The following is a 72,089-nucleotide window of genomic DNA, read 5'->3' as shown; positions in this document are numbered from 1 at the left end:
TTTCTCCAGCTCTACCTTTTTGGGAATACTAATTTCCTTCAATTCATCCTTCTCTGTGGTTCCCTCACATTTCTGGGAGGTATATTTGTGTTTCGCTCCATGAGGACTATTGCACTGCCATTTCCTTGTTCTTTATTATAATTCATCTGTTCCAGACTGTGAAACTTTGTCTTTATTAATCTTTTATATATTCTAAAAGCTTTCACTGTTGACGTTTGCGTACTTGCTACCTTACCTCTTATCTATTTTCCACTCTTAATCAATCTCTCTAGTCTTCCTTTGCCAAACACCAAACTGGCTTCCAATCCAGCCTTGCTATTATTCTAGCAACTCTATAAGTCTCCGTTTTGGACCTCACACTATCCTTCATTTCATTTGTTTGCCATGGCTGGGCCGCTTTTCTTATTGTGTTTCTGGTGCCAGAAAGGAAAGTATAACTGTTGCAATGTATACATTCAATCCTTATAACATTAGCCATTGCCTATCTACCGTCAGGCCCTTGAATGAAGCTCCCCAATCTATCTTAGCCAACTCATGCCCTCAAAGTTCCTTTTAAATTTCAGGACCTAGTTTCAGATACGACTTCTTCACTTTCTATCGGAATGAAGAACTCCTACATGTATGGTCACTGTTTCCTAAAGGGCCCTGCAGAACAGATTATTAATTACACCTTCTCATTTGCCCATTAACCAAATCTAGGATAACATGTTCCCTAGTTGGTTCTTCAACCTACTGTTCTAAAATACCAACCTCGTACATACGCCAGGAATCATCTTCCATAGTATTGTTGCTAATTTGGTTTCCCCAATCTATTTGTAGATTAAAGTCACCCATGATTACTGTAAGCACCCTTATCTGCTTGCATCTCAAATTTCCTGTTAAAGGCCTTTCCCATCTTGCCATTGCTGTTTGGACGCCTATAGACATCTCCCACGAATATTTTCCACCCCTTCTTGCTTCTTAGCTCCACCAAGACTGATTCTACATCTAGATTTTCTGAGCTAATATCCTTTCTCACTAGTGCACTGAATTCATCTTCAACTAACAACACCAGCCCACCTCCTTTCCCTTTACGCCTGTCCTTCCTTGAATATTCAGTTCCCAGCTTTAGTAACTTGAGGAAGCCAACGGGAAGAGGACAGAGGTTTATTTAACGATATACAACGTTCTGCTGAAAACAGCAACTCGTTCTCAGTCCAGTCTGTGCTGGGAGAACTAACCACTCCAGGCCCTGCTTTGGGCCGGTTTTTATGTTTGTATGTAACGGGTTCCAGGTGGGTGGCCTCCGCCCCCAATCTGGGTAGCTCATACTCCACGTGACCTATGGGGAGATCAACAATGATTTCCCCGTGGTCCACGTGAGGGTTATAACACCAGCCTTGACCATCCTGCAGCCCTTACTAAGGGATCCCCTATCTCTATAACCCCCCCCCCCCCCCCCCCCCCCCCCCCCCCCCCCCCCCCACCATATTGGACCCATTCACATTTATTTGTGCGGTTACCTCATCTACCTTACTGTGAATGCTCAGTTGCATTCTGAATACAGAGGGCGGAACTTTCCACCCGTTCACAACCGACGCGTTCCTCTGGTCCTGCCGACGGTGCATCTCCGCGGGTTTCCCGGTGACGATGCCACTCACAGCACCAGCCAATACCCGTGAGGATATCGGTCCCAGTCCTGTAGTGGTGAATCCCGTTCCAGCTTGTACAGGTCCCATCTTCCCAGAATCAGTCCAATGCCTCAGGATTCCAAATACCTCCCTCCCGAACCATCTCTTCAGCCACTCTGCTGTGACGTCCTTGACCCTGGCACCATGGAGGCAACATATCACCCTGGAGTCCCGTGTGTGGCCGCACAAACATTAATCTGTTCCCCTTACTATGGGATCCCCTATCTCTATAACCCCCCCCCCCCCCCAACCACCCGCTCTCCCCCCCCCCCCCCTCCTGCTGCAGTGCCCTGAGAAAACACCTCCCCAACAGTATCCAAAACAGAATCCTGTTAGAGAGGGAGATGGACCCAGCGGACTCCTGCACGGTCTGCCCAGTGCTTTTGCTCAGTCTGGCAGTCACCCATTCCCTTTTTTTCCTGTGCACCCTTTACCTGCAGTGGGACCACCTCATTCTACGTGCTATCCATGAAGATCTCATCCTTGTGGACGCTCCACAGCGACTCCAGTCACTGTCCCAGCCCTGAAATGTGGATTTTAATTGCTGCAGCTGGTCACACTTCCTGCACAGGTGGCCACTCGGGAAACTGGAAGTGTCCCTGACTTCCCACATCACACAAGAGGAGCATTCCAGATGGTCCAGCTGTCCTGTCATGACATACCCTTAAATTGTTCCCTTTAATTTAACGTCCTCTAGGTCAGGGCATACCCTGTATTAAGGACAGTAGAAACACTCCCCAGGTCCGACACATCAAAACCTCTGCTCGTCTTTCTGAAAACAGGTAGAAAATGAAAGGAGACCCTCCTTCCCTTTTTACCAAACTCCCTCAGTCACCAAACTCCTGCTTAAACACTGTAATGCAGCCCAAAGCAACACTGCAGTGCAGACTCAGTGATGTGACTCCATTTACAGAGGTCTCCATGGCGATTCTTACCTCAGCCAATCCAGAACCTGGATATACAGGTTTCCATGGTGATCAGTCTGCCCTCGGCATGGTCTCTGAGGTACTTTTCGACATTTCAAGCCCAGGGTCAGGTTACATTTATATAGAAAATTATATTTTATTATAGATTTTTGCTACATGTTCTTGGTTATTAACCTCTTTTATTTAGTGTTGGAACTATGGCTTCTCATTCTAAAACTCTCAACCGCCAGAAACAATAGCCTCCAATCCCTCCCTTTGATATCTGTAAACAATTCTATCAAAGTGCTCCAAACCCTCTTTAATTCCCAGGAAGACATCAGCAATGTTTCAAACCTTTCTCACTTTTTGTGTTTCCTCACACCAGACACGATTGCTCCGATATTGTGGAACCTAATACTGCACCCAGAGCTTTGAGACCTCGGCTAGGTGTCACTCCACCATAGACTGATCCTCACTGATTCAGTACAAAATTGGCATCTTAGCCTGCATTCAGTAATAATAATCACTTATTGTCACAAGCAGGCTTCAAATGAAGACAATGAAGTTACTGTGAAAAGCCCCTAGTCGCCACATCCCGGCGCCTGTTCGGGGAGGCCGGTACGGGAATTGAACCCGCGCTGCTGGCATTGTTCGGCATTACAAGCCAGCTGTTTAGCCCACTGTGCTAAACCAGCCCCGACCATTCAGCCTCTGACACTGAAACTCAGTCACAATCAAAGCAGTTTATCGAGAGAAGGATTCGCTGTTTTGCAAAAACCATGCGGCAGAGATGGACACTGGCTATATTTTCAATCCCCGAGCAATGTAAAAACAAATCACTCCGAGTGATCAAGTCTAATCCCACATTGGGGATGCGGCAGGTTAAACATTGTAGTTGGGTCAGGGTGATCTCTTGCTCTTATTTGTGCAATAATAAAGTAAGATCGGGAGTAGGTCTCACAGCCTATTGAGTCTGCTCTAATACCATTAGCTATGTCCCCACATCCCCTCATTCCTCAGTGTCCAGTAATCGTATCGGTCTCAGTCTTGATATTCCTGAACCAACTGAATAGCCACAACTCACTGAACTGCAGGATCTGACCAAGGGTCCTCAGGCTGCACCTTCTTAACCCACGACTGCTAGCATCTAGAAGGCCAAGCAGCAGCAGACACATGGGGAACCCCACCTAACCAAGCCACTCGCCTTCCTGAAATATATCGGCTGTTCCTTCACTGTTGCTGGGTCAAAATCCTGAAACTCCCTCCCTAACAGCGCATTGGGTGTACCTACACCACACGGACAGCACTGGTTCAAGAAGCAGCTCACCGCCTCCTTCTGAAAGGGCAATTAGGGATGGGCAATAAATGCTGGCCTTGCCAGCGACTGCCACATCCTGTGAATGAATTTATTTTTAAGTCACTGGGACGGAGAATTCTATAAATCCTCAATCCTCTGAGTGAAGACATTTCTCCTCCACTTCAGCGTGGAACAGCCAATCCCCGTAACGTTTATTTATTTATTTTTATTTGTTCAAGTGTTGTGGGCATCACTGGCGAGGCCAGCATTGATTGCCCAGCCCTAATTGCCCTTGAGAAGTTGAAGGTAACCCTGAGACCACCGTGTCCACATTTCCAACTCTCACTGAGGATCTAATGGGCAGCACGGTAGCACAAGTGGTTAGCACTGTGGCTTCACAGCGCCAGGGTCCCAGGTTCGAATCCTCGCTGGGTCACTGTCTGTGCGGAGTCTGCACGTTCTCCCCGTGTGTGCGTGGGTTTCCTCCGGGTGCTCCGGTTCCTCCCACAGTCCAAAGACGTGCAGGTTAGGTGGATTGGCCGTGATAAATTGTCCTTAGTGACCAAAAATGTTAGGAGGGGTTATTAGGTTACGGGGATAGGGTGGTAGTGAGGGCTTAAGTAGGTCAGTACAGACTCGCTGGGCTGAATGGCCTCCTTCTGCACTGTATGTTCTATCTACACGTTTGATTTCACCTGATCCATGAAAGGGAATCAGATCCAGAGTGAGTGTCGCGGGAAGTGATCACAGACATACTGGAAGCATTGGGTTTTGAGGGGCCATTCGGAGGGAGAAGGGATAGGGTTTGGGAATTGTTTCCGAGTGTTTCCGAGTGTAAGAGCTTCGCTGAAGGCTTTGTCAGTGACAATGGAGTTGGTCGCGATGTCCTGTGCCCAGGGCTATGCCAATGTTACCAGCAGCTGAACGGTGCACAGACAGCTGAGCGGTTTCTGATCATCACTCAGTCATAGCCAAGATTTAGAGCTCACTCTGTGAAGATAGTCCACTTGCTGCTGACATTTCCGAATTCCGTCTCTCCCTCTCATCTTCTCCCTTCTCTCCTACCTTGGAGACCAATCCTTTTGGCCTGGTCCTGACCTGTTGCTGTGGATCTGAAATGATGTTGATGTCGGCCCGTGTTCTGTCTTTCATTGACTGAGATTAATTCCCTTTGATGCTGCAGATTAACGCAGAGGACAAATGGAGGATTGTGAGAGACACGAAAGGGACTTCAAAGAGGCCACTTCTCCCCACTTCCTCAAGGCCATCTCTTCCATCCTGACCCTTCTTGAAGTTACGGCGGCCGCGGGACACGGGGAGCTCAGCGAGCCCGATTGCAAACAGTTCAAGAGCGAGATTGAATCTGCGCAGAGAGAAACGCTGGCAGCGGAGGAGGTGGCGAGCTGTGCTGTCGATCTGATTGATGGCAGTTGTGAGAAGCTGGTGGTTCAGCATGGCAAACTGAGCAAGGAACAGAGAGAGCTGCAGAAATGCATCAAATCCACACAGGAGCAGCTGGCAGAGGTGGGAACTCAGAGGAGACGGATTCAGGGGCAGATTCAAACAGCCATGACGTCACTGAGACACGCGGAGCAGATACTGAGGACAGCCAGGGCCAAAAAGGCAGAGAAACAAACTGGAAGAGACATCGGGATTGGCTTGAGTTTTGTTCTCCCGTGTATCGGTAAGCGGAAACATTTCAGAATATCGTCATAAGTGGATTGTGCAAAAACTGACCATGACATCACCCATCTTCTGCCCATCCCCAGTTCATTGGCTGTAGAAACCCCTAATCATGATGTTGTTACCTCCAGAGTTGACTAGACCACTGTATTCCCAATGGCCTCCATCTTCCCTCAAAGTTTAAACACTTCTGAACTGTTCCCACTCTTCCCACATGCTGACTCACACCGAGTTACTCTGCACATCATGCTTGTGCTCACTGACATACACCTCAGTCCAGCAACATCTTTATTTTAAAATTCTCAACCCTGCACCCAAATCCATCCAATGGCCTCGCTCCCTATAGCCTCTCCCTCCCTATCTCTGCAATCTCTTTCAGCGCCCACACCCTCCAAGGGATCGGCATGCCACTGACCTCTTAGACATCCTCGAGTTTAATGCCTACACCACTGCTAACCAAGCCGTCAGCTGGGCAGCACGGTAGCACAGTGGTTAGCACAGTTGCTTCACAGCCCCAAGATCCCAGGTTCGATTCTCGGCTTGGGTCACTGTCTGTGCGGAGTCTGCACGTTCTCCCCGTGTCTGTGTGGGTTTCCTCCGGGTGCTCCGGTTTCCTCCCACAGTCCAAAGGCGTGCAGATTAGGTGGATTGGCCATGATAAATTGCCCTTAGTGTCCAAAAGGGTTAAGAACAAAGAACAAAGCAAATTACAGCACAGGAACAGGCCCTTCGGCCCTCCAAGCCTGTGCTGACCATGCTGCCCGTCTAAACTAAAATCTTCTACACTTCCTGGGTCTGTATCCCTCTATTCCCATCCTATTCATGTATTTGTCCAGATGCCCCTTAAACATCACTATTGTCCCTGCTTCCACCACCTCCTCCGGCAGCGAGTTCCAGGCACCCACAACCCTCTGTGTAAAAAACCTGCCTCATACATCTCCTCTAAATCTTGCCCTCGCACCTTCAAGCTATGTCCCCTAGTAATTGACCCTGGGAAAAAGTCTCTGACTATCTATTCTGTCTGTGCTCCTCATAATTTTGTAGACCTCCATCAGGTCGCCCCTGAACCTCCGTCATTCCAGTGAGAACAAACCAGGTTTTTCAACCTCTCCTCATAGCTAATGCCCTCCATACCAGGCAACATCCTGGTAAATCTCTTCTGCACCCTCTCTAAAGCTTCCACATCCTTCTGGTAATGTGGCGACCAGAATTGAACACAATACTCCAAGTGTGGCCTAACTAAGGTTCTATACAGCTGCAACATAAGAACATAAGAACTAGGAGCAGGAGTAGGCCATCTGGCCCCTCGAGCCTGCTCCGCCATTCAATGAGGTCATGGCTGATCTTTTGTGGACTCAGCTCCACTTTCCGGCTTGAACACCATAACCCTTAATCCTTTTAGTCTTCAAAAAACTATCTATCTTTACCTTAAAAACATTTAATGAAGGAGCCTCAACTGCTTCACTGGGCAGGGAATTCCATAGATTCACAATCCTTTGGGTGAAGAGGTTCCTCCTAAACTCAGTCCTAAATCTACTTCCCCTTATTTTGAGGCTATGCCCCCTAGTTCTGCTTTCACCCGCCAGTGGAAACAACCTGCCACATCTATCCTATCTATTCCCTTCATAATTTTAAATGTTTCTATAAGATCCCCCCTCATCCTTCTAAATTCCAACGAGTACAGTCCCAGTCTACTCAACCTCTCCTCATACTCCAACCCCTTCAGCTCTGGGATTAACCTAGTGAATCTCCTCTGCACACCCTCCAGTGCCAGTATGTCCTTTCTCAAGTAAGGAGACCAAAACTGAACACAATACTCCAGGTGTGGCTTCACTAACACCTTATACAATTGCAACATAACCTCCCTAGTCTTAAACTCCATCCCTCTAGCAATGAAGGACAAAATTCCATTTGCCTTCTTAATCACCTGTTGCACCTGTAAACCAACTTTCTGTGACTCATGCACTAGCACACCCAAGTCTCTCTGCACAGCGGCATGCTTTAATATTTTATCGTTTAAATAATAATCTCATTTGCTGTTATTCCTACCAAAATGGTTAACCTCACATTTGTCAACATTGTATTCCACCTGCCAGACACTAGCCCATTCACTTAACCTATCTAAATCCCTCTGCAGACTTCCAGTATCCTCTGCACTTTTCGCTTTACCACTCATCTTAGTGTGTCCTTGCTTAAGTTACTTCCTACTTTCCTTATTTTCCACAGAGATTTTGTTTGTTCCCAGCCTTCTAACCCTGACAAATGCCTCATTTTTCTTTTTGACGAGACCTACAATATCTCTTGTTATCCAAGGTTCCAGAAATTTGCCGTATTCATCCTTCTTCCTCACAGGAACATGCCGGTCCTGAATTCCTTTCAACTGCCATTTGAAAGCCTCCCACATGTCAGATGTTGATTTACCCTCAAACATCCGCCCCCAATCTAGGTTCTTCAGTTCCCGCCTAATATTGTGATAATAGGCTTCCCCCAATTTAGCACATTCACCCTAGGACCACTCTTATCCTTGTCCACCAGCACTTTAAAACTTACTGAATTGTGGTCACTGTTCCCGAAATGCTCCCCTACTGAAACTTCTACCACCTGGCCGGGCTGATTCCGCAATACCAGGCCCAGTATAGCCCCTTCCCTAATTGGACTATCTACATATTGTTTTAAGAAGCCCTCCTGGATACTCCTTACAAACTCTGCCCCGTCTAAGCCCCCAGCACTAAGTGAGTCCCTGTCAATATTGGAGAAGTTGAAGTCTCCCATCACAACAACCCTGTTGCTTTTACTCCTTTCCAAAATCTGTCTACCTATCTGCTCCTCTATCACCCGCTGGCTGTTGGGAAGCCTGTCATAAACCCTCAACATTGCACCCTTCTTATTCCTGATCTCTACCCACATAGCCTCGCTGCCCTCTGAGGTGTCCTCCCGCAGTACAGCTGTGATATTCTCCCTAACCAGTAGCGCAACTCCGCCATCCCTTTTACATCCACCTCTATCCTGCCTGAAACATCTAAATCCTGGAATGTTTAGCTGCCAATCCTGTCCTTCCCTCAACCAGGTCTCTGTAATGGCAACAACATCATAGTTCCAAGTACTAATCCAAGCTCTAAGTTAATTTGCCTTACCTGTTATACTTCTTGTATTAAACCATATACACTTCAGGCACCAGTCCCGCTGTTTTCAGCAACATCTCCCTGTCTGATCTTCCTCAGAGCCATACTGGCCCTATTCCCTAGTTCTCCCTCAATTGTTTCACCTTCTGACCTATTGCTCCGGTACCCACCCCACTGCCATACTAGTTTAAACCCTTGGGTGGGGTTGCGGGGTTACAGGGTGGGGTGCAGACGTGGGCTTGAGTCGGATACTCTTTCCAAGAGCTGGTGCAGGCTCGATGGGCCAAATGGCCTCCTACTGCGCTGTAAGAGTCGGCCGTGTGATAAAGTCATGGCTGATCGAAGTGTGGCCTCAGCTCCATTTTGCTGCCTAATTGGTTTTTGACCAGACAGTGATTTCTGCCCTAATGTCTCCTTCTGTGTCCCAGTGTCAGGCCTTGTCTGAAACACGCCTGTGACACACCTGAATGGAGACATTTTCCAAATGGAAGACTGTATAAATAGAAGAAATCCCGTGGCTACTTTTCCGAAGAATATTTCAGGGCCGTTAACCCCCGGTGGCCTGTACAATATTTACCCCCTCATTCTCCATCACAAAATCAAATGATCTGGTCATTATCACATTGCTGTTTTTCGGAGCCTGCTGTGTACAGATTAGGAGCTGCGTTTCTACCTTGGCCACCTCCAATATCGTTCATTATTGGCTGCGACGAGCTTCGGGATGTCCTGGGATCATGAAAGGTGCTGTATGACTGCAAACTTTTTTCAACTTTGACAAAACAGAACATTCTAGGATGAGTGGGTGTGTCTGTGTGTGGGTCTCAGGGGTAGTGGGGGGCAGGGGGGGGGGGGGGGCTGGGAGGGTAGATGGATGTAGGGATGTGAAAAAGCTCAGGAAGAATCCAAAGTTTGGGAACTAACAGCCGGTGGCTCTTCTGCTGATTGAACTGTGGAGGGAAGGCTCTGGGAAGCAGGGGCCACATTGGGATCAGTGAAGGATTTAGAAATCAGGCAAGGGTTTGTTTTGGGAGATTCCTGGAGTCTCGTGGAGGTCTGTACAGACAGAGATGATATGCTATTGGTGGGATTGATTGGTGGGATAGGTTTGATCTCAGCCGGGTGTCTCTTGGTTTGGGATTCCCGAATTGTGATGCTGGTTTGGGTGCCCCTGGGAGTTGGAATTCTGTGGATTTTCAGTGGTGTTGGAAGTTTCTGATTAGGTTGGCTGAATTGGGAGTTGTGTAATTGAGGATCTGTCTGTCACTTCAGCCTGAGAAGCGTGTTCGATTTCTCTTTCAGGGATTCCAATGGCGGTAGCCTTTGAGAAGGAACGTATGTACAGGAAGTCTGAAGTGGACATAGCTTTGGAGGACCTCTCGCAGGTGAAGGCGAGCATCGTGATGGACGAAGAGGAACTGAACAAACTCAACAGGCAGGCACCTGAGCTGGAGAAGGAAATGGAGAGGGCAGCAGATACTCTGAGTGGCGTGAAGCCAGAGTTACTGAAGAACAAACAATCCCGAGCTGCATTGGCCAACGTCCAGTCTAAACTCAAAACCTGCTACCAACACCTGTCTGCTCTTCATGGGCGAGTGAGTGCGTTGAAAGCTCAGACACAGAACATGTACAGCCTGGCTCCCCTCATCCCCTTTATAATCCAGGCTGGTGCACATGTTCAGGAGGAAATCCCAGGCACTGAGCTACTGCTAACTGAGGCTCATGTCCACAAGGTCTTAGACAGGCTCAGAATTATTCTCCCCAAACTGAAGGAAAGTGACCTTTCAGACAATGCCAGTTATATGTAACTTTAATAAAATATATCTATCAATTGAAGAGAGCAGAATGTGGTTATGGAATAATTTGCTGCTGGTCAGTTGAAGGTGAGCATAGGAACTGGAGATGGTATTGGATTGGATTTGTTTATTGTCACGTGTACCGAGGTACAGTGAAAAGTATTGTTCTGCGTACAGTCCAGACCGATCATTCCATACATGAAAAGAAAATACATAGGGCTCACATAAAATACACAATGTAAATACATAGACTCAGGCATCAGGTGAAGCATACGGAGTGTCGTACTACTCAATAGAGAAGATGGGTGGAGAGATCAGGGGCAAAATTCCCCGACCCCTGCAGGGTCGGAGAATCGCTCCAGGCCGGCGAAACTCCCGCCCCCGCCGTGGCAGAAATTTTCCGCCACCCGGGAATTGGCGGGGGCGGGAATCACGCCCCGCCGATCGGCGCGGAGTGCACGCCGGTCGGCGATCCCCCCGCGACGATTCTCCGGCCCGCGATGGGCCGAAGTCCCGCCGCTGAGAGGCCAATCCCGCCGCCGTGGTTTCAACCACCTCTGGTGGCGGCGGGATTGGCGGCACGTGCGGGCCCCCGGGGTCCTGGGGGGGGGGGATGCCGGGGCAATCGGACCCCGGGGGGTGCCCTCACGATGGCCAGGCCGGCGATCGGGGCCCACCGATCAGCCGGCGGGCCAGTGCCGTGGGGGCGCTCTTTTTCTACCGCCACCGCCACGCCCTCCACCATGGCGGAGGCGGAAGAGAATCCCCCAGCGCGTATACGCAGGTGGTGACGGCAGCGGCAGCTGACGCACCGGCGCATGCGCGAACCGGCGAAGGCCTTTCAGCCAACCCGGCGCCGGGTGGCGGGCGTCAAAGGCTGCTGCCGCCGGTTTTGGCGCCAGTCGGCGTGGTGCCAACCACTCCAGCGCGGGCCTAGACCCTAAAGGTGCGGAATTCTCGGTGAGGCCCGACGCCGGAGTGGTTGGCACTACTCCACTATGCCAGGACCCCCCGCCCCGCCGGGTAGGGGTGAATCCCGGCCCAGATCAGTACATAAAAGGGTCATTTAGGAGTCTGGTAACAGCGGGGAAGAAGCTGTTTTTGAATCTGTTCGTGCGTGTTCTCAGACTTTTGTATCTCCTGCCCAATGGAAGAAGTTGGAAGAGTAAGTAAGCCGGGTGGAAGGGGTCTTTGATTATGCTGCCCGCTTTCCCTAGACAGTGCGAGGTAGAACATAGAACAGTACAGCACAGAACAGGCCCTTCGGCCCTCAATGTTGTGCCAAGCCATGATCACCCCACTCAAACCCACGTATCCACCCTATACCCGTAACCCAACAACCCCCCCCCTAACCTTACTTTTATTAGGACACTACGGGCAATTTAGCATGGCCAATCCACCTAACCCGCACATCTTTGGACTGTGGGAGGAAACCGGAGCACCCGGACGAAACCCACGCACACACGGGGAGGACGTGCAGACTCCACACAGACAGTGACCCAGCCGGGAATCGAACCTGGGACCCTGGAGCTGTGAAGCATTTATGCTAACCACCATGCTACCCTGCTGCCCCTTAGATAGGGCCCCTTAGAGGTGTAGATAGAGTCAATGGATGGGAGGCTTGTTGGACTGGGCTGTGTTCGCGACTCTCTGTAGTTTCTTGCCGTCCTGGGCCGAGCAGTTGCCATACCAGGCTGTGATGCAGCCCGATAGGATGCTTTCTATGGTGCATCTGTAAAAATTGGTAAGGGTTAATGTGGACATGCCGAATTTCCTTAGTTTCCTGAGGAAGTATAGGGGACGTTGTGCTTTCTTGGTGATAGCGTCGACGTGAGTGGACCAGGACAGATTGGTGGTGATGTGCACACCTTGGAGTTTGAAACTGTCAACCATCTCCACCTCGGCCCCGTTGATACAGAATGGGGTGTGGTCATTGAATCGTTAAGCTCCTGAGTCTTCCAGAGCAGTGTTCTTCAAACTTTTTTTCCGGGGACCCATTTTCACCAACCGGCCAACCTTCAGGACCCAACCGGCCGACCTTCGCGACTCACGCCGGCCGACCTTCGCGACCCACGCCGGCCGACCTTCGCGACCCACGCCGGCCGACCTTCGCGACCCACGCCGGCCGACCTTCGCGACCCACGCCGGCCGACCTTCGCGACCCACGCCAGCTGACCTTTGTGACCCACGCCGGCCACTTTGAGCATTCCACCATTTTCCCTTACCTTGTTTGCTGCTGATAAAAATGGAGGAAATGGTTTTGGGTCCCTTTGGCCCTCGTACACGCTCCTCCGATGGAACCTGTTGGATGAAGGTGAAGCCTTCCGGTGTCGGAAAGTATGGAGTCTCCATCTGCCCAAAGTTCTAAATTTCTTCCGTAAAATTTTATTAAATAAACCCCCCCCAACTTGTAAAAAAAAATGAATAAAATAAATGAAAAAAATAAACAATAAATTAATAAAATAAATGAATAAAATGAATTATCCCCCCACAAAATCTGTAAAAAAAATGGAAAAAAATAAAAAATAAATGAATAAAATAAATGAATAAAAAACGGTTACAGAGGAACAGTACACAGATGAGCATGGAAATGCCTTTGTGAAAAAGGTAATGCAAGAATGAGTATGACTAATCATGATTTGCATTCCTTTTCTAATATAGATGGAGACAGGAACATTACACACATAAACTACTTACTTCATTGCACCTTTAAAAATTACTCCAGGTAATCAAGGAACAATGAAGTGAAATGATAAATTGTGCATGCACAAGTGAGTGATTAAGCTGAGGCCGTTTAAAAAGTAGCGGCCGCACTGCGCCTGCACGCCTGATCATCATCACGCATGCGCATAGTTTTGCGCGTGCTTGCCGATGATCGTGCATGCGCAATGCGGGCAAATTTTTTTTACATGTTCGCGGCCATTTTAAAGGCCGCTTGCAGCCGGCGTTATGTAAAGCCAGCTGCTGTGCGGGGATTTACGCGATCGGGAGCGCTGCGGACAACGACTCCGCGACCCTCCCGACACTTGCCCGCGACCCACCCGCGGGTCGCACCCCCGACTTTGAAGAACACTATTCCAGAGGACAATCCAATCAGTTCCACTTCCCCTTTCTTTGCCCAATCCTCTGCACGTCTTTCCTTGAAGCATGTATCCAATTTCCTTTCCAAAATCATTCAATTACAATCTCGCTAATCTACACCTCAACTGCATTTACCCATCTCTCTTCCCTATTGCTTAATATAACCCACTCCCACCACAAAAAAACAATCGATTGAGAGCAGTTTTCAGGAGTGTGGCATGATGGGGAGATATTTTGTACATTTTACCATGAAAGTAACTGGGGAGGGGGAAATTTTGGATTCTCACCCAGCATTCAAGCTGGTAATTGAACCGATGAGTGGAACGGCACGTGAGGGTGGTTGTGGCCAGGGGGATAGCTCGTGGAGTTATGGTGATGGCTGGAAGCTGCTCCCAGACCCATTGCGAGGTAAGTGGAGATTAGCCCCTGAGGGATGTTTGTTGGATCACATGCAGACCTGACTTTCCTCGTGACTGGCTGCCCCAGCACAACTCAATCTTGCAAAGGGGGCATCACGCCGGCCAATTCGCAAAGGCACCGAGGCCAGTCCCTGTCCCCCTGACACCTGTCCATTTGCCCAAACCAAAATGGTGGACGGCTTGTAATGAGCACTTGCTGCTAACTGAGGCTCATGTCCACAAGGTCTTAGACAGACTCAGAATTATTCTACCCATTTTGGAGGCGCACAAAGTAATTTAATGAGACCCTGGAAAACGGGCACAACACTTCTGAAACTCTAGGCCTGCGCGTTTTGAATGCTCCCAGCTGAAGCTGCCTCTTTCAGGCACGGGAACCTCCCACGTTCGACCTTTGCAGATTTGCGTTCTCTTGTGCTCGGTGATTGTATGAACGCACAAAGAGGCCTTTCTTCCTCTTCACCAACTGTAACCCTCAGTGTTGGCCGGACAGCTCATTGATATTCAGCCTCTGCAATGTGACCAGGCAACAGAACAATTCCAGCCAGTTTGTCAAAGATTTACGTCTGTGCGCTGAAGCGAAACTGGGTCTGTGTGAAAGTTGGTTCAGTGCCCGTGTCTGGTGCCACCGAAAGCTGGAAAGTCAGATCACACAAAGAGCTGTAAAGGTAATGCTTTCTGGAGATGTACGGGGTGTACAGGAGCAGATGGCAATGCCAACCGAGGCAGCTCATTCAGATCTCTGCTGTTGTATCCAAATCAGTCTAATTCAATGCCCCCTGCTCTCGCTGACCTGCACTCGCTCCATTTTAACATTATCATTCTACATTTCTGATATACCATCAATTACGGCACGAGAGAGAGATCAAGTGTATGAAGGCTTTTATACGCAAAGGACTTAGCTAGGCAGAGACTTCAGTACAAACTGAGCACCACCCACTGGACGCAACATTATATACAGCCCCAGGGAGGCGGAGCCAGAGGCGGAGCCCACCGGGGTTCCAACCCAAGCCTTAAAGGCATACCGTACCAAACCTTAAAGGCATATCACCTATCTGGTGAATACATTCACCACAATTTAAAACCTTCCCCGTCTCTGTAATTTCCGCCATTCCCTCAGATCTCTGCGTTGCTCCAAATCTGCTCCCTCGTGCAGCCTGGATTCTAATCACTCCACTATTGGCGGCCGGGCCCTCGGCTGACTGGGTCCTGAGCTCTGGAATTCCCTCCCTAAACCTTTCCACCTCACTCTTGAGACGCTCCTTAAAACTTACTTCTTTGATCCCGCTTTTGGTCACCTGACCAAATATCACATCACGGGGCTCAGTATCAAAAGTTGTCGGCGATGAGTTGGGTGGTGACCAGATTCCTATTGAAGAGAAAAGGAATGTTGGAGGGATGATGGGATCACCATCCCTCATTCTTCTCCCTTTTCCCATTCTCTGAGCTGCCACTTAGTGACTTCATCAAAATTCTTGGGCGCGATTCAACGGGCTGAAGTTAAATCTGCTTTTGGACACGTTTGGCCGGATGTTTCACGGCGGGCGGGTTGGCGAGATCACGGCCCCTATTCAACGGCACCTGGTGCCAAAGATGAGCCCCCACGTGAATCTTCCCATCCTTGGCTCCCTCCCCTCTCCTGGCATCAGTTCTGCCTGCCACCCCTCAAATAACCACACACTCCACCACCAAAATCACCCCACCACCGAGGTTGAAGGAGCCTCAACTGCTTCACTGGGCAGTGAATTCCATAGATTCACAATCCTTTGGGAGAAGAAGTTCCTCCTAAACTCAGTCCTAAATCTGCTTCCCCTTATTTTGAGGATATGCCCCCGAGTTCTGCTTTCACCCGCCAGTGGAAACAACCTGCCCGCATCTACCCTATCTATTCCCTTCATAATTTTATATATTTCTATAAGATCCCCCCTCATCCTTCTAAATTCCAACGAGTACAGTCCCAGTCTACTCAACCTCTCCTCATAATCCAACCCCTTCAGCTCTGGAATTAACCTAGTCAATCTCCTCTGCACACCCTCCAACACCAGTACGTCCTTTCTCAGGTAAGGAAACCAAAACTGAACACAATACTCCAGGTGTGGCTGCACTAACACCTTATACAATTGCAGCATAACCTCCCTAGTCTTAAACTCCATCCCTCTAGCAATGAAGGACAAAATTCCATTTGCCTTCTTAATCACCTGCTGCACCTGTGAACCAATTTTTTGAGACTCATGCACCAGCACACCCAGGTCTCTCTGCACAGCAGCATGTTTTAATATTTGATCAATTAAATAATATCCCTTTTGCTCTTATTCCTACCAAAATAGAGGGGATGGGACAATTGGGCGCGGCCGTTTTGGCGCGGCCGTTTGGACGCAGCCGTTTGGGCGCCATGGGACAATTGGGCGCAGCCAATTTGGCGCGGCCGTTTTGGCGCAGCCGTTTGGGCGCCATGGGACAATTGGGCGCAGCCAATTTGGCGCGGCCGTTTGGGCGCAGACGACAGAAAACCTTAAATTAGTTCATTTAGTTTAGTTCATTTGGTGATTATGAGCAAGGCTCCTCAAGTACTCAAATTTTCAAATTTAAGAACACTTTCATGTATTCTTTTATCTTTATTATAAATTAAAAACCTTAAATTAGTTCATTTAGTTAAAAACCTTAAATTAGTTCATTTAGTTAAAAACCTTAAATTAGTTCATTTAGTTAAAAACTAAAGTTCAAAAACCTTTAGTTTAGTTCATTTGGTAATTATGAGCAAGGCTCCTCAAGTACTCGATAGCATCCATGTTTTCAAATTTAAGAACAGTTTCATGTATTCTTTTATCTGCATCTCTATACTTTTTTAGTTTTTGTGGCGGTTCATGGCCGGCTAGTAACCTTTCATAATATGCATCTCTACCTTTCTGTACTTTACGCAGGCCATCAATTAGTTTCCATATGGTGGGATGATGCATGCCAAGTTCATATTTCAATCGACGGTGGGCTGCCTCCGCATTATTGTTTGTGCGGTCTTCCCCGTTTAATGTTCTCTGATAAAGGATCCAAATCACAGGGCGAAATAAAGGTTGTCGTCTACCATTTCCTCGTCTGTTCAGACGACCAACATATGTATCTTCAAACCAGTTCAGTAAATCTTGAAGTTCTTGCGGCAGTTGGGTCGCTAAAGCATCCAGATATTCATCGATTTTGTTCAAAGGGACGAAGGCAATGACAATAATCATTTTAGCTTTTAACGCGAAATCTGGATCAGTGTTATACAAACTACGGAACCCCATACTAGCTAGATGTTTTTGCATATTTTGAGCTAAATGAAAAAAACATCCTTTTATTTGAACATCAGGGAATATGTCTTTCATAGCACTGTGCGCAGCTTGTTCATAATCACAGACGATTGAACTGGGTTTCAAGTTGGGTTCGATTTCTTTCAATAATGCGAACATTCTCGTATATGTGGTGCGTTGCTTGTTGGGCAAAAGAGCATAAACCGTAGGAGTAACTCCTCCGTGTTTTTTTACCATAATTACATATATCTGAGAAAAGAGGCTGGGAGCAATACTGAATGTGCCATCTGCAAACCACATATCAGATGTCAATAAGTGCTGTAGCCAGCTCTGTCTTCCGAAGATTAATATCCGGTCGTGACCTGGTCCGCTATCACAAAGTAAAAATTTTTCTTCCAGTCCTGGTTGAGGGACATATATCCTGTAGCATTCTGGCACAATCAATTGTTGTAAATCACTTGGATTGGTGGGGGCGTTCAATACATAATTACGCTTTCTGCTTATCATTCTCCTCAAAGCAGATATATTAGGAATGGCTGGCAGACTAGCTTGGGATATGTCTGTCAAACATTCATTAACAACTACAGTCGGTGCCTCAAGGGTTTCCTGTGCTCTCTTTTTTATTTTAGTTTTCACGAGTGCAACCTCTACTTGTGCAGCAGAAGCATCATGCGAATGGCCGTTCAGCTGCCTCACCACGTTTGCAGCTTTAGTATGGAGACGTGCTTTGCACCGGTTTTTTTGCTCACAACGCCAAAATTTCACTTCGCTGTCACCTTTGCTTGTTTTGTCAAAGACGTAAAGGAATCCGTTATGAACAAATTTTTCTTTACCACGTTTCGTTGATACTGCCTCAGCCATCATATGGGTATGCGAATTGGTTTAGTTACAAAATATATAAAAAGATGGTGATAGAACGCACCAGCAGCCAACTCAACGCACCCGCACCAGCAGCCAACTCAACTGAGGCTAATTCACAAATAAAGAAATGTTATTTTGGTGCCAAAACGTCAATAATGCCAATATATCACGCCAATATATAAACAGATGGTGATAGAACGCACCAGCACCCAAATCAACGCACCCGCACCAGCCAACTCACCTGAGGCTAATAATAAAGAAATGTTATTTTGGCGCCAAAACAGCCGGCGCCAAAACGGCCGCGCCCAAACGGCCGCGCCAAAACGGCCGCGCCCAAATGGCTGCGCCAAAAAGTACCTAACCCCAAAATAGATAACCTCAATTTGTCAACATTGTATTTCATCTGCCAGACCCTAGACCATTCTGTTTAGCTGGTTTAGCACACTGGGCTAAATCACTGGCTTTTAAAGCAGACCAAGGCAGGCCAGCAGCACGGTTCAATTCCCGTACCAACCTCCCCGAACAGGCGCCGGAATGTGGTGACTAGGGGCTTTTCACAGTAACTTCATTGAAGCCTACTCGTGACAATAAGCAATTTTCATTTTTTTTGTCATTTCATTTCATTCACTTAACCTATCCAAATCCCTCTGCAGACTTCCGGTATCCTCTGCACTTTTCGCTTTACCACTCATCTTAGTGTCGTCTGCAAACTTGGATACATTGCCCTTGGTCCCCAGCTCCAAATCATGTTTGTAAATTCTGAACAATTGTGGGCCCAACACGGATCCCTGAGGGACACCACTAGCTACTGATTGCCAACCAGGGAAACACCCAATAATCCCCACTCTTTGCTTTCTATTAATTAACCAATCCTCTATCCATGCTACTACTTTACCTTTAATGCCATGCATCTTTATCTTATGCAGCAACCTTTTGTGTGGCACCTTGTCAAAGGCTTTCTGGAAATTCAGATATATCACATCTTGGCTCCCCTATCTACCGCACTGGTAATGTCCTCAAAAAATTCCACTAAATTAGTTAGGCACGACCTGCCCTTTATGAACCCATGCTGCGTCTGCCCAATGGGACAATTTCCATCCAGATGGCTCGCTATTTCTTCCTTGATGATAGATTCCCACATTTATAATTATTATAGAACATACAGTGCAGAAGGAGGCCATTCGGCCCATCGAGTCTGCACCGACCCATTTAAGCCCTCACTTCCACCCTATCCCCGTAACCCAATAACCCCTCCTAACCTTTTTGGTCACTAAGGGCAATTTTTCATGGCCAATCCACCAAACGAAAAATGAAATGAAAATCGCTTATTGTCACGAGTAGGCTTCAATGAAGTTACTGTGAAAAGCCCCTAGTCGCCACATTCCGGCGCCTGTCCGGGGAGGCTGGTACGGGAATCGAACCGTGCTGCTGGCCTGCTTGGTCTACTTTAAAAGCCAGCGATTTAGCTCAGTGAGCTAAACCAGCCCCTGAACATCTTTGGACTGTGGGCGGAAACCGGACCACCCGGAGGAAACCCACGCACACACGGGGAGATCGTGCAGACTCCACACAGACACTGACCAGCAAAGTTAAGCTCGCTGGCCTATAATTTCCTGCTTTCTGCCTACCTCCTTTTTTAAACAGTGGTTTCATGTTTGCTAATTTCCAATCCGCCGGGACCACCCCAGAGTCTAGTGAATTTTGGTAAATTATCATTAGTGCATTTTCAATTTCCCTAGCCATCTCTTTTAGCACTCTGAGATGCATTTCATCAGGGCCAGGAGACTTGTCTACCTTTCGCCCCATTAGCTTGCCCATCACTACCTCCTTAGTGATAACAATCCTCTCAAGGTCCTCACCTGTCATAGCCTCATTTCTATCAGTCGCTGGCATGTTATTTGTGTCTTCCACTGTGAAGACCGACCCAAAAAACCTGTTCAGTTCCTCAGCCATTTCCTCATTTCCCATTATTAAATCTCCATTCTCATCCTCTAAAGGACCAATATTTACCTCAACCACTCTTTTTTGTTTTATTTCGCCCATAGAATATAAATTAGGGGGAGGGGGGGGGGGGGGGGAAAGTCCTCATCCCGTATGAGGAACGGGCCCTGGAGATCGTGGGGTTGCCCAAGGAGAGAGCAGCCACCAACCGCGCGGTGGACCTGTGCCAGAGAGGTGAGGACCCAATGCTCCTTCACGCAGATGATCTGTTTTGATTGGATTAGATTTGATTTATTGTCACATGTATCGAAGTACAGTGAAAAGTATTTTATTGCGGCCGAGGGAACGTATACAGTATGTACATAGACATAAAGAATAATCAACAGAGAACATTGGCAAAAAGGTACATCGACAAACAGTGATTGGTTACAGTGCGGAACAAGGGCCCAAACAAAGCAAATACATGAGCACTAGCAGCATAGGGCATCGTGAATCGTGTTCTCACAGGGAACAGATCAGTTCAACGGGGAGTCGTTGAGGAGTCTTGTAGCTGTGGGGAAGAAGCTGTTCCTATGTCTGGATGTGCGAGTCTTCAGACTTCTGTACCTTCTGCCTGATGGAAGGGTCTGGAAGAAGGCAATGCCTGGGTGGGAGGGGTCTCTGATAATGCTGTCTGCCTTCCTGAGGCAGCGGGAGGTGTAGACAGAATCAATGTGGGGGTGGCAAGCTTGTATGATACATGGGCTGAGTTCACCACACTCTGCAGCTTCTTGCGATCTTGGGCCGAGCAGTTGCCATACGAGGCTGTGATGCAGCCGGATAGGATGCTCTCTATCGCACATCTGTAAAAGTTTGTGAGAGTCGATGCAGACATGCCAAATTTCTTTAGCTTCCGTAGGAAGTAGAGACATTAGAACATAGAACAGTACAGCACAGAACAGGCCCTTGGGCCCTTGATGTTGTGCCGAGCAATGATCACCCTACTCAAACCCACATATCCACCATATACCCATAACCCAACAACCCCCCCCCCCCTTAACCTTACTTTTTAGGACACTATGGGCAATTTAGCATGGCCAATCCACCTAACCCGCACATCTTTGGACTGTGGGAGGAAACCGGAGCACCCGGAGGAAACCCACGCACACACGGGGACGACGTGCAGACTCCGCACAGACAGTGACCCAGACGGGAATCGAACCTGGGACCCTGGAGCTGTGAAGCATTTATGCTTTGACTGTTACATCAACGTGAGTGGACCAGGACACACTGTTGGTGATGGTGACCCCCAGAAACTTAAACCTGTCTCATATGAATTGTACAGTCAGACAAAATTATGCTTCCCTCTCACTGACCATATGTCCATTGTCTTGCAGGATCTCCATCTGATGGGCGCTGGTTCATCTGAAGTCACGCACGATCTGAACATTCAGGGAGTGGAACCACTTCCTGTTTATATAGGGCATTCCCTGATGCCCCAGTGCTCACGGGGCGGGATGCATGCCATCAATCGCCCCTGAACATGGGGTATACTGTCGATGGTGCAGAGCTAAGGCAGACCGTTCAGGCATCAAAGTTTGGTGGACATACATCATCCTCTGAGGCATGTGTGTCCTCGATGAGGCACTTGAGAGTTAAGGAGTGTGAAACGCTCTCACAACTCACAAGGTGAATTCCTCATTTGAAATAACCTTCAGCTGTGAAGCTCGAGGCTGCTCCCAGTCAAAGGGAGTGGAATGGAATTTCAGGACCGAAGCCACAGCAGGGCTCTGCCCTGGGAGAGGTAGTCCTGACAGACAGGCTGCGGCTGTTAGTGCCCCTGTTATGGGTCGCCACAATATTTAAAGATGGATGAATGAATGAAATGAATGAAAATCGCTTATTGTCACGAGTAGGCTTCAATGAGGTTACTGTGAAAAGCCCCTAGTGTCCACATTCCGGCGCCTGTTCGGGGAGGCTGGTACGGGAATTGAACCGTGCTGCTGGCCTGCCTTGGTCTGCTTTAAAAGCCAGCGATTTAGCCCAGTGTGCTAAACCAGCCTCAGATAATTGAAGACCTCACAGACACAAAGTCCCTCACGACCTCTGATCTGTAATACTCCAGCCCCCAATCAAGCCCAACCGCCCTGAAGGACCCCCCCCCCCCCCACCCACGAGCACAAGGGGCAGCAGGTCCAGTGCCCTTGAGCTGCATGTTGGAAAATGGAAATGGCTCCTCACCTCCTCACTCCCCCTCGCCATTGTGCCAGTTTCACATTTTTGAAAGGAAGTACTAAACAACACTTCCCACTGGTGGTGGTGGTATGAGGGTTCATGACATTTTCACCATTTCTGGGCATCATCCGGAACTCTCAATTCCACTAAATTAGGGGAGAGTGTGTCCAGCTGAGCTGCAGCTGGAGTGTGAAGGGGAATCTCTCTCCCTCTGAGCCAGGATCCTGTCAGTATAACACTCACCCCAGAGGCTTGAGCACAAAGTCCAGGAGAGCGTTGAGCGATTGCTGCATTGTTGGAAGGAAAGTCTCTCAGATCAGACATAAAACTCAGGCCCCGTCTGCCCTCTCGGTGAAGACACATTCTTCACAATTCAGCTCAACTGAATTCAGCTCCAACAGGACTCGACAGGGTTGATGGAGGGAAGATGTTACCAATGATGGGTGTGTCCAGACCCAGGGGTCACAGCCTGAGGATTCAGGGTAAACTATTTCAGACAGAGATGAGGAGACATTTCACCCAAAGAGTGGAGAGCCTGTGGAATTCATTACCACAGGAAGTAGTTGATGCTAAACCTTTAAATATATTCAAGAGGCAGCTGGATATAGCACTTGGGGAGAATGGGTTCAAAGGCTGTGGGGAGAAAGCAGGATTAGGCTGTTGAGTTGGATGATCAGCCATGATCGTGATGAACGGCGGAGCAGGCTCGAAAGGCCAAAAGGCCTCCTCCTGCTCCTATCTTCTATGAAATTCTGTATCTATGTAACTCAGGGTCCAACCAGCAGATGGAAGCAGAGATCAGGTGAAAGTGAAAGTCAAAAGAGTGAAAATGTAACGTGATTTCCCGGAATGGAGAGGGTTTCTCGAACATGTTTGGCAATGTTCGTTCTTCAATGCATGATAATGAGGGAGTTATCAGCTCAAATAGGAAGGGTGGAGATCCCAGTACTGACAGCGGCGTCGACCCATACAGGCTAAAAACATTACTCTCCGTGAGAGAGAGCAACACCGGCCAGCTTGTTCGCATACAAAGAGTTAGTGACGAGTTCCAGAGTCTCCCTGTTGGTCACATCGCTCAGCTGGCAGAGTTTTAACAAGCAAAGAATAGCTCACAGTCTGGCATCTTCCTATCACAATCTGATCGGACAACGGATTGTTTCCAAGTATTACATCAAGCCCAAAAGTGACCCATCTCAGAACGTCCACAACCAGCAACTCCAAATGAATACATCCCAATCTGATCATTAAAGGACACGAACAATCTCCCTCTCCTCTACACACTCAGCTCAGGAAACTCTGTTCAACTTGTTTAATTAATGTGACGATCGATTGGACTCATTGTGCACTATCTGTGAAAACTCCCGAGTGAGAAACTAGGAGTGAAAACATATTGCACAAAGTGGCAATTACTGAGACATGGGTCTACAGGGGAGGTACCAGCACTGAGAGAGGGGTCTACTGGGGAGGAACCAGCTCTGGGAGAGGGGACTACTGGTGAGATACCAGCACTGGGAGAGGGGGAGACAGGGGAGGTACCAGCACTGGGAGAGGGGGAGACAGGGGAGATACCAGCACTGGGAGAGGGGGAGACAGGGGAGATACCAGCACTGGGAGAGGGGGAGACAGGGGAGGAACCAGCACTGGGAGAGGGGTCTACAGGGGAGGCACCATCACTGGGAGAGGGGGAGACAGGGGAGATACCAGCACTGGGAGAGGGGGAGACAGGGGAGATACCAGCACTGGGAGAAGGGAAGACAGGGGAAGTACCAGCACTGGGAGAGGGGAAGACGGGAGAGGTACCTTCACTTGGATAGGGGAAGACGGGGGACATACCAACACTGGGAGAGGGGACTACAGGGGAGGTACCTTCACTTGGATAGGGGATGACGGGAGAGCTACCAGCATTGTGCCTTGAAACATACGGAGATATCAGATCAGATGTGAATTGTTTATTCGAGGAAGTTGTGTTTGAGGACTGTTTTAAAGGAGGGAAGTTTGGGAAGAGATGTGAGGAGGTATAGGGAGGGAATTCCAGAACATTGACCTCAGCAACTGGAGGCCCGGCCACCACTGGGGAGTGATTAAAATCGGGGATGTGCAAGAGGCCAGAATTCGAGGAGCGTCGACATCTCGCAGGATTGTGGGTTTGGAGGAGATTACAGAAATCAGGAGGAGTTAGGATTGGAGAGGGTAGTGATCTTTACTTGGGTATGTACAGAAGGGGCTGATGGGAAATGGAAAGACCACTAGGGGGTAACACTGGTGGGTATAAAGGGGGAAGCAAGCAGCCCTCAAGGGCTCTTTGCCTGAGAGGACTGCGAGGAGAACAAAGGCAGAGATTTAGCTCAGGGCTACTAGTCTTGAGTTAAGATTCTAGTTAAAAATAGAATCCAGCTGAAGCTTAACCAATCCAAGTGCACCTTCTTCTCTGACCTTACTGGGTGACACAATATAAGGGCACGGGGTGAAGCCGGACGCTGAGGAGATCGCAGCAATTCAGAACATGGAGCGGCCACGGGACAAGAAAGCAGTGCTCAGGTTTCATGGATTCATCACCTTCCTGGGTAAGTTCATATCGAACCTAGGAGCACGGACAACGGTGTTACGAAAAGTGATAAGGAAGGACACGGAGTTTGACTGGACTCCACACCACCAAGACGAGTGGGTGGATCTGAAGCACCAATTGATGGCAGCTCCAACACTGGCGTTCTTCGACCCAACAAAACCCACAAAGTTCTCCACCGAAACCAGTCAACATGGAATTGGTGCTGTGCTACTTCAACAGAATGAGCAGTCGGACTGGGTCCTAGTGGCTTACGCTTCTCGAGCGATGACCGTCACAGAGTGCAGGTATGCACAGATAGAGGAGTGCCTGGGATTGATCACGGGTATAACAAAATTCCACCTCTATGTGTGTGGTCTTCCCGCATTTCTCGGGAGACTGATCATAGGCCACTGGTCAACATTATCAACAAAAATCTCAATGGCATGACGTCACGCCAACAACGCATGATGATGAAGTTGCTGAAGTACGTCTTCACGCTGTTCTACACTCCTGGGAAGGACCTAATAATAGCTGCCACCTTATCCCGATCCATTGATGCTGACAGTCCACCCCTGGCATCCATTAATGATGTGGAAGCTCGTGCACAGTGGTGCAGGGAGACACTCCCGGCAGCGGACGAGAGGCTGCAGCAAATTCGTCAGGCGACACAGGAAGATGCCACCCTGCTCCAGGTCATGTACAACCTTCAGCGTGGCTGGCCAAGAGGGCGGTGCCCATAGTTCCAAAATGTCCAAACTGAACTGTCCATGGTGGATGGCATCATACTGCGGAATGACAGAATCGTCATTCCACTGGCGCTCCGGGTGGACATGTTCCGCAGGATTCACGAGGGGCACCTTGGTGTCGAGAAGTACAAAAGAAGAGTGCGGCAATCTGTGTACTGGCCTGGGATAAACGAGGACATAACAAACATGGTGCTCACATGTGACACATGTCAAAAACATCGACTGGCACAATGCAAGGAGCCACTCCGGCAGCGTGAGATGGCTACGTCACCGTGGGACAAAGCTGGTATTGATTTGTTTCATTCCATGGGTCAACACTATATTCTTCTCATCTATTATTACTTTCCGGAAGTAATGAAACTCCCGGATCTCACATTGGTGTCAGTTATCAAAGCCAGCAAGGAAACCTTCTCGAGGCTTGGCATCCCACAGACGGTCATGCCCGACATTGATCCTTGCTTTGCAAGCGGGGAGTGGATGGAATTCTCAAAACAATATAACTTCAGGCACGTGACGTTGAGCCCACACTTTCCTCAATCGAATGGCAGGGTGGAGAAAGGTGTCCACGGCTGCGATTCTCCCCTACCCGGCGGGGCGGGGGGTCCCAGAGTAGCAGAGTGGCACCAACCACTCCGGCGTCGGGCCTCCCCAAAGATGCAGAATTCTCAGCACCTTTAGGGGCTAGGCTCGCGCCGGAGTGGTTGGCGCCACGCCGACTGGCGCCAACGGCCTTTGACGCCCGCCGGCCGGTGTCGGGGCTGGCCGAAAGGCCTTCGCCGGTTCGCGCATGCACCGGTGCGTCAGCGGCCGCTAACGTCACCACCGGCGCATGCACGGTAGGGGGGGTCTCTTCCGCCTCCACCATGGTGGGCACCTCTGGGTCTCCGTGCCCACTCAGGAGGTCTACCCGAATCAGACGTGCACCCAACCATCTGAACTTGTGAACATGGGACTGATACAATTATTGCTCTCTGTTCTGTATGTGTGCATAAAACTAACTGTGTTTGTTCCATTGTAGTTACAGCTCTGCAACAAAAAAAAAGTGAAAAAGGGGAAGTAGTGATCTTTACACGAGTAAGTACAGAAGGGGCTGATGGGAAATGGAAAGACCACTAGGGGGCAGCATTGGCGGGTATAAAGGGGGAAGCAAGTGAGGAGAACAAAGGCAGAGATTTAGCTCAGGGTTGCTAGTGTGGTCAGGCCTAGTTGTAGAGTATAGAAAAGTTGTAACCTTTCTAACAATACAGTTCTTAAAGTAAGAGCTCACGCAGTTATTTAAGTTATATCACTCAATAAACTTTATGTAAAACTTCTGGACGACTTCGAGCCTTCTTCCGGAAGCCTTTGCTGTAACTGAATTGAGTAGCACATGTCACCGGGGGCTGGTTTAGCTCACTGGGCTAAATCGCTGGCTTTTAAAGCAGACCAAGGCAGGCCAGCAGCACGGTTCGATTCCTGTACCAGCCTCCCCAAACAGGTGCCGGAATGTGGCGACTAGGGGCTTTTCACAGTAACTTCATTGAAGCCGACTTGTGACAATAAGCGATTTTCATTCATTCATTTCACCTACCACACAGGTAATAAAACAGAGAGATTTGAAAACGAGAACGAGTATTTAAAAATCAAGATGTTTCCTGACCAGGAGCTGATGTAGCTCAGGGTTTAAACAACAACAGGATGCATTAGCTCCAAACAGAGAAATAGGGCGGGATCCTCCGCCGGCGGGATGCTCCGTTTTCCCGGCAGCCCGGGGGTTTCCCGACGGAGTGGGGCTTCCCCACTATGGGAAACCCCATTGACCGGCCGGCGTTTCGGAGAATCCCGCCGGCAGGTCAGGGCAGAAATGTGTTGCAGCGGGGCAGAGAATCCAGCCCATAATTTCAGAAGAAAATGTTGACCAAAATCAGGATAATCTCTACGAACAGCACATCATCTTTCCGAAAGCATCTTCTGACCTGCCTCTCTAACCAGCATTGTGTCCCCTTACAATAGCTCCTCTCCTCCTCCTGCTGCTGCCCTCTCCCCATTAAAAGCTCTGAGACTCTGTACAAGGAAACTTTCAGTATCTCAACTCTTCCCAGTGAGACTCCACTCAGCTCACTCTGAAATGGAAAAATGAAACGAAATGAAAATGGCTTATTGTGACGAGTAGGCTTCAATGGAGTTACTGTGAAAAGCCCCTAGTGGCCACATTCCGGCGCCTGTTCGGGGAGGCTGGGATGGGAATTGAACCGCGCTGCTGGCCTGCCTTGGTCTGCTTTCAAAGCCAGCGATTTAGCCCAGTGTGCTAAACCAACCCTCCCTACAATCCTCATCCTCTCCCATTGGAGAGAGCGACCCTGGGTAGACCCCGACTGCGGAGTCAAGGGTCAAAGATCTGTTTCTCACCTCCATTTATTGATTAAAAACATCAAACATAGTTAATAATATATATTTAATCTGCTCAAGCCCAATCCACTCTGTGTTACTATCAGTTATTGATTCTTATTCAGAAGGTAAACTGTGGTGTGATGTTTCCCCGAACACTCCTCATTGCCGATGTGATGTTCCGGATTTTCCCGATTCTTCCTCCATCTCCCAGCCTCCTTACTCTGCAGTGGAATAAGCAGAATGACCTGCAGACAGTAAAAGTGAAAATTACCCTTGACATCAAACAATAAGCTCAGCCTCTCACTGATGTGGGACGTCGGATTTACTGTCACGCGTACCGAGGTACGGTGAAAAGTATTGTTCTGCTTCTCCCTTTCCTCGCTCAATTACACCTCCAACACTCTTTGCTTCCTCACTCATACTTCCTCCATTCACTCTCTATCTCCTGTCAATATAACTGCTGTCTCTCCTTACACCAAATAAAAGCTGAAAATGTGGAAAAATTCAGCAAGTCCAACAGCACATGTGAAGCAAGAAACTGTGTTGACATTTCACATCCCATTACCTTTTTCATCAGAACCTTATAAAGGTTTCCACAGTCTCCACAGTCCCAGATGACCATAGGCTGCTTTCCCCTTTGAGGGGGGAGAGCTGACCGGTGGTGGTTTAACCTGAGGGTCACCCACACCTCAGGCGAGGGGTAAGGCTGAGAAGGCGGGTCCTTCATGAATAACCCCAGCTGTCTCTCTTTCTCATGTACTCTCTCTCTCGGAAACCCTCACTGTTTCTTTTTCTTTCTCTAAGAGGCTCACTATCCTCTTTAATCCAGGATTTTTAACATCTCAACAAAGTTGGCCATAAAGATTGGTCTGTTAGTTTATGTGCCTGTCTGGATATGTGTGTGTATCTGTGTGCGTCTGTCTGTATGTGTGTGCGTCCGTCTGTATGTGTGCGTGTCTGTCTGTATGTGTATGTTTGTGCGTCTGTCTGTATGTGTGTGCGTCCGTCTGTATGTGTGCGTGTCTGTCTGTATGTGTATGTTTGTGCGTCCGTCTGTATGTGTGTGTGTCTGTCTGTATGTGTATGTTTGTACGTCCGTCTGTATGTGTGTGTGTCTGTCTGTATGTGTATGTTTGTGCGTCCGTCTGTATGTGTGTGTGTCTGTCTGTATGTGTATGTTTGTGTGTCTGTCTGTATGTGTGTGTGTCTGTCTGTATGTGTATGTTTGTGTGTCTGTCTGTATGTGTGTGTGTCTGTCTGTATGTGTATGTTTGTGTGTCCGTCTGTATGTGTGTGTGTCTGTCTGTATGTGTATGTTTGTGCGTCCGTCTGTATGTGTGTGTGTGTGTCTGTATGTGTATGTTTGTGTGTCTGTCTGTATGTGTGTGTGTCTGTCTGTATGTGTATGTTTGTGCGTCTGTCTGTATGTGTGTGTGTCTGTCTGTATGTGTATGTTTGTGCGTCCGTCTGTATGTGTGTGTGTCTGTCTGTATGTGTGTGTGTCTGTCTGTATGTGTATGTTTGTGTGTCTGTCTGTATGTGTGCGTGTCTGTCTGTATGTGTATGTTTGTGCGTATGTCTGTATGTGTGTGTGTGTATCTGTGTTTGTGCGTGTGCCTGTTTGTGTGTGTCTGTCTTTATGTATGTGTGCCTGTATGTGTGCGTCTGTTTGTGTGTCTGTCTGCGTCACTGTGAGTGGGCTTGCGCGCATATGTATGTGTATCTGTGTATGTCTATGTGTGCCTGCCTTCATGTGTGTATGTGGCTGTGAGTGTATGTCTATGTGTGCCTGCCTTCATGTGTGTATGTGGCTGTGAGTGTATGTCTGTGTGGGTGTCTGAGTGAGTGAATCGGTGTCTATGGACGGGATTCTCCGGCCGCACCTGTCCGGCGACCAGAAATTCACACCCAAAACCAATGGACCTTTATATGGTCCGCGCCCCGCCTGTGGTCATCTTGCAGCGGGCAGGCAGAAGAATCCAATTACATGTGCCTGAATTTGTGTGTGTGTGTGTGTGTGTGTGTGTGTCTATGTGTGCCTGTCTTTGTGTGTGTGTGTGTCTATGTGTGCCTCTCTTTGTGTATGTGTGTGTGTGTCTATATGTGCCTGTCTTTGTGTGTGTGTGTGTGTCTATGTGTGCCTGTCTTTGTGTGTGTGTGTGTATCTATGTGTGCCTGTCTTTGTGTGTATGTGTGTATTTGTGCGCCTGTCTTTGTGTCTGTGTGTGTGTCTATGTGTGCCTGTCTTTGTGTCTGTGTGCGTGTCTATGTGTGCCTGTCTTTGTGTGTGTGTGTGTCTATGTGTGCCTGTCTTTGTGTGTGTGTGTCCATGTGTGCCTATGTTTGTGTGTACCTATGTGTCTCTTTGTGTGCTTGTCTTTGTGTCTGTGTGTGTCTATGTGCGCCTATCTTTGTGTGTATCTATGTGTGTCTTTGTGTGCCTGTCTTTGTGTCTGTGTGTGTGTTTATGTGTGCCTGTCTTGGCGTGTGTGTGCATCTGTGTGTGCCTGTCTTTGTGTGTGTGTCTATGTGTGGTCTATGTGTGCATGTCTTTGTGTGTGTCTACATGCGCCTGTCTTTGTGCGTGTGTCTATGTGTGCCTATCTTTGTGTGTGTGTGCGCCTATGTGTGCCTGTCTTTGTGTGTGTGTGTGTGTGTCTATGTGTGCCTGTCTTTGTGTGTGTGTGTGCGCCTATGTGTGCCTGTCTTTGTGTGTGTGTGTGTGTCTATGTATGCCTGTCTTTGTGTGTGTGTGTGTCTATGTGTGCCTATCTTTGTGTGTGTGTCTATGTGTGCCTGTCTTTGTGTGTGTGTGTGTGTCTATGTGTGCCTGTCTTTGTGTGTGTGTATGTGTGCCTGTCTTTGTGTGTGTGTGTGCGCCTATGTATGCCTGTCTTTGTGTGTGTGGATTGGATTGAATTGGATTTGTTTATTGTCACGTGTACCGAGATACAGTGAAAAGTGTTTTTCTGCGAGCAGCTCAACAGATTATTAAGTACATGGGAAGAAAAGAGAATAAAAGAAAATACATAATAAGGCAACACAAGATACACAATGTAACTACATAAGCACCGGCATCGGATGAAGCATACAGGGTGTAGTGTTAATGAGGTCAGTCAATAAGAGGGTCACTTAGGAGTCTGGTGACAGTGGGGAAGAAGCTGTTTTTGAGTCTGTTCGTGCGTGTTTTCAGACTTCTGCATCTCCTGCCCGATGGAAGAAGTTGGAAGAGTGAGTAAGCCGGGTGGGAGGGGTCTTTGATTATGCTGCCTGCTTTCCCCAGGCAGCGGGAGGTGTAGATAGAGTCAATGGATGGGAGGCAGGTTTGTGTGATGGACTGGGCGATGTTCACGACTCTCTGAAGTTTCTTGCGGTCCTGGGCCGAGCAGTTGCCATACCAGGCTGTGATGCAGCTCTATAGGATGCTTTCTATGGGGCATCTGTAAACGTTGGTAAGGTTAATGTGGACATGCCGAATTTCCTTAGTTTCCTGAGGAAGTATAGGCGCTGTTGTGCTTTCTTGGTGATAGCGTCGACATGAGTGGACCAGGACTGATTTTTGGAGATGTGCACCCCTAGGAATATGAAACTGTGTGTCTATGTGTGCCTGTCTTTATGTGTGTGTCTGTCTCTGTGTGCCTGCCTTGTGTGTGCGTATGTGTGTGTGTGTATGTCTATGTGTGACAATCTTTGTATGTGTGTGTGTGTGTGTGTGTATGTATGTGTGTGTGTGTGTGTGCGTGTGCGTGTATGTCTATGTGTGACAATCTTTGTATGTGTGTGTGTGCGTGTATGTATGTGTGTGTGTGTGTGTGTATGTATGTGTGTGTGTGTCTGACTTGTGCGAGTGTGTGTGTGAGGGCCCTGCGCACTGAGTGATGGATGAGCTGACACTGTGACCTGTGACACTGTGACCTGTGACACTGTGACCCGTACCTTTCCTTTCCTTCTTTATCTGTCTGATGAAGCTCTTTGCTTTGATCACTGTGGCAACAGCAATGATGGCCGCGGAAACAATGGCGCCCACTGCATACCAATGCGATCGGATCTCCTTATATCGGGAAGCTGGAAAAGAAACGAGATTCCGGAAAAGCAGATCCTGTCAATAAGCTTTTCGAGATCATGGATTATTAAATCCTTTGATATTCGATATCCGGGAGTTCACCTCTGCTGCACAACACCAGGCCCAGGTTGTCCCCTGCTGGGAGTGAGGCCCAGGTTGTCCCCTGCTGGGAGTGAGGCCCAGGTTGTCCCCTGCTGCAGAGCTCCTGGCCCAGGTTGTCCCCTGCTGGGAGTGAGGCCCAGGTTGTCCTCTGCTGGGAGTGAGGCCCAGGTTGTCCCCTGCTGGGAGTGAGGCCCAGGTTGTCCCCTGCTGGGAGTGAGGCCCAGGTTGTCCCCTGCTGGGAGTGAGGCCCAGGTTGTCCCCTGCTGGGAGTGAGGCCCAGGTTGTCCCCTGCTGGGAGTGAGGCCCAGGTTGTCCTCTGCTGGGAGTGAGGCCCAGGTTGTCCTCTGCTGGGAGTGAGGCCCAGGTTGTCCCCTGCTGGGAGTGAGGCCCAGGTTGTCCTCGGCTGGGAATGAGGCCCAGGTTGTGCTGGAGGTGAGGCTCCAAGGCTGGGTTTACTCGGTGTTAGTAATAAACAGGCTGACGGCCTGGGGTGTCCACTGCTGGGAGTGAGGCCCAGGTTGTCCCCTGCTGCAGAGCTCCTGGCCCAGGTTGTCCTCTGCTGGGATTGAGGCCCAGGTTGTCCGCTGCTGGGAGTGAGGCCCAGGTTGTCCCCTGCTGGGAGTGAGGCCCAGGTTGTCCTCTGCTGGGAGTGAGGCCCAGGTTGTCCTCTGCTGGGAGTGAGGCCCAGGTTGTCCCCTGCTGGGAGTGAGGCCCAGGTTGTCCCCTGCTGGGAGTGAGGCCCAGGTTGTCCCCTGCTGCAGAGCTCCTGGCCCAGGTTGTTCCCTGCTGGGAGTGAGGCCCAGGTTGTCCCTGCTGCAGAGCACCTGGCCCAGGTTGTCCCCTGCTGCAGAGCTCCTGGCCCAGGTTTTCCCTGCTGGGAGTGAGGCCCAGGTTGTCCGCTGCTGGGAGTGAGGCCCAGGTTGTCCCCTGCTGGGAGTGAGGCCCAGGTTGTGCTGGAGGTGAGGCTCCAAGGCTGGGTTTACTCGGTGTTAGTAATAAACAGGCTGACGGCCTGGGGTGTCCCCTGCTGGGAGTGAGGCCCAGGTTGTGCTGGAGGTGAGGCTCCAAGGCTGGGTTTACTCGGTGTTAGTAATAAACAGGTTGACGGCCTGGGGTGTCCGCTGCTGGGAGTGAGGCCCAGGTTGTCCCCTGCTGGGAGTGAGGCCCAGGTTGTCCCCTGCTGGGAGTGAGGCCCAGTGCCACACTGACAGTGCCACCCTGACAGTGCCACCCTGGCAGTGCCACACTGAGAGTGCCACCCCGACAGTGCCAGAGTGACAGTGCCAGAGTGACAGTGCCAGAGTGACAGTGCCACCCTGACAGTGCCACCCTGACAGTGCCACCCTGACAGTGCCACCCTGACAGTGCCACCCTGACAGTGCCACACTGAGAGTGCCACCCCGACAGTGCCAGGCTGACAGTGCCAGAGTGACAGTGCCACCCCGACAGTGCCACCCTGACAGTGCCAGGCTGACAGTGCCACCCCGACAGTGCCACCCTGACAGTACCACACTGACAGTGCCACCCTGACAGTGCCACCCTGACAGTGCCACCCTGACAGTACCATACTGACAGTGCCACCCTGACAGTGCCACCCTGACAGTACCACACTGACAGTGCCACCCTGACAGTGCCACCCTGACAGTGCCACCCTGACAGTGCCACCCTGACAGTGCCACCCTGATAGTGCCACCCTGACAGTGCCACCCTGACAGTGCCACCCTGACAGTGCCAGAGTGACAGTGCCACCCCGACAGTGCCACCCTGACAGTGCCAGAGTGACAGTGCCACCCCGACAGTGCCACCCTGACAGTGCCAGAGTGACAGTGCCAGAGTGACAGTGCCAGAGTGACAGTGCCACCCTGACAGTGCCACCCTGATAGTGCCACCCTGACAGTACCACACTGACAGTGCCATCCTGACAGTGCCAGAGTGACAGTGCCAGAGTAACAGTGCCACCCTGACAGTGCCAGGCTGACAGTGCCAGAGTGACAGTGCCAGAGTGACAGTGCCAGAGTAACAGTGCCACCCTGACAGTGCCAGGCTGACAGTGCCAGGCTGACAGTGCCAGGCTGACAGTGCCAGAGTGACAGTGCCAGAGTAACAGTGCCACCCTGACAGTGCCAGGCTGACAGTGCCAGGCTGACAGTGCCAGGCTGACAGTGCCAGGCTGACAGTGCCACCCTGACAGTGCCAGGCTGACAGTGCCAGGCTGACAGTGCCAGGCTGACAGTGCCACCCTGACAGTGCCAACCTGACAGTGCCAACCTGACAGTGCCAGAGTGACAGTGCCAGAGTGACAGTGCCAGGCTGACAGTGCCAGGCTGACAGTGCCAGAGTGACAGTGCCAGAGTGACAGTGCCAGAGTGACAGTGCCAGAGTGACAGTGCCACCCTGACAGTGCCAGAGTGACAGTGCCAGGCTGACAGTGCCAGGCTGACAGTGCCAGAGTGACAGTGCCAGAGTGACAGTGCCAGGCTGACAGTGCCACCCTGACAGTGCCAGAGTGACAGTGCCAGAGTGACAGTGCCAGAGTGACAGTGCCAGGCTGACAGTGCCAGGCTGACAGTGCCAGGCTGACAGTGCCACCCTGACAGTCCCAGAGTGACAGTGCCACCCTGACAGTGCCAGAGTGACAGTGCCAGGCTGACAGTGCCACCCTGACAGTGCCAGAGTGACAGTGCCAGAGTGACAGTGCCAGAGTGACAGTGCCAGGCTGACAGTGCCAGGCTGACAGTGCCACCCTGACAGTGCCACCCTGACAGTGCCACCCTGACAGTCCCAGAGTGACAGTGCCAGGCTGACAGTGCCAGGCTGACAGTGCCAGGCTGACAGTGCCAGGCTGACAGTGCCACCCTGACAGTGCCAGAGTGACATTGCCACCCTGACAGTGCCACACTGACAGTGCCACCCTGACAGTGCCACCCTGACAGTGCCACCCGACAGTACCACCCTGACAGTGCCACCCTGACAGTGCCAGAGTGACAGTGCCACCCTGACAGTGCCAGAATGACAGTGCCAGAGTAACAGTGCCACCCTGACAGTGCCAGGCTGACAGTGCCAGGCTGACAGTGCCACCCTGACAGTGCCAGGCTGACAGTGCCAGAGTGACAGTGCCAGAGTGACAGTGCCAGAGTGACAGTGCCACCCTGACAGTGCCAGAATGACAGTGCCAGAGTAACAGTGCCACCCTGACAGTGCCAGGGTGACAGTGCCAGGCTGACAGTGCCAGGCTGACAGTGCCAGAGTGACAGTGCCAGAGTGACAGTGCCACCCACCCTGACAGTGCCAGGCTGACAGTGCCAGGCTGACAGTGCCAGAGTGACAGTGCCACCCTGACAGTGCCAGAGTGACAGTGCCACCCTGACAGTGCCAGAGTGACAGTGCCACCCTGACAGTGCCAGAGTGACAGTGCCAGAGTGACAGTGCCACCCTGACAGTGCCACCCTGACAGTGCCACCCTGACAGTGCCACCCTGACAGTGCCAGAGTGACAGTGCCAGAGTGACAGTGCCACCCTGACAGTGCCACCCTGACAGTGCCACCCTGACAGTGCCACCCTGACAGTGCCACCCTGACAGTGCCACCCTGACAGTGCCACCCTGACAGTGCCAGAGTGACAGTGCCACCCTGACAGTGCCAGAGTGACAGTGCCAGAGTGACAGTGCCAGAGTGACAGTGCCAGAGTAACAGTGCCACCCTGACAGTGCCAGGCTGACAGTGCCAGGCTGACAGTGCCAGGCTGACAGTGCCACCCTGACAGTGCCAGGCTGACAGTGCCACCCTGACAGTGCCAGAGTGACAGTGCCACCCTGACAGTGCCACCCTGACAGTGCCACCCTGACAGTGCCACCCTGACAGTGCCACCCTGACAGTGCCACCCTGACAGTGCCACCCTGACAGTGCCACTCTGACAGTGCCAGAGTGACAGTGCCACCCTGACAGTGCCAGAGTGACAGTGCCAAGCTGACAGTGCCACCCTGACAGTGCCATCCTGACATTGCCAGGCTGACAGTGCCAGAGTGACAGTGCCAGAGTGACAGTGCCACCCTGACAGTGCCAGAGTGACAGTGCCAGAGTGACAGTGCCACCCTGACAGTGCCAGGCTGACAGTGCCACCCTGACAGTACCACCCTGACAGTGCCACCCTGACAATGCCAGGCTGACAGTGCCAGAGTGACAGATGCCAGAGTGACAGTGCCACCCCGACAGTGCCAGAGTGACAGTGCCAGAGTGACAGTGCCAGGCTGACAGTGCCAGAGTGACAGTGCCACCCTGACAGTGCCACCCTGACAGTGCCAGAGTGACAGTGCCACCCTGACAGTGCCACCCTGACAGTGCCACTCTGACAGTGCCACCCTGACAGTGCCAGAGTGACAGTGCCAGAGTGACAGTGCCAGAGTGACAGTGCCACCCTGACAGTGCCACCCTGACAGTGCCACTCTGACAGTGCCACCCTGACAGTGCCAGAGTGACAGTGCCAGAGTGACAGTGCCAGAGTGACAGTGCCACCCTGACAGTGCCACCCTGACAGTGCCAGAGTGACAGTGCCACACTGACAGTGCCAGGCTGACAGTGCCACCCTGACAGTGCCAGAGTGACAGTGCCACCCTGACAGTGCCTCACTGACAGTGCCACCCTGACAGTGCCACCCTGACAGTGCCACCCTAACAGTGCCAGAGTGACAGTGCCACCCTGACAGTGCCACCCGACAGTACCACCCTGACAGTGCCAGAGTGACAGTGCCACCCTGACAGTGCCACCCTGACAGTGCCACCCTGACAGTGCCAGAGTGACAGTGCCACCCTGACAGTGCCACCCTGACAGTACCACACTGACAGTGCCACCCTAACAGTGCCAGAGTGACAGTGCCACCCTGACAGTGCCACCCTGACAGTGCCACCCTGACAGTGCCACCCTAACAGTGCCAGAGTGACAGTGCCACCCTGACAGTGCCACCCTGACAGTGCCACCCTGACATTGCCAGGCTGACAGTGCCAGAGTGACAGTGCCACCCTGACAGTGCCACCCTGGCAGTACCACCCCGACAGTGCCACCCTGACAGTGCCACCCTGACAGTGCCACCCTGACAGTGCCACCCTGACATTGCCAGGCTGACAGTGCCAGAGTGACAGTGCCACCCTGACAGTGCCACCCTGGCAGTACCACCCTGACAGTGCCACCCTGACATTGCCAGGCTGACAGTGCCAGAGTGACAGTGCCAGGCTGACAGTGCCAGGCTGACAGTGCCAGGCTGACAGTGCCACCCCGACAGTGCCAGGCTGACAGTACCACCCTGACAGTGCCAACCTGACAGTGCCAGGCTGACAGTGCCACCCCGACAGTGCCAGGCTGACAGTGCCACCCTGACAGTGCCACCCTGACAGTGCCACCCCGACAGTGCCAGAGTGACAGTGCCACCCTGACAGTGCCACCCTGACAGTGCCAGAGTGACAGTGCCACCCTGACAGTGCCACCCTGACAGTGCCACCCTGACAGTGCCACCCTGACAGTGCCACCCCGACAGTGCCACCCTGACAGTGCCAGAGTGACAGTGCCACCCTGACAGTGCCACCCTGACAGTGCCAGAGTGACAGTGCCACCCTGACAGTGCCAGAGTGACAGTGCCAGAGTGACAGTGCCACCCTGACAGTGCCAGAGTGACAGTGCCACCCTGACAGTGCCAGAGTGACAGTGCCACCCTGACAGTGCCACCCTGACAGTACCACCCTGACAGTGCCAGAGTGACAGTGCCAGAGTGACAGTGCCACCCTGACAGTACCACCCTGACAGTGCCACCCTGATAGTGCCAGAGTGACAGTGCCACCCTGACAGTGCCACCCTGACAGTGCCACCCTGACAGTGCCACCCTGATAGTGCCAGAGTGACAGTGCCACCCTGACAGTGCCACCCTGACAGTGCCACCCTGACAGTGCCACCCTGACAGTGCCACCCTGACAGTGCCACCCTGACAGTACCACACTGACAGTGCCACCCTGACAGTGCCAGGCTGACAGTGCCAGAGTGACAGTGCCACCCTGACAGTACCACCCTGACAGTGCCACCCTGACAGTGCCACCCTGACAGTGCCACCCTGACAGTGCCAGAGTGACAGTGCCACCCTGACAGTGCCACCCTGACAGTGCCACCCTGACTGTACCACACTGACAGTGCCACCCTGACAGTGCCACCCTGACAGTACCATACTGACAGTGCCAGAGTGACAGTGCCACCCTGACAGTGCCACCCTGACAGTGCCACCCTGACAGTGCAACCCTGACAGTGCCACCCTGACAGTGCCAGGCTGACAGTGCCACCCTGACAGTGCCAGAGTGACAGTGCCACCCTGACAGTGCCACCCTGACAGTGCCACCCTGACAGTGCCACCCTGACAGTGCCACCCTGACAGTGCCACCCCGACAGTGCCACCCCGACAGTGCCACCCTGACAGTACCACACTGACAGTGCCACCCTGACAGTACCATACTGACAGTGCCACCCCGACAGTGCCACCCTGACAGTGCCACCCCGACAGTGCCACCCTGACAGTGCCACCCCAACAGTGCCACCCTGACAGTACCACCCTGACAGTGCCACCCTGACAGTGCCACCCTGACTGTACCACACTGACAGTGCCACCCTGACAGTGCCACCCCAACAGTGCCAGAGTGACAGTGCCAGAGTGACAGTACCACCCTGACAGTGCCAGAGGGACAGTGCCAGAGTGACAGTGCCACCCTGACAGTGCCACCCTGTCAGTGCAACCCTGACAGTGCCACCCTGACAGTGGCAGAGTGACAGTGCCACCCTGACAGTGCCAGAGTGACAGTGCCACCCTGACAGTGCCACCCTGACAGTGCCACCCTGACAGTGCCAGAGTGACAGTGCCACCCCGACAGTGCCACCCTGACAGTGCCACCCTGACAGTGCCAACCTGACAGTGCCACCCGACAGTGCCACCCCGACAGTGCCACCCTGACAGTGCCACCCTGATAGTGCCACCCTGACAGTGCCACCCCGACAGTGCCACCCTGACAGTGCCACCCTGATAGTGCCACCCTGACAGTGCCACCCTGACAGTGCCAGAGTGACAGTGACAAGCTGACAGTGCCACCCTGATAGTGCCACCCTGACAGTGCCAGAGTGACAGTGCCACCCTGACAGTGCCACCCTGATAGTGCCACCCTGAATGTGCCAGAGTGACAGTGCCACCCTGACATTGCCAGAGTGACAGTGCCACCCTGACAGTGCCACCCTGACAGTGCCACCCTGAATGTGCCAGAGTGACAGTGCCACCCTGACAGTGCCAGAGTGACAGTGACAAGCTGATAGTGCCACCCTGAATGTGCCAGAGTGACAGTGCCACCCCGACAGTGCCACCCTGACAGTGCCAGAGTGACAGTGACAAGCTGACAGTGCCACCCTGATAGTGCCACCCTGAATGTGCCAGAGTGACAGTGCCACCCTGACATTGCCAGAGTGACAGTGCCAGAGTGACAGTGCCACCCTGACAGTGCCACCCTGACAGTGCCACCCTGAATGTGCCAGAGTGACAGTGCCACCCTGACAGTGCCACCCTGACAGTGCCAGAGTGACAGTGCCACCCTGACAGTGCCAGAGTGACAGTGCCAGAGTAACAGTGCCACCCTGACAGTGCCAGGCTGACAGTGTCAGGCTGACAGTGCCACCCTGACAGTGCCAGAGTGACAGTGCCAGGCTGACAGTGCCACCCTGCCATTGCCAGGCTGACAGTGCCAGAGTGACAGTGCCAGAGTGACAGTGCCAGGCTGACAGTGCCAGGCTGACAGTGCCAGAGTGACAGTGCCACACTGACAGTGCCACCCCGACGGTGCCAGGCTGACAGTGCCAGGCTGACAGTGCCACACTGACAGTGCCACACTGACAGTGCCACCCTGACAGTGCCAGGCTGACAGTGCCAGAGTGACAGTCCCACCCTGACAGTGCCACCCTGACAGTGCCACCCTGACAGTGCCATCCTGACAGTGCCACCCCGACAGTGCCACCCTGACAGTGCCACCCCGACAGTGCCACCCCAACAGTGCCAGAGTGACAGTGCCAGAGTGATAGTGCCAGGGCACTGCCTGACCATGTCCCTCACCACCCGGGCGTTTCCCCAGTCTCTCCCTCTGTTTCCCCAGCACCATGTCTGCTTTGCAGTGATTCGCTCTGGCGGCCTCATTATATCGAACTGTACGCAAATCCGGCTGACACCCTTCCTGAGGGTGAACCGGAGTGTGACAGTGGAGAGGGGCGCGGAGCAGATCCCAAACTCTAATCTTGCCGGCACAAATCCGCTTCTTGTCCTCTCGCGGGACTGAGTGGCCTTTCTGTGATTTGTGCCCAGGGCTAATTTAGCCGTTAAATCCCAGTCAGGGAGTCAGCTACAGACTGTGCCAGCTCACTGGTGTTCAGGTTCAGCTGCATATTCCTCAGTGTTAGCCCCGATTTCCTGAACGCAGGGAGCACAATGTCCAGAGTGTCCTCACGACAGGGCGTGTATCCAGATTGCTCTCAATCACAGGGTCCCAGTCCCTCCCCTACCTCCTCCCGGACAGCTCCGAGGCTGTTTGGGCAGCCTGTCCATATCACCGTGACCCGAGATCCGGGGAGGCAATATCCAGCTGGCAATAAATCTCCGGGTCATACTCACTCAGGACGGTGAAGCGATGGCACAATCCTTGCTTTAAGGTGGGGTTCCAGATGATGCAGGTGTAGTTGCCGTTTGACCCGGCCTCCAGCTTTAGGGTGCTCCTCACGGACACGCCCCCGTCACTGCCGTTGCTCAGCTCAGTCTGCAGGAACTTGGCCACGGTGTGACCCAGGTCGTTTCGCCAGCTGACCTCGGGGGTGGGGTTCCAGCCAGAGGACTGGCAGGTCAGCACTGAGCGCCCACTGCCAGTTACCCGCGACTCGATGAATGGACCAAGCCCAAGAGCTGATACAAGACAAACACAAACAGCTTTCAGCGGCACCACTTCAAGATCTCTCTCCCCGACTAAAACTAGGCGGTAAAAGCCCCTCGGGAATGGGGCAGTGAATTCCCGGAATACTGGAACCCTCCTGGGGCCTAATGCTGGGCTGCAGCCTGAGGCACGGGTAAAGTGGCAATGATACTGGGCTAATGGTCTGGGGACATGGCAACTGGTGGAATTTAAATTCAATTCATTATTTTAAAATCTGGGGTATCAGTGAGTCTGATGGTGACCATGACAACTGTCATTGATTATGGGGTGGCACGGTGACACAGCGATTAGCACTGTTGCCTCACAGCGCCAGGGACCCGGGTTCGATTCCAGCCTCGGGTCACTGTCTGTGCGGAGTCTGCACGTTCTCCCCCTGTCTGCGTGGGTTTCCTCCGGGTGTTCCGGTTTCCTCCCACAGTCCAAAGATGTGCGGGTTAGGTGGATTGGTCACGACCAATTTCCCTAGTGTCCGAAGGGTTAGGTGAGGTTACTGGGTTATGCGGATAGGGTGGGGGAGTGGGGGTTCTTTCAGAGCGGCAGTGCAGTCGATGGGCCGAATGGCCTCCTTCTGCACTATAGCGATTCTATGACTCTATCATTTGTTTCACGAATGCCCTTTGGGGAAGGAAATTTGCCGCCCCTACTCACTGTGTCACATGGCGTCCATGTGACTCCAGACACACAGCACTGACCTAACAAGAGCAATTAGAGATGGGCACCAAATGCTGGCCCAGACAGCGATTCCCCACATCCCGTGAAAGGATCAAAAAGTAAAGGCCTGTTTAAAACACAGATTTGGGTTTATTTTCTCTGTCCCCTCCCCCTCACTTCAGTTTCCCCCCCCTCCCCCTACCCCCTTCCTTTACCCTCCCTGGCACCTCACACTGCAAGGAGTCACACCCAAGTCACTATCGAGCATTAACTAATTAACAAAACAAGATGAACAAAAGCTGAAAATGGGGGTGAGATTCTCAGTGAAATTTAACAGAGGAGGAAGCAAACCCTACCCTGGGGAAGGACAAACAGGCATGGCGGCGGACACCTGGTGACAGGACCCGGATGTCAGTGTCAAATGGGGATCAAAGCCCCACACATTGTGGGGCAAACTGTTACCTGCCCACCATCCCCAAATTGACCACGTAGTGGCCAGACGGTAGATCCTCCACAGAATAGGCCCCTGGGGAAGTGCAGCAGTCTGCTGAATGGCCAATAGAGAGAAAGCACATCTCAGGAGCCACCTCTCCAACGTCTTAAACTTTCAAATTTCAAATGGGAAGACTGAGAGATTGCTGCACTGCGGGGGGGAGGGGAGGGGTAGGGGGGTGCCGTGATTAAACCGGCTGCTCTCCTTGCTGCATTACAACCGTGTGCACGTGCTTCGGAATAGTTTAGCCAGCTGGAGCACACTTTGGGATGTCTGGAGGTGGGGCGAGGCCCTATTACGGTCAGGCTGGGTTGTATGGTACTCACAGGGCAGCGTGTAATTGGACGAGGTGCCTTGGTGGAAGAGTGGGTTCCAGATGCTGCAGGTGTAACTGCCGTTGGAGCCAGTGGGGAATTCTATCGCACTGCGCACCCGCACCATGCCGTCCCGGCTGTCCGTCTCGTGGGTCTGAGAGTATTTGGTGATGTTCCGCCCGCTCCGGGTTTGCCAGGTCACGCTGGGCGCCGGGTACCAGCCCACAGACTCACAGATCAATACCGAGTGGTTCCTCTTCGTTACAAACGAGTAAAATCTGGGAGAATGACCCATGGCTCAAAGAACAGAAGAAAGACAAATATTGTTCACCAAATAAAACAGGTTAAAGAAACGATTCAGTAGTAAAGCTCCCTCTACACTATTCCCATCAAACACTCCCAGGACAGGTACAGATCGGGGTTAGATACAGAGTAAAGCTCCCTCTACACTGTCCCCATCAAACACTCCCAGGACAGGTACAGCACGGGGTTAGATACAGAGTAAAGCTCCCTCTACACTGTCCCCATCAAACACTCCCAGGACAGGTACAGCACGGGGTTAGATACAGAGTAAAGCTCCCTCTACACTGTCCCCATCAAACACTCCCAGGACAGGTACAGCACGGGGTTAGATACAGAGTAAAGCTCCCTCCACACTGTCCCCATCAAACACTCCCAGGACAGGTACAGCACGGGGTTAGATACAGAGTAAAGCTCCCTCTACACTGTCCCCATCAAACACTCCCAGGACAGGTACAGCATAGGGTTAGATACAGAGTAACGCTCCCTCTACGCTGTCCCCATCAAACACTCCCAGGACAGGTACAGCACGGGGTTAGATACAGAGTAAAGCTCTCTCTACACTGTCCCCATCAAACACTCCCAGGACAGGTACAGCACGGGGTTAGATACAGAGTAAAGCTCCCTCGACACTGTCCCTATCAAACACTCCCAGGACAGGTGCGGCACGGGGTTAGATACAGAGTAAAGCTCCCTCTACACTGTCCCCATCAAACACTCCCAGGACAGGTACAGCACGGGGTTAGATACAGAGTAAAGCTCCCTCGACACTGTCCCCATCAAACACTCCCAGGACAGGTACAGCACCAGGTTAGATACAGAGTAAAGCTCCCTCTACACTGTCCCCATCAAACACTCCCAGGACAGGTTCAGCACGGTGTTAGATACAGAGTAAAGCTCCCTCTACACTGTCCCCATCAAACACTCCCAGGACAGGTACAGTACAGGGTTAGATACAGAGTAAAGCTCTCTCTACACTGTCCCCATCAAACACTCCCAGGACAGGGACAGCACGGGGTTAGATACAGAGTAAAGCTCCCTCTACACTGTCCCCATCAAACACTCCCAGGACAGGTACAGCACGGGATTAGATACAGAGTAAAGCTCCCTCTACACTGTCCTCATCAGGGAATGGTACCATTTTGGCCCCGCCATTTTGGCGCCGCTTTATTGGCGCTGAATTGGTTTGGCGCCGATTGTTTTGGCATTCAACGATTTGGCGCCGGATCTTAATTACCTACTTAATAACCACTTTTAAAACCAACATTTTAAGTGTAGTTCTGTACCTAGTTCCACCAAAATTCCACCTAGTTCTGTAGCGCAACATACTCTTAGAATTTTACTCTAAAAATTTAAAAGTAGTTAAGTCTAATTTTACTTTACTGGTTCTCATAAAAATTTATGAGAATCAGTAAAGTTTGTAGAAATGGCTGGAAGTATTTTAAGTAAGAAAGACAAACCTAAATTTTCTCACAGAATAAAAGTTTCGTATTTTTATCCTAGTTTAATTTAATCCATTTATTTACATGCTTTGGCGGCAAACCGTGGTGGGCCAAAAAAATGAGCGCCAAAAAATCGGGGCCAAAAAGCACCTGACCCCCCCCCATCAAACACTCCCAGGACAGGTGTGGTGATTGTTAGCGCTACAACGGGTACAGCACAGGGTTAGATACAGAGTAAAGCTCCCTCTACACTGTCCCCATCAAACACTCCCAGGACAGGTACAGCACGGGGTTAGATACAGAGTAAAGCTCCCTCTACGCTGTCCCCATCAAACACTCCCAGGGCAGGGACAGCACGGGGTTTGATACAGAGTAAAGCTCCCTCTACACTGTCCCCATCAAACACTCCCAGGACAGGTACAGCACGGGGTTAGATACAGAGTAAAGCTCCCTCTACACTGTCCCCATCAACCACTCCCAGGGCAGGTACAGCACGGGGTTAGAGACAGAGTAAAGCTCCCTCTACACTGTCCCCATCAGTCCCAGGACAGGTACAGCACGGGGTTAGATACAGAGTAAAGCTCCCTCTACACTGTCCCCATCAAACACTCCCAGGACAGGTACAGCACTTTAAGATGAACCTGGTTCACCAAAGGGGATACACGACTGTGAGATGTTGATCACCGAGAGGTTGTTGAGTCAGTAAGTAATGGGACTGGGTTGAAACCACAGCTCTTACCTCCTACACTGATGTTGATATCTTTATAACCTGTACCTGAGTTAGAACTCACATTCAGTCTGTACGTCCCTGTATCAGATAAACTCATGTTGTTCAACCTTAATGACACGTTTCCTTCAGCAATCTCATTCTCAAACATCTGGCTTCTGTTTTGATAGGCTGCGTCTTGCTGGCCATGGCGACTTGTGTTGTGAAGGTATTGCTGAACCAATCTCCTGGGCCCCAGTCTCTCCCACACAATGGAAACAAGTTGAGGTTCATATTGTGAATAAAAGTAACAGGGTGTGATCAGATCCTCGCCAACCTTGATTGGGATTCTGTCACTGTCACATCCCACAAGGAACATGCCTGGAACTGCAAACACCACTTATTTCATACCAAAGGTCAAGCTAGAGGTTACAGTGACACTGACACACACACACACTCACTCACACACACTGACACACATATACACTCACAATCACACATTCACAGTCTCATACACACACATTCACACTTCCAGTCATGCATACACCCACACACACTCACACACACTGACACACACATACACTCACAGTCACACATTCACAGTCTCATACACACACATTCACACTTACAGTCATGCATACGCCCACACACACAGTCACACACTCACGCTCACTCACTGTCACACGTTCACACTCACTGTCATACCCACATTTGTTGTTGCATACACACACACGCACGCATTGTCACACACACTCACTTTCACACACACACACATTATCACACACACACACTGTCACACACACTCACAATCATTGTCACATTCATTGTCACTCACACAGACACACTCACTATCACACGCACACATCCACTGCCATACGCAGGCACACTCTCGCACTCACTATCACAGACATTCATTGTCATACACACACACACACACACACACACACTCACTGACACATAAACAATCCACCACAGGCCCAGGCCCTGTAAGTACACCAACAGCACAAACTAAAGCAGTTAAACGGCATCACCACCCCCAGCATTGCCCCAATCGAAATTAAACTCCGGGTCCACTGTTACCCCTTGGAAATGGAAATGAGCACGGAACTGCTGGCTCCATTACAGACCTTCAGGCACCTCCGCGCCCTTGTGTCTGCGGGACTCCAGGACCAGTTGGCCATGTACACGGGGGAGCCTCCATGAATTATAAGAAGCACCGTGATCCCAGTCACTCCGGGCAACAGATGGTCGGAATCGCCCAAAGGGCATGCAAGGACCCGGACCCACTCAGGTCAGCAGAGACTAGCTGCAAAAGATTGAAATGGACAGGCAGAAAATCTTCAGGATGCAAACCGGTGGTTTAAATGAAGTCATTGGGAAATATCCCATGTTTCGGGAGGGCTTTGTCAAAATCAAAGGAGCAAGGCCAAAGATCTATATGGATCCAAAGGCCTTGCCTAAATATTTCAGGGCAAGACCGGTTCCCCATGAATTGCTCACCAAGTATCATTGACTTTGTCTATATCTGCTGTGTTTGTGTCACCCACCTCTTCATTCACCTGATGAAGGAGCTGCGCTCCGAAAGCTAGTGATTCGAAACAAACAGGTTGGACTTTAACCTGGTGCTGTAAGACTTCTTACTGTGCCCACCCCAGTCCAACGCCGGCATCTCCACATCATTGTTCACCAAGGTAGAGGCCAAACTTAGACATGTGGGGCACCTTGGTATAATATGCCCGGTACAGTTTGTGAAATGGGATGTGCCGGTGGTTCCAGTACTAAAGCCCGACAAGTCGGTTTGCCTTTGCAGAGACTATAAATTGACTGTCAACAGAGCATCCCGCCTTGACCGGTGGCTCACGTTGCGTATCAAAGACCTCTACACATCTGGCTGGAGGTCACACTTCTACCAAACTGGATATGAGGCATACGTACCTCCAGCTGAAGGTTGCTATGACATCCAGGCAGTTCATCACCGTCAACACCCATTAGGGGTTGTATGAATTAACTCATCTGCCTTTTGGACTCTCATCGGCGCGCAACATTTTTCAGCGTGAAATGGAAAATATTCTTCAAGGGCTGCCTAGGGTGGCAGTGTACCTGGATGATGTGGAGCCACTGCAAAAGAACGTCTGGAGACCTTGGAGGAAGTCCCATGTTGATTCTGGGATACAAGCTTCCACCTCAAGCGGTAAAAGTACGTGTTTCAGGCCAGCGAGTTGACATATCCCGGTTACCGTGTCGACGAGGGCAGGCTGCACGTTGCAGATGACAAAGTGCAGGCCATAAAAAGGGCACCGTCCCCACAGAAAATGACTGATTTGAAGTCGTTCCTGGACCCCGTCAATTATTATGGGAAGTGTATCCCCAACATGGCCTCTTTCCTGCCCCCCCCCCCCCCCCCCCACACCCCCCCCCACACCCCCCCACATACTTTGCTAAACAAAAACCAGAAGTGGTCATGGCAGCTGCCAAAGGACGAATCATTCACAGAAGTGAAGCCACAGCAGCTGTTGTCCTGTATCTTAGCGCACTACACTACCACGCGGCCGCTGGTACTAACATGCGCTGCCTCTCCCTACGGAGTAGGGGGGGTCCTCTCCCCTCGGTGGGACGATGGCGCCGAGCGGCCAATTACATATGCGTCGCGAATCCTCGCAGATGCGGAGCGACGATATGCACCAATCGATAAAGAGGATCTGGCCCTGATATTCGGAGTGAAGAAGGGTCTTCGCCGACATTTTACAATAATCACAGGCCATGAATCCCTGTTGGGACTGTTCAAGGAGGACAAGACGATTCCCCCCCATCGCCTCGGCTCGGAGTCAGCGCTGAGTACGCTCCATGGTGGTGTACGAGCACCGCCCCAGGACGCACGTAGCCAAGCTGACGTCCCGAGTTGTCTGCCGTTACCCATAAGCTCGTCCCTCCCTCCGAGAATGGGCGAGGCCACCATGACTAAATTTTATGGACACCCTGGCGTCCACCAGGCAGATCCAGACATAGACCCAGAAAGACCCCACATTGGTGAAATTACGCCACGCGATCCCGAGCAGCCGAATCCAGGGACAGCCTGCAAAGGACCTGAAGCCCTTCCTATCTAAACACCATGAATTCACTGTGTAAGATGGCAGCATCCTGCGGGGGATCCGAATGGTTGACCCTCGCCCTGCCAGCACCCAATATTTTTCTTTTGTAAAATTTGGAGTACCCAATTCATTTTTTCCAATTAAGGGGCAATTTAGCGTGGCCAATCCACCTACCCTGCACATCTTTGGGTTGTGGGGGTGAAACCCACGCAGACACGGGGAGAATGTGCAAACTCCACATGGACAGTGACCCAGGGCCGGGATCGAACCTGGGACCTCTGTGCCGTGAGGCTGCTGCAGTTCTAACCACTGCGCCACCACGCTGCCAGCACCCGGTATTAAAGGAACTACACAGTGTTCACACTGGAGTCTCGAAGGTGAAGATGTTCACCAGGAGCTGTGTCTGGTGGCACGGACTTGTTTCCAACGATGAAAGTTTGGTGAAACAGGGCCCATCATGCCAGGTCCCTGGGAGTGGCAGCTGGGAAGACTGAGTCCGTGTCATATAAGGTCAAGACCAGGGAGAGGACCATGAAAAAGCATGTGGACCATCTTCAGTGTCGGGAACCCTCGACTGCAGAGACTCCTCCAGACAGGGTGATGCCCTCAACATCCCTGGAACCTACCACCGGGTAGGGGGCTCAGCCCATGGTACGCCCAAGCATCATCCACAGGAGGATGGACACTCAGGGTCCGACATGGAAACTGAGGTGATAGATCCACAGCCGGGAGTCAACGGTGGACTAGAACCCCCATCAGTGGTCCTTCGACGCTCAGTGAGGAAGCGATGACCCCACATTTACTTTACGCCCCCAGATCCGACTCCATTGACGATGGACTTAAAGCCAATTGTGAGGTGGCGAAGGGGCTTCATGGCCGGGGGTGCGAGGGGGAGGATCTGGACTTGGCGGGGGGGGGGGGGGGGGTGGAGTTGCGGCGCTAACAATTATGCTCAAAGACAAGAGACAAGTACAATAGAGGCTTTATTGCTGTGCAATGCTATTCCTCCATCTGCAACTGTAGACTAGGGTCTGAGTGACTCACACGCATATTTATACACAAGCTCCCTGTGGGCGGAGCTATCCGGCAGGGGCTTACCGGAGGAACCTGTATTACAGGTACAGGCATACATCCCCCTACTGCAAGTACACATAACTACAGTGGTTATATCACCACAGGAGTGGATGTGATAACCGACACGAGAATCACAAGGGATCACTCATCGATCTCCCTCTGGGGCACGTGGAGTATGAGTTCCCGTGGTAACCGCCGAGGGCCCTTCCAGCTGGGAATCGTTATTGAGCATTTTAAATATGGTTCCAGACCCGGAGCCGGACTGGGAGTTCCTGTTAGTCCTGGACTGGGACACGAGTTTTGTATGTCAAGGGTGTGGCTTTACTTTTCAGTTAAGATAAATTTGGTTTAACCTTTATCTTCGTGTCTCCTGGATTACTGAGTGTCCTGTCCACATGGTAATGCTCCCCCACCCCTCCTGTCACTGATAGAATATCAACAGCAACAAGATAACATTGATGGCTATTAATTGGACAACTGAGGGCCTCAGTTGATCTGGGGCGACCAATGATACACGAGTACATATACATTAATATACACACTTAATGTCACATTTGCACAAATGCACTTGCACTCATTCACACACACACACAGACATACAACAGACAGACACACTGACATACACACAGACATACAACATACAGACACACAACACACACAGACATACAACACACAGTCATACAACACACACACAGACATACAACACATACACACAGACATACAACACACATACAACACACAGACATACAACACATACACATAGATATACAACACACACAGACATACAACACACAAACAATTTTAAAGTCATTTACGGGATGTGGGCTTTGCTGGTTAGGCCAGTATTTATTGCCCATCCCTAGTTGCCCTTCAGAAGGCGATGGTGGGCTGTGTTCTTGAATCACTGCAGTCCTTGAAGTGTAGGTACATCCACCATGCTGTTAGAGAGGGTGTTCCAGGATTTTGACCCAACGACAATGAAGGAACAGCGATATATTTCTAAGTCAGGGTGGTGAGTGACTTGGAGGGGAACCTCCAGGTGGTGGGGTTCCCAGGTATCTGCTGCTCTTGTCCTTCTAGATGATAGTGGCCGTGGGTTAGGAAGGTGCTGTCTAAGGAACCTTGGTGAGTTCCTGCAGTACATCTTGTGGATGTTACACAAGGCTGCCACTGTCCATCAGTGATGGAGGGTTGGAATGTTTGTGGAAGAGGGAGCAATCAAGCGGGGCTGCTTTACCCTGGATGGTGTCGAGCTTCTTGAGTATTGTTGGAGCTGCACTCATCCAGGCAAGTGGGGAGTATTCCATCACACTCCTGACTTGTGCCTTGTAGATGGTGGACAGGCTTTGGGAGGTCAGGAGGTGAGTTACTCGCCGCAATATTCCTAATCTAATTCCTAATAGCCATGGTATTTATACGGCTAGTCCAGTTCAATGGTAACCCCCAGGATGTTAATAATCAGCGATCCAGAGATGGTCATGTTATTGAATGTCAAGTGGCAATGGTTAGCTCCTCTCTTGTAGGGGATTGTCATTGCCTGGCACTTGTGCGGCGCAAATGTAACTTACCACTTGTCAGCCCAAGCTTGGCTATCTGAGAAGTCATGAATGGTGCTGAACATTGTGCTATCATCAGCGAACACCCATACTTCTGACCTTATGGTGGAAGGAGTGTCATTGATGAAGCAGTTGAAGATGGTTGGGCCTAGTTTCTTGAGGAACTCCTGCAGTGATGCCCTGGAACCGAGATTTTATTTTCTTTATTTTGACCTCTACCTCGCAGAGGCTGAGCGCCAACTCTTCGATACTTCCTCTTACCTCCCCCTGGACCATGACCAGACCACTGAACATCAAACCATTATATCCAACACAGTTACTGTCCTCATTTCCTCTGGATGCCTTTTTCCTACGGCTTCCAACCTCATAGTCTCCCAACCCCGGACAGCCTATTTCCCAAAATCCACAAAAAGGACTGTCCCGGCAGGCCCATTGTGTCAGCGTGCTCCTGCCCCACCGAACTTATTTCCTCTTACCTCGACTCCATCCTCACTCCTCTGGTCCATTCCCTCCCCACCTACATCCAGGATTCCTCTGATGCCCTGCGTCATATTGACAGCTTCCAGTTCGTGGGCCCTAACCGCATTCTATTCACCATGGATGAGCAATCTCTCTACACCTCCATCCCACACCAGGATGGCCTGAGTGCCCTTCGCCTCTTTCTCGAAAAGAGACCCGGACAATTCCCATCCACCAACACTCTCCTCCGCCTGGCTGAACTCATTCTATCTCTCAACAACTTCTCCTTTAACTCATCTCACTTTCTCCAAATGAAATGTGTAGCAATGGGTACCCGCATGGGTCCCAGCTACGCTTGCCTTTTTATGGGGTATGTGGAACATTCCTTGTTCCAGGCCTATCCGGGCCCCCTGCCACAATTCCTTTACCGATACATTGATGACTATTTTGGTGCCGCTTCATGCTCTCACTCGGACCTGGAAAAATTCACCAACTTCACTTCCAGTTTCCACCCCTCCATCTGGTCCATGTCAGACACTTCCCTTCCCTTCCTTGATCTTTCTGTCTCCATTTCCGGCAATAGACTATCCACTAATATCCACTACAAGCCCACTGACTCCCACAGCTATCTGGCCTACAGCTCTTCACACCCTACACCCTGTAAGGACTCCATCCCTTTCTCTCAACTCCTTCGCCTCCGTCGCATTTGTTCCGATGATGCCACTTTCCAAAATGGTGCTTCGAAAATGTGTTCCTTCTCCCTCGACCGTGATTTCCCACCTACAGTTGTGGAGTGGGCCTTCAACAGGGTGCGGTCCTTCTCCCGCGCCACTACCCTCACCCCCTCCACTCCCTCCCAGAACAAGGATAGAGTTCCCCTCGTTCTCACATTTCATCCCACCAGCCTCCGTATGCAAAGCATAATCCTCCGCCATTTTCTCCAACTCCAGCGTGATGTCACCACCAAACACATCTTCCCTTCACTCCCTCTGTCAGCATTCCGCAGAGACCGTTCCCTCCGAGTTAATCTAGTCCACTCCTCCACCATACCCAGTACTTCTCCCATCACCCATGGCACCTTCCCATGCAATCGCAGAAGGTGTAACACCTGCCCCTTTACCTCTTCCATGCTTAACATTCCAGGCCCAAAACACTCATTCCAGGTTAAGCAGCGTTTCACTTGCATCTCTTCCAATTTGGTCTACTGCATTCGCTGATCCCAATGTGGTCTCTATATCGGAGAGACCAAACGCAGACTGGGTGATCGCTTTGCTGAGCATCTTCAGTCTGTGCGCATTCAGGATCCTGACCTTCCTGTTGCTTGCCATTTTAACAAAAGAACCTGCTCCCATGCCCGCATGTCTGTCCTTGGCGTGCTGCAATGTTCCAGTGAAGCTCAACGCAAACTGGAGGAACAACATTTCATCTTCCGGTTAGGCACGCTACAGCCTTCCGGCCTGAACATCGAATTCAACAACTTCAGATGATCAGCCCCACCTTGACCCATTTGTTTTCATCCAATTTCATTTCAACTGTCTCTTACGATTTCTTTCTTTCTTGTCTTTCTTAATATATATTTAACACCCCCCCCCCCCTCCATCTTATCCACCTTTCCTTACCCGTTCTCCTCTTTATTTCACCCTTCCCCTCCCCCCACATCTCCATCTGTCACAGTTCAGCCTCTGATGTTAGGTTCTCTGTTGTTTGGCCTTTCACATCTTTTGTTTCACATCTGTTTGGGCAACACAGTAGCACAAGTGGTTAGCACAGTTGCTTCACAGCTCCAGGGTCCCAGGTTCGGTTCCCGGCTGGGTCACTGTCTGTGCGGAGTCTGCACATCCTCCTCGTGTGTGCGTGGGTTTCCTCCGGGTGCTCCGGTTTCCTCCCACAGCCCAAAGACGTGCAGGTTGGGTGGATTAGCCATGATAAATTGCCCTTAGTGTTCAAAAAGATTTAGAGAGGCTATTGGGTTATGGGGATAGGGTGGAAGTGAGGGCTTAAGTGGGTGGATGCAGTCTGATTGGCCTCCTTCAGCACTGTATGTGTATTGTCCTGTCTGGGGACTGCCATTAGCACTCCTTCCCCTTGGTATCTGTGGCCATTAGCACCAGTTTCCCTGGGTTTCTGTGGCTATGACTCATCTTTCATTCTCACTCCACAGTATAAACATTTCCCACTCTCTCTGTCTGTTAGGTTTGACAAAGAGTCATTGGACTCGAAACATTAGCTCTTTTTCTATCTCTGCAGATGCTGCCAGACCTGCTGAGATTTTCCAGCATTTTCTCTTTTGTTTTATTTTCTTATTTGTTCATGGGGTACATGACCGTTACTGGCTTGGCCAACATTTAGTGCCCATTCCTAATTGCCCTTTTTGAGAGGGCTTTCAAGAGTCTACCACATTGCTGTGGGTCTAGAGTTACGTGTCGGTCAGACCAGGCAAGGTTTGCCAATTTCCTTCCCTGAAGGACATGAGGGAACCTCCTGTTGATTGGCCTCCAAACACCCGCAGCCATATTCTCTGTGCCCGGGTATGAGTCCAACCAGCGGAGAGTTTCCCCCTGATTCCCATCTACTCCAGTTTAGCCCGGGGCTCCTAGATGCCACACTAGGTCAAGAACTGCCTTGATGTCCAGGGCAGTCACTCCCACCTCACCTCCAGCATTCAGCTCTTTTGTCCATGTTTGAACCAAGGCTGTAATGAGGTCAGGAGCTGAGTGACCCTGGCGGAACCCATACTGAGCATCCGTGAGCAGGTTGTTGCTGAGAAAGCGCTGTTAATGACTCTTCCATCACTTTACTGATGATCACCGGGCGGTGATAGGTCAGGTTGGATTTCTCCTGTTTCTTGTGCAGGGAGACAGAAAGTAGAAAATACAGGCCAGTTAGCCGAACAACAGTCATAGGGAAAATGTTAGAAGTTATTATTAAAGAGGTTATAAGCAGGACACTTGGAAAATCCCAAGAAGACAGCAGGTCAAGTCAACATGGTTTTATGAGAAGGAAATCGTGTTAAACTAATTGATTGGAGTTCTTAGAAGAAGTGTGTAAGTGTGTAAAGATGGTGGTTAGCATAAATGCTTCACAGCTCCAGGGTCCCAGGTTCGATTCCCGGCTGGGTCACTGTCTGTGCGGAGTCTGCACGTCCTCCCTGTGTGTGCGTGGGTTTCCTCCGGGTGCTCCGGTTTCCTCCCACAGTCCAAAGATGTGCGGGTTAGGTGGATTGGCCAGGCTAAATTGCCCGTAGTGTCCTAATAAAAGTAAGGTTAAGGGGGAGGTTGTTGGGTTACGGGAATAGGGTGGATACGTGGGTTTGAGTAGGGTGATCATGGCTCAGCACAACATCGAGGGCCGAAGGGCCTGTTCTGTGCTGTACTGTTCTATGATCGCCCCGGAGGTTTAAACCCTCTTGTCCTTGTTTATTCCCTTTATTGTCTTTAGTTTTGGTTTTTATAATTTTTGTACCTGTACAAAATTTCACCTATGCCTTGAAGATGGAATTCAACTTTAATTTTAAAAAAACCTCCAGCAGGCTGCGCTGTTGCTCAGACATCAATGATGACACATCTTGATGGACTTGGCTGTCAGCCAATAGACTGTTTGAGATTGCCGAGCCTTATCAATGGACCATGTTTGTTCGTCCGGTTTGTCTCTGGAATGTTCCTTACTCGGTGAGACAGTGTTTGTGCTTTTAGTTTCAGTTTGATCAAGAAGCTGGAGTTCCAGTATCTCTTACCTGATGGAGTCTGTCGAAAAGTTCAAAAGAAAGACCTTGGGCGGGATTCTCCCCTACCCGGCGGGGTGGGGCTCCCAGCGGGACGGAGTGGCGTGAACCACTCCGGCGTCGGGCCGCCCCAAAGGTGTGGATTCCTCCATGCTAGGTCCACCCCGGAGTGGTTAGCGCCCTGCCAGCTGGCGTGGAAGGCCTTTGGCGCCATGCCAGCCGGGGCTGAAGGGACTCCGCCGACCGGATGCCACGCATGCGCCGGAGCGTCAGCGGCTGCTGATGTCATCCCCGCGCATGCGCGGGGGGGGGGTCACCTACGCGTCGGCCATGGCGGAGGCTGATGGTCGACGGGCAGGAAAAGAGTGTCCCCACGGCACAGGCCCGACCGCAGATCAGTGGGCCCCGATCGTGGGCCAGGCCACCATGGGGGCACCCCCCGGGGCCAGATTACCCCGCACCCCCCGCAGGACCCCGGACCCGGCCGGCATAGAAGCAGCAGGACTTTGACCCATCGCGGGCCGGAGAATCGCTGCGGGGGGGGGGCCCGCCGACCGGCGTGGTGTGATTCCCACCCCTGCTGAATATCCGGTGCCAGAGAACGGGGCGGCCGGCGGGGGCGGGATTCACGCTGCCCTCCGGAGATTCTCCGACCCGGCGGGGGCGGGATTCACGTCCCCCCCTCCCCCCGGCGATTCTCCGACCAGGCGGGGGCGGGATTCACGCCCCCCCCCCCCCCCCCGGCGATTCTCCGACCAGGCGGGGGGGGGGGGGGGGGCGGAGAATCCCACCCCTTCTCTCTCTACAGTCTGATTGACCTGCAGGTTCAGTCCAGCAGCATCATCAGGGAGGGCAGTTGTTTATAATCTCGAGAGGTCGAACTCTGTTTTTCCTCAGTAAAGCTGAGGGACATTCTCATGGAGCTGGAAACAAATAGGAATGACACAGGCCTGGGGTTGGAACTTCTGAGTGAAGGCCCAGGTTAATAAAAGTGAAAGTGACTCACTCCCCAGAAGGAATCCTACAGCTGGAGAGGTGACTGAACGCTACGGGCAGGAGATCATCTCCAACCATATATTGGTGGCTTTGATCATTCAGCATCTTGGGAGACAACCTGCTACAATGACCTCCACATCTGATGCAAGGGCACGCATCGTCCATTTAATATTAATCCTCTTTATTTTTATCTCCTCCTCACTCTGTGTGTTTGCGTTGTGGATAGAGGGTGGGACTATAAAGGGGGGGGGAGGAGCAGATAATTTGACTGTTATTCTATTATAATTATTGCATGTCTTATCTCTATTTTTGTCATAAATAAATAGTTGTTGTGTTCACGTACGAATCTGGTACCAGCAAGTCACTGGGGCAATCAAAGACCATGATCGGAGAAACCATGGGCGGAATTCTCCCATCGGGAGCCAAACAGCCGACGCTGAGGTGAAACCCGGAGGCCAGACATCTCCTGAGCACACCCGTGGTGCGCGATCCTCCCTCCGCCCCCCACAGGCCCCACAAACACCGGTCGCGCGCTGTCCACACGATGTTCACACGGCGAGCGGCGATTCTCCGAGCAGCCTGTCGAAAAACGTGACACGCCATTTTGGGGGGGGGGTGGGAGAATCACCGGGGGTGCCAGGGGCGGCATGGCGTGATTCACCCGGCCCTCCTGCGAATCTCCCCCCCCCCTCCCCCAGCGTGGGGCGCGGAGAATCCCACCCCATATCCGATTTATTGGTTAATTCACTTATGTTGGGACTCCGGGGCCTGTGGGGCTGAAATTTCCCGTGCACTTGCCCAGGGTGTCGTAACAAACCACATGTGCTGTAGATAAAGGGGAACCAGTGGATGTACTGTGCTTAGATTTCTAGAAGACTTTGGGTAAGGTGCCACTTCAAAGTTTATTGTGTAAGATAAAAGTTCATGGTGCAGGGAGTAACATATTGGAATGGAGTGAAGATTGTTTAGCTGATAGGAAACAAAGAGTTGGCTTTAATGTATCTTTTTCTGGGTGGCAGGAAGTGATGAAAGATGTCCAACAAGGATCAGTGCTCGGGCCTCAACTCTGTACAATTTATATACACGGCTTGGATGGAGGGATTGAAGGGATGGTTGCTAAATTTTCAGAAGACACAAAGATAGGTTGGAACGTAAATTGCAAAGAGGACATAATGAGGCGACAAAGGGGCATCGGTAGGTTCAGTGAGTGGGCAAAACTTTGGCAAATGGAGTATAATGTGGGAAAATGTGAAATTATCCATTTTGGCAGGAGGAATAAAAAAGAAGCTTATTATCTAAATGGTGAGAGATTGCAGAGCTCTGAGTTACAGAGGGATTTGGGTGTCCTAGTGCATGAATCACAAAATGCTGGTAGTGTACAGACACAGCAAGTAATTAGAAAAGTTAATAGAATGTTACTGTTTAGTGTGGGGGGGGAATTGATTACAAAAGTAGGGAGGTTATGATTCAGTTGTACAGGGCATTGGTGAGACCACATCTGGAGTATTGTGTACAGTGTTGGTCTCCTTATTGAAGGAAAGATGTAAATGTGTTGAAAGCAATTGTTGTGAAAACAAAGGTGGATTTAAGGAATTTATATTTGTATTGATAAACATTAGATAAAAGTTATAGTTTTAAGTGGGTTTGATTTCATATTTTTGTGCCTGGAACAGTAAAACCTATGGTTAGATTCATGCTGGAGAAAGGTTGGTTTCAATTCTAATAGTATCTCTATTGTGCTTATAGAGGTTACAGCATGAAGAATAAAGAGAGGCTGGCAGAAGTAGCAATGGTTGCTTAGCAACTGCGAGGCTTGTATGGTAAAACCGCTTAAAGAGGCAGACTCCCCAATAACCCAGATACATTCAAGATAGCAAGAGAATTGGGTCAGAAAGAATGTCTTCAGAAGACTGAAGTTGAGCGAGCAGAGAGAAAGGTATTCTTCAGGGGAGAATCCAAAGAGAGAAGGAGACAAAGTATTGTGCATGAAAGAGACAGCTACAGTAACCAGAGCTAAAGCAGAATGCCGACTTCAGGGGTAAATCAAAAATTTGGTGCCATTTTATTAGAGTCTGGGGATCGAAAGTTAAAGCAATTCTGAATAATTCTTCCAGCAGGTAAGACAAGGAAATCCTAAAGAGGAGCTGGAAATCCTGTATACTGGGTTCGCTGGTAACAATTATATGGAGATGCCAGTGTTGGGCTGGGCGAGCAGTCCCAGCTCCTCCATCACCTGTGCTCTGAAGGCTAGTGATTCAAAACAAACCTGTTGGACTTTAATCTTGTGTTGTAAGACTTCATACATTGTTAAAAAGGGAGTGGAAACCTTGTTTAAAAGAGTCATTTGGAAAACGTGGACTGGAATGCAGACCATTGATGTAAATCAGTGCTGTGAAAGAACATGTTAAAGCGTGTTTTCTGTGGGTGGAGTTTGGAAACACTCTGGGGGGGATATTGAGGGAAAATCCACAGACACTAACTTGAGCTCAGAGGAGAGTGTGTGAATTTGACCAGAGCCAATCTGTGTGCTTAAAGGGACTTTGTGTTCATGCGACCATTGTAGCTTAAGGTGTATTTTGTAATCTGTGTTAATATTAAAATTATGTGTATTTAAGATAAGGGGGAGGAAAGGATTACTCATCCAATTTTTGATGTTTAATAAATGTTTAATTTTCTTGTTGATAAAACTAATTAGCGATCCTGTGACTATGTTCCTCCACGTTGTGATCTTTTGAGCCAGAGTTTCATTCTGGAATGTTCCTGTCCAGTTATAATGTCAACTGGGAGCAGAACACAAGCTTCAAACTGTGAACCCTCATCCACCATTCATCCCACCATTTTATTTCTATCAATTTATTTTTATTTTCATTTCTTCCATGGATCTGTTTTTCCCTCACCCCTCCCACCAAGGGCCATCTGTCCCTAGATGCCCTGTGACACACTGCTCACCTTTGTCCAGCCACTCACATATTCTAATCTCTTTATGTGTCACTCTCAGCACCCTTCTTAGCCTTAATCACCCCCATTTACATTCCTTTTGTCTTCTGTCCTCGATATCGTTGTCAATCGCCACTATCGCTGGCCCCCGCTCCACGCCAGCACCCCCCCCCCCCCCCCACCTACTACAGTATGAATCTGACCCCATTTCCAGTTCCCTCCAGCTTTGACAGAGTCATCCAGACCCAAAACGTTAGCTCCCTTCTCTCTCTTCAGATGCTGCCAGACCTGCTGGGATTGTCCAGTATTTTCTGTTTTTGGTACAGTCCAGAGAAGGTTTACTGGACTAAAACCAGGAATGGGTGTGTTGTCTTCTGAACAATGGTGGGAGAGGTTAGGTTTTTATCCATTAGAATTCAGAAGATTCGAAAATTTTAAGATCCTGAGGGTGGATGGGGAGAAATTATTTCTCTCAGGGAGTTGCGAGTCTACGAAACTCTCTTCCTGAAAAGGCAGTGGAAGCAGAATCTTTGAATATTTTTAAGACAGAGTGAGATAGATGACTGATTATCAAGGGGGTGAAAGGATATTGGAGGTTAGGCAGCCATGTGGGGGGGTCAAGGTTACAATCAGATCAGCCATGATCATATTGAAAGGTGAGCTGAGATGACGTTTAATCCACATAGGAAGCAGTGATTGACTTTAATAACAGAGCAAGTGGTCGAACGTTGGTTGTTTGAGGTTATTTAAGTTACAATAACATTGGCGAAGCCAGTCTAGTGCTCAGACTTACAGGAAGAAACACAATAAGACACACAGCAGTAGAGTTATTATGTGGGGCATCAAATGCCCAGGAAACCCAAGACTTAAGGTGGAGAAGCCAATGGTGAATGATTTATTTTTGTTTGGTTCAGACATACTCTAAGCATGTCAACTCAATCCGATTCTGCACTGAATTCTGGGACACAAGCTCATCCCATGATTCGGGCTGAACAACATCCTCAAAATTAACAGGGAAGGACAAAAGCATGCGACCTGAAGGCAGTGATGTGCGACGTCAAGTTGGAACAATCACCACTGGCATGAACTATGTACCTCCCTCAGAAGTAAGCCTGCCGCTGTGTTAAGGAAAGCTAGTATTAAAATATTTAGGCTTGTGCATTGAATTAGTGCAGTTTAACTGGGGATGTTTGAGGGAAGTCAAACCGTTTTTGAGTTTGTAAATTTAGTATTAAGTTCTGTAATTGGCTCTGTGCAATTCTTCAGTTCTTCAAATGACTGTTGTATTTAGCAGACCAATCACTTTTGAATATTGATATGTATTTTGTACAGACTTTGTGCTACGTTAAAGATGAAGAAACTCATTCCACGTCGGCGCTGAGAGAAGTGATCGCGATCCTCAAATAACCTGTCCAAAACATCGACAGCACATTTCCCCCATTCTGAACAAAGGGACAAGGGAGATTGTTTTACCTCAGTCAGAAATAACGGCAGCAAACGTGGATGAGAGGGCTGGTTCCCCCAGGACATTGAAACCTTCAAAGGCCCGTCCAGCAGCTATGGGATTCCTGAGTTGGTTTGATTTTGTTCATTTGGTTTAGCACAAATAGGAGACTGTGAGAAATTATATCAATGGGTAAACCCAACCCTCGAGAAACCAATGGGACCAATCGCGGATTAATCATGGACACCTTCAGACAATGAAGAATTAGTCTCACCTTATTTAGGCTCGTTAGAATTGGTTTAGTTTGGCAGAGAGGCAACCTCAACATTAAAATGGCCTGTTTTGGCTGAACCAAAGGCCATAAAGGGAGATTGAAGAAGTACATTTATGTACAAAATGGTGGATTTAGATATCAATTTGCATACTAGGTTTATACTAAAACCTATGAGCTCCTGCTTGCAGGGAAAGATAATCTCAGGTCTTTGCTACTGCAACAGATGAAACTCCCAAAGACTTGTAGATGAGGTAAGGATGACTGCACACATAAAGTTGCTTGATACCAAGCAGCTGCCACTCACGTGATCAGCAGAGAACACAGGACAATGGAAGGGAGTCTGGGGGGGGGGGCGATAGCTCAGTGTATACTGAATCTAATAACTGTCTGAGTACTTGTTAATAAGAAGAGACACCTATGCACCTGGTACATTATATTATGCACACGCCTTGATTATGATTGGTAACTATACTCGTGTATAATGCATTATGTAATCCTAATTCTTAATTGTGAGTGGACACACATCATTCGACAACAAATGTATTCTTTTGATTGGTGTATGTTAATTACTTCAAATAACAGGGAGAAGTATAATTGACCTGTATTTTCTTTGCGGGTGGAACTAGCAAGCCATCTGGCTGTAGCTTGCAATAAACGTTTAAACTGAACTTCAACTCTAAGTGTCATCTAGTCAGTTGGAGAGTGAAGTACGCTATGGTTGAATAACTATCGATGAAACTCCCACTCTCTCACACACAGTCTCACACACACACACAGTCACACATTCAGTCACATCACAAGCACGCTCTCATACACCTTCCCACACAGTCTCACATATACACCTTCCCACACAGTCTCACATATACACCTTCCCACACAGTCTCACATATACACAGTCACGTACTCAATCACATCACACACACACTCCCACACTCACACAATGTCACACACACAGTCACATACTCAATCACATCACAAGCACGCTCTCACACACCCTCCCACACACACACAATGTCACACATACACAGTCACATACTCAATCACATCACACACACACTCTCACACACACACACACACACACAATGTCACACATACACAGTCACATACTCAATTACATCACACACACACTCTCACATACCCTCCCACACACACACTCTCACACACCCTCCCACACACACACTCTCACACCCTCCCACACACACTCTCACACACCCTCCCCCACACACAGTCTCACACACCCTCCCACACACACAGTGTCACACATACAGTCACATGCTTAATCACATCGCACACACACTCTCACACTCTCCCACACACACAATGTCACACATACACAGTCACATACTCAATCACATCACACACACACTCTCACACACACACACACACACAATGTCACACATACACAGTCACATACTCAATCACATCACACACACACTCTCACACACCCTCCCACACACACTCACACACCCTCACACACACACACTCTCACACACCTCACACACACACCCTCCCACACACACTCTTACACACCCTCCCACACACACTCTCACACACCCTTACACACACTCTCACACACCCTCACACACAGTGTCACACATACACAGTCGCATACTCAATCACATCACACACACACTCTCACACACCCTCACACACACACTCTCGCACACCCTCACACACACTCTCTTACACACCCTCACACACAGTGTTACACATACACAGTCGCATACTCAATCACATCACACACACACTCTCACATACCCTCCCACTGGGGCTGTTTAGCTCACAGGGCTAATCGCTGGCTTTGAAAGCAGACCAAGGCAAGCCAGCAGCACGGTTCGATTCCCGTAACAGCCTCCCCGAACAGGCGCCGGAATGTGGCGACTAGGGGCTTTTCACAGTAACTTCATTTGAAGCCTACTCGTGACAATAAGCGATTTTCATTTCACACACAGTCTCACACACACAGTGTCACACACACAGTCTCACACGCAATCACATCACACACACTCTCAAACACACAGTCTCACATATACACTCACACAAACTCAATCACATCACACACACTCCCAAACACACAGTCTCACACACCCTCCCACACACATACTCTCACACTCCCTCCCACACACACACTCTCACACGCACACACACACTCTCAAACACCCTCACACACACTCTCAAACACCCTCCCACACACACACTCTCACACACCCTCACACACACCCTCACACACACTCTCACACACCCTCACACACACACCCTCACACACACACACTCTCACACACCCTCCCACACACACAGTGTCACACACACAGTCTCACACTAAATCACATCACACACACTCTCAAACACACAGTCTCACATATACACTCACACAAACTCAATTACATCACACACACTCACACACCCTCCTACACACTCACAGTCTCACATATACACAGTCACATACTCAATCACATCACACACACACTCTCACACACCCTCCCACACACACACTCTCACACACACACACACTCTCAAACACCCTCCCACACACTTTCAAACACACTCTCACACACCCTCCCACACAGTGTCACACACACAGTCTCACACTCAATCACATCACACACACTCTCAAACACACAGTCTCACATATACACTCACACAAACTCAATTACATCACACACACTCACACACCCTCATACACACTCACAGTCTCACATATACACAGTCACATACTCAATCACATTACACATACACTCCCACACACACAGTCTCACACACCCTCCCACACACACACTCTCACACACCCTCTCACACACCCTCACACACACCCTCACACACCCTCACACACACACTCTCACACACCCTCACACACACACTCTCACACACCCTCACACACACACTCTCACACACCCTCACACACACACTCTCACACACCCTCACACACACACTCTTACACACCCTCACACACAGTGTCACACATACACAGTCGCATACTCAATCAGATCACACACACACTCTCACACACCCTCACACACACCCTCACACACTCACACACCCTCACACACACACTCTTACACACCCTCACACACAGTGTCACACATACACAGTCGCATACTCAATCACATCACACACACACCCTCACGTACCCTCCCACACACAGTCTCACACACCCTCACACACACACTCTCACACACCCTCACACACACACACACTCTCACACACCCTCCCACACACACAGTGTCACACACACAGTCTCACACTCAATCACATCACACACACTCTCAAACACACAGTCTCACATATACACTCACACAAACTCAATTACATCACACACACTCACACACCCTCCTACACACTCACAGTCTCACATATACACAGTCACATACTCAATCACATCACACACACACTCTCACACACCCTCCCACACACACTCTCACACACCCTCACACACACACTCTCACACACCCTCACACACACACACACACTTACACACACACTCTCACACACCTCACACACACACCCTCCCACACACACTCTTACACACCCTCCCACACACAGTGTCACACATACAGTCACATACTCAATCACATCACACACACACTCTCACACACCCTCACACACACACTCTCACACACCCTTACACACACTCTCACACACCCTCACACACAGTGTCACACATACACAGTCGCATACTCAATCACATCACACACACACTCTCACACACACACTCTCGCACACCCTCACACACACACTCTTACACACCCTCACACACAGTGTCACACATACACAGTCGCATACTCAATCACATCACACACACACTCTCACATACCCTCCCACACACAGTCTCACACACCCTCACATACCCTCCCACACACACAGTGTCACACACACAGTCTCACACTCAATCACATCACACACACTCTCAAACACACAGTCTCACATATACACTCACACAAACTCAATTACATCACACACACCCTCCTACACACTCACAGTCTCACATATACACAGTCACATACTCAATCACATCACACACACACTCTCACACACCCTCCCACACACACACTCTCACACACCCTCACACACACACACACACTCTCAAACACCCTCCCACACACACACTCTCACACACCCTCACACACACTCTCAAACACCCTCCCACACACACACTCTCACACACCCTCCCACACACAGTGTCACACACACAGTCTCACACTCAATCACATCACACACACTCTCAAACACACAGTCTCACATATACACTCACACAAACTCAATTACATCACACACACTCACACACCCTCCTACACACTCACAGTCTCACACATACACAGTCACATACTCAATCACATCACACACACACTCTCACATACCCTCCCACACACACTCTCACACACCCTCACACACACTCTCAAACACCCTCCCACACACACACCCTCACACACACTCTCACACACCCTCCCACACACACTCTTACACACCCTCCTACACAGTGTCACACATACACAGTCACATACTCAATCACATCACACACACACTCTCACACACCCTCACACACACTCTCACACACCCTCACACACACTCTCACACATCCTCCCACACACACTCTTACACACCCTCCCACACAGTGTCACACATACACAGTCACATACTCAATCACATCACACACACACTCTCACACACCCTCACACACACACTCTCACACACCCTCACACACACACTCTCACACACCCTCCTACACACTCACAGTCTCACATATACACAGTCACATACTCAATCACATTACACACACACTCTCACACACACAGTCTCACATATACAGTCACACACTCAATCACATCACACATACACACAACTTGCTCACCTGTATTGGCACAACAGCCCTGGTATGGTGTGACCAGATGGATCAATAGAAAGATGAAACAATTCATTCCACTATTTAGATACTTCACGTTAAATGGCCCCAGTCTCTTTCTGAAGTTGCGATGCCTGATCAGCAGCCTGTGGAAATCACACCACCCCAGCGTTGTACGCGAGCTTTAAAATCCATACAATCCTCCCATGGTCGAGCATGGTTACAGAGGGTAAACCCTGCCATGTACCGAGCATAATAATGTACTGATAATGATGTCAGCAGACAATTGTTTACAGTCTGTGATGTCAGCGACCACAGATAAATAAAGTTGGCCTGGCTTGACCTGACCGAGTACCGGGTGCATAAGGCTGGCACAGCGGGTGCCAGGAGATGTTGTTTAACAATCACATTTTGTTATTTGTTCATGGGTATTGGGCATCGCTGGCAAGGCCGGCATTCATAGCCCATCATCTGAGTGCCTCGCTCGGCTATTTCAGGGGGCATTTAAGAGTCGACCACATTGCTGTGGGTCTGGAGGCACATGTAGGCCAGACCGGGTAAGGACGGCAGATTTCCTTCCCGAAAGGACATTATTGAACCAGACGGGTTGTCACGACAATGGATTTTAGGCTTTTAATTCCAGGTTTTTTTTATCAAATTCAAATTTCACCATCTGCCGTGGTGGGATTGGAACCTGGGTCCCCAGAGCGTTATCAGGGATCTTTGGATTAGCAGACCAGTGACAAAGCACTCTGCCACTGCCTCCCCATTCCATAGCCACATGCTCCAAGCTGCCCACTACTCAACTAAATGGAGGCAATTAAACAGCCTCTGCCCCATGCACCATGCACCTTTCAATAATAATCAATGGGCGGTGCAGCATGTGGCACAGTGGGTTAGCGCTGGGACTACAGGGCTGAGGTCCCAGGTTCGATCCCGGCCCTGGGTCACGGTCCGTGTGGAGTTTTCCATTCCCCCCACGTCTGCGTGGGTTTCACCCCCACAACCCAAAGATGCGCAGGTTAGGTAGATTGGCCACGCCACATTGCCCTTAATTGGAAAAGAAAATAATTGGGTACTCTAACATTTATAAATAAATAAATAAATAAAAAATAATCAATGGGCTGGAGTTTAATTTATTCATTATGTTGCCATGTCCAGTAACCTGACAATATTTCCTCATGGCTTTGCAGCACTGTGTCCCCTTGTTAGACGTGTAAATATGGCTGTGAAAGTGTAATTGGTGTTGTTATTGAGTATTTCAGTGACAGCACCGAGTCCGTTATCACATTTTTGAGAGGAAGGATCCATCAGTTACCTTACTGGACCAGTAACGCAGAAGCCTCACGGAGTAGAACCAAGATTGGAATCTCACACTGAACTCGTCCACGATTCCAATTGTACACAAATGAACAGTCAGCAGCTCATGGTGCCGGCAGTGTGAATACTGGGGGAGGGCTAAACGGATATGTGAATGTCAGCAGGGGTCGGGTATGAGAATATCTGGTAGGGGGTGAATATTTGTGTGTGTGAGGGGCGGGGGGGGGGGGGTTGTTTCAAGAAGGGCATAAGCATTGAGTCTAACTCTCCCAACACAGCCAGGAGTGGTGATTCTCCCAGCTGCCGATGAGTCTCCTACGGGTGAGTATACAGACCGATCGTTGCTTATATTACCGATCTGTCTCAGAGGGTGCCCAATGTCGAGAACGTAGTAAAGGGGCCAGTAAGGCAGACGTTCTCCGTTACTGCCTTATGGCAGGCTAGGGTGATATGATGACCAGATCCCCCAGCCCCAAATCACTCACCCTCCCAAAGGCCTCAAAGTTGAGGTCAGAGAGGTAGTGGATCTTCGGGCATCTATTAGCCATTTGAGGGCCTCTGTTGGGGTGAGGGCAGGCTGGCTGCCCTAGGCCACCCCTGCCCTTGTAGCATGGTAGACAGGGCAGTGGAGGGTGGGTGGGTGGGTGGCAGGAAGCCCCCCCCCCCCCCCGGGGTGGTTAAAGGATTTCCTTCCTGAAAACCTTCTGGTGGGAGCATTAAATTCTGCCCCTGGACGTTGAGACTTGAAAATGAAATGAAAATCGCTTATTGTCACGAGTAGGCTTCAATGAAGTTACTGTGAAAAGCCCCTAGTCGCCACATTCCGGCGCCTGTCCGGGGAGGCTGTTACGGGAATCGAACCATGCTGCTGGCCTGCTTGGTCTGCTTTAAAAGCCAGTGATTTAGCCCAGTGAGCTAAACCAGCCCCTGGTTTTATACCAGCCCCAGACTTTATACACAGGGAGTGATTGACTTGGCAATAATGTACGTCTCATTACAGAGGAGGGGTGGATGACTGTAGATCAGTAATGGTTTCAATTACTCTCGTTTCTGCTTATTCGCACTCACACCAGTTAAAACAGACGACTGACAGTCAAAGGCAGCAATTGGTTTGTCTCACCTTTAATATTGATTCACAATACACCAAACCTTCAGCTACCATGTTTAACAGAGAAAGTGGTAACTGATGAATTATTGCGAAACCAAGAGGCACAAACGATGATATAACCCCGTGCATTACTATCACATGAATGTTTGTGAGATTATATAGATGGGTTATATAGGATACATAGCAGGAAAACAGGCCATTCGGCCCAACAAGATTACACTGCTATTTATAATACACACTAATCAATTCTAAATTTAAGCAAGATGTTTGTCAATTTCTCTTATGGATAGAGAAAATATGATTAATATCATAGACGAATACAAGGCACAAATAAAAAGGACATTGAAAATTTTCCAGCTATGTTTAATTTCCCTCAATAACATTCCCGTCTCTTCAGTTCAAGGGTTGGGATTAGTGGGATGAACTCTCCAAATTCCCATCATGAGGAGGAAGAGTCGCCATGTCTTCCATTTTTAAACATTTTGCAGCGAATTAAACTAGGCAGCAGATCAAAAAGTGTTGAATTGACGGTTTAATATACAGGCTATAATCCCAGGACTGTAATAGCGAGACTGACTGACAGAAACACCAATCATCAGGCCCTTCACTGTTACAGGGTCAGGATACTGGAGCCTCCTTCCCTCCCTAACAGCACTGTGGGTGCACCTACACCACAGGGACTGCGGTGGTTGACGAAAATAGGCCAGCAGCACCTTCTCAAGGAGAACTAGAAATGGGCAATAAATGCTGGATAAGCCCACAGTCCAGACAGAGAGTCCGGACAGAGAGTCCGGGCAGAGAGTCCGGACAGAGAGTCCGGACAGAGAGTCCGGGCAGAGAGTCCGGGCAGAGAGTCCGGGCAGAGAGTCCGGGCAGAGAATCCGGACTGAGAGTCCGGACTGAGAGTCCGGACTGAGAGTCAGGACAGAGAGTCCGGACAGAGACAGAGAGTCCGGACAGAGACAGGGAGTCCGGACAGAGAATCAGGAGAGAGAGTCCGGACAGAGACAGAGAGTCCGGACAGAGACAGAGAGTCCGGACAGAGACAGGGAGTCCGGACAGAGACAGGGAGTCCGGACAGAGAATCAGGAGAGAGAGTCCGGACAGAGAGTCCGGACAGAGACAGAGAGTCCGGACAGAGAGTCCGGACAGAGACAGAGAGTCCGGGCAGAGAATCAGGAGAGAGAGTCCGGAGAGAGAGTCCGGACAAAGACAGAGAGTCCGGACAGAGAGTCCGGACAGAGAGTCCGGACAGAGAGTCCGGGCAGAGAGTCCGGGCAGAGAGTCCGGACAGAGAGTCCGGACTGAGAGTCAGGACAGAGAGTCCGGACAGAGACAGAGAGTCCGGACAGAGACAGGGAGTCCGGACAGAGAATCAGGAGAGAGAGTCCGGACAGAGACAGAGAGTCCGGACAGAGACAGAGAGTCCGGACAGAGACAGGGAGTCCGGACAGAGACAGGGAGTCCGGACAGAGACAGGGAGTCCGGACAGAGAATCAGGAGAGAGAGTCCGGACAGAGAGTCCGGACAGAGACAGAGAGTCCGGACAGAGAGTCCGGACAGAGACAGAGAGTCCGGGCAGAGAATCAGGAGAGAGAGTCCGGAGAGAGAGTCCGGACAAAGACAGAGAGTCCGGACAGAGAATCAGTAGAGAGAGTCCGGACAGAGAATCAGGACAGAGAGTCCGGACAGAGAGTCCGGACAGAGACAGAGAGTCCGGACAGAGAATCAGGAGAGAGAGTCCGGACAGAGACAGAGAGCCCGGACAGAGACAGAGAGTCCGGACAGAAACAGAGAGTCCGGACAGAGAATCAGGAGAGAGAGTCCGGACAGAGAGTACGGACAGAGAGTCCGGACAGAGAGTCCGGACAGAGACAGAGAGTCCGGACAGAGACAGAGAGTCCGGACAGAGACAGAGAGTCCGGACAGAGACAGAGAGTCCAGACAGAGAGTCCGGACAGAGAGTCCGGACAGAGACAGAGAGTCCGGACAGAGACAGAAAGTCCGGACAGAGACAGAGAGTCCGGACAGAGACAGAGAGTCCGGACAGAGACAGAGAGTCCGGACAGAGAGTCCGGACAGAGACAGAGAGTCCGGACAGAGAGTCCGGACAGAGACAGAGAGTCCGGACAGAGACAGAGAGTCTGGACAGAGAGTCCGGACAGAGACAGGGAGTCCGGACAGAGAGTCCGGACAGAGAGTCCGGACAGAGAATCAGGACAGAGAGTCCGGACAGAGAGTCCGGACAGAGACAGAGAGTCCGGACAAAGAATCAGGAGAGAGAGTCCAGACAGAGACAGAGAGTCCGGACAGAGAGTCCGGACAGAGAGTCCGGACAGAGACAGAGAGTCCGGACAGAGAGTCAGGACAGAGAGTCCGGACAGAGACAGGGAGTCCGGACAGAGACAGAGAGTCCGGACAGAGACAGAGAGTCCGGGCAGAGAGTCCAGACAGAGAGTCCGGACAGAGAGTCCGGACAGAGAGTCCGGACAGAGAGTCCGGACTGAGAGTCCGGACAGAGAGTCCGGACAGAGAGGCCGGACAGAGAGTCCGGACAGAGAGTCCGGACAGAGAGTCCGGACAGAGAGTCCGGACAGAGAGTCCGGACTGAGAGTCCGGACAGAGAGTCCGGACAGAGAATCAGGACAGAGAGTCCGGACAGAGAATCAGGACAGAGAGTCCGGACAGAGAGTCCGGACAGAGACAGAGAGTCCGGACAAAGAATCAGGAGAGAGAGTCCGGAGAGAGAGTCCGGACAGAGACAGAGAGTCCGGACAGAGAGTCCGGACAGAGAGTCCGGACAGAGAGTCCGGACAGAGACAGAGAGTCCGGACAGAGAGTCCGGAAAGAGAGTCCGGACAGAGAGTCCGGACAGAGAGTCCGGACAGAGAGTCCGGACAGAGAGTCCGGACAGAGAGTCCGGACAGAGAGTCCGGACAGAGAGTCCGGACAGAGAGTCCGGACAGAGAGTCCAGACAGAGACAGAGAGTCCGGACAGAGAGTCCGGACAGAGAATCAGGACAGGGAGTCCGGACAGAGATCCGGACAGGGACAGAGAGTCTGGACAGAGAATCAGGACAGGGAGTCCGGTCAGAGACAGAGTCCGGACAGAGACACCGGGCAAAGACAGAGATTCCGGAGAGAGACAGAGAGTCCGGACAGAGAGTCCGGACAGAGACAGAGAGTCCGGACAGACAGTCCGGACAGAGAATCAGGACAGGGAGTCCGGACAGACAGTCCGGACAGAGACAGAGAGTCTGGACAGAGAGTCTGGACAGAGAGTCCGGACAGAGACAGAGAGTCCGGACAGAGACAGAGAGTCTGGACAGAGAGTCTGGACAGAGAGTCCGGACAGAGACAGAGAGTCCGGACAGAGACAGAGAGTCCGGACAGAGACAGAGAGTCCGGACAGAGACAGAGAGTCCGGACAGAGTCCGGACAGAGACAGAGAGTCCGGACAGAGAGTCCGGACAGAGAGTCCGGACAGAGAATCAGGACAGAGAGTCCGGACAGAGAATCAGGACAGAGAGTCCGGACAGAGAGTCCGGACAGAGACAGAGAGTCCGGACAAAGAATCAGGAGAGAGAGTCCGGAGAGAGAGTCCGGACAGAGACAGAGAGTCCGGACAGAGAGTCCGGACAGAGAGTCCGGACAGAGAGTCCGGACAGAGACAGAGAGTCCGGACAGAGAGTCCGGACAGAGAGTCCGGACAGAGAGTCCGGACAGAGAGTCCGGACAGAGAGTCCGGACAGAGAGTCCGGACAGAGAGTCCAGACAGAGACAGAGAGTCCGGACAGAGAGTCCGGACAGAGAATCAGGACAGGGAGTCCGGACAGAGATCCGGACAGGGACAGAGAGTCTGGACAGAGAATCAGGACAGGGAGTCCGGTCAGAGACAGAGTCCGGACAGAGACACCGGGCAAAGACAGAGATTCCGGAGAGAGACAGAGAGTCCGGACAGAGAGTCCGGACAGAGACAGAGAGTCCGGACAGACAGTCCGGACAGAGAATCAGGACAGGGAGTCCGGACAGAGAGTCCGGACAGAGACAGAGAGTCTGGACAGAGAGTCTGGACAGAGAGTCCGGACAGAGACAGAGAGTCCGGACAGAGACAGAGAGTCTGGACAGAGAGTCTGGACAGAGAGTCTGGACAGAGAGTCCGGACAGAGACAGAGAGTCCGGACAGAGACAGAGAGTCCGGACAGAGACAGAGAGTCCGGACAGAGTCCGGACAGAGACAGAGAGTCCGGACAGAGAGTCCGGACAGAGAGTCCGGTCAGAGAGTCCGGACA

At 50.7% G+C, this 72,089-nt stretch overlaps 2 protein-coding genes and 1 long non-coding RNA gene across 3 annotated transcripts; 2 read left to right on the top strand and 1 right to left on the bottom strand.

The window, feature by feature from the left end:
- The first annotated feature begins 4,872 nt into the window (after window positions 1-4,872).
- LOC119976696 lies at window positions 4,873-10,514 on the top strand. Its single transcript, XM_038817404.1, has 2 exons — window positions 4,873-5,556; window positions 9,977-10,514. Exons 1-2 carry the CDS (start codon window positions 5,073-5,075, stop codon window positions 10,480-10,482), a joined length of 990 nt encoding a protein of 329 aa, XP_038673332.1. The 5' UTR covers window positions 4,873-5,072; the 3' UTR covers window positions 10,483-10,514.
- A 3,689-nt stretch (window positions 10,515-14,203) lies between these two features.
- LOC119976701 lies at window positions 14,204-61,206 on the top strand. The gene is made up of 2 exons (XR_005462965.1): window positions 14,204-14,635; window positions 60,147-61,206. It is a non-coding gene; the product is annotated as an uncharacterized LOC119976701 (long non-coding RNA).
- On the bottom strand, window positions 27,974-65,598 carry LOC119976688 (butyrophilin-like protein 2). The gene is made up of 6 exons (XM_038817390.1): window positions 65,379-65,598; window positions 45,016-45,369; window positions 42,547-42,831; window positions 40,764-41,048; window positions 31,865-31,993; window positions 27,974-28,173 (listed from the first exon to the last, which is right to left on the bottom strand). The coding sequence occupies exons 1-6, from the start codon at window positions 65,443-65,445 to the stop codon at window positions 28,145-28,147; spliced, it is 1,149 nt and encodes a 382-aa protein (XP_038673318.1). The 5' UTR covers window positions 65,446-65,598; the 3' UTR covers window positions 27,974-28,144.
- Between the last annotated feature and the right edge of the window lie 6,491 nt (window positions 65,599-72,089).

Source organism: Scyliorhinus canicula, chromosome 1, assembly GCF_902713615.1.
Source record: "Scyliorhinus canicula chromosome 1, sScyCan1.1, whole genome shotgun sequence".
NCBI lineage: Eukaryota > Metazoa > Chordata > Chondrichthyes > Carcharhiniformes > Scyliorhinidae > Scyliorhinus > Scyliorhinus canicula.
Note: the sequence above shows the minus strand (reverse complement) of the source record. Positions and strands in the feature narration are given on the sequence as shown.

Excerpts from the sequence above, each read along its gene's own strand:
- LOC119976696 (XM_038817404.1), top strand. The coding sequence starts at position 5,073 with ATGGAGGATTGTGAGAGACACGAAAGGGACTTCAAAGAGGCCACTTCT. Across the intron at positions 5,557-9,976 it reads TTTTGTTCTCCCGTGTATCG|GGATTCCAATGGCGGTAGCC; the intron begins GTAAGCGGAAAC and ends TTTCTCTTTCAG.
- LOC119976688 (XM_038817390.1), bottom strand. The coding sequence starts at position 65,445 with ATGAATTGTTTCATCTTTCTATTGATCCATCTGGTCACACCATACCAG. Across the intron at positions 41,049-42,546 it reads GTCCAATTACACGCTGCCCT|CTCTTGGGCTTGGTCCATTC; the intron begins GTGAGTACCATA and ends GTCTTGTATCAG. Across the intron at positions 31,994-40,763 it reads CCATCGCTTCACCGTCCTGA|CTTCCCGATATAAGGAGATC; the intron begins GTGAGTATGACC and ends TTTCTTTTCCAG.